The sequence below is a fragment of the Erythrolamprus reginae genome, chromosome 12 (assembly GCF_031021105.1).
Source record: "Erythrolamprus reginae isolate rEryReg1 chromosome 12, rEryReg1.hap1, whole genome shotgun sequence".
Taxonomy (NCBI): Eukaryota; Metazoa; Chordata; class Lepidosauria; order Squamata; family Dipsadidae; genus Erythrolamprus; species Erythrolamprus reginae.
Window position 1 is genome coordinate 7,924,508 of NC_091961.1, and position 72,089 is coordinate 7,996,596.

The window sequence follows — 72,089 nt, forward strand, 5'->3', positions numbered from 1 at the left end:
AGCTGAGCTTCTCTACGTGTTCATTGTCAGACCACTGAAAAGCAAAAAAACCCTCACTCTCCACTTAAAGGGGAATAGAGAAGAAGGCATCCTTTAAGTGCAATACACAACCATGCAAAATGAAGGTGAAATAAAAGAAATCAAAGTAGGATTTGATACTGTAGGGTGATTTGTGAAAAGATAATTCTCAAGTCCAATACAAAATCCTCAGAGAGTCTCCCACCAAAATCAACCAATAAGTACATTTTATTTTTTCTAATAACCCATTGCTGTGGGTACCATATTTTTAGGAAAGCAAAGCCTTAGAAAGTTTTTTTTAATGTAATCTCACACTATTCATAGGCTTAACCTGGGTACCATACTATCTGTCTGATTGCAAAGTTTCCAGGATAAAGCCCAGATAATAAAAAAGATGGATGAATAACCTACTACAGTTTTTAGTTTTTTCTTAATATTAGATTTGTGCCTGTACAATATTGTTTTATCGCTTGTTGTGAGCCTCCCCGAGTCTTCGGAGAGGGGCGGCATACAAATCTAAAAAATTATTATTATTATTATTATTATTATTATTATTATTATTATTATTATTATTATTCATGGTATCCAAGTTTTCCTTTTCACCTTAAAATTTACCATGTTGTTAAGAATGTAGTTGACACATTTAAGGCGATCTGATTCAGGACTAGGATAATCAAATCACCCTCAGTTCCAAATTAGAAAACACACTTGGAGTTTTTACATCACTTTTTAAGATGAAAGGGAGAGAAACACTAGGAAGAGATAGAATGTGTGCTTTAAGAAAGTATTTTGTTGCTAAAAAAAAAAAGCATATTTCCAGGAAAGCAAAGCCTTAGAAAGTATTATATTATTCATAGGCTTAAACTGGGTACAACACTATCTGTCTGATTGCAAAGTTTCTAGGATGAAGCCCAGATATTAAGAAAGGTTGATGAATAACCTACAGTAGAAAAATCTAAATGATAGTTCTCCAGACTAGGGGGGAAATTTAGCTGAAGTACAGTAGCTACCTTCTCTCTAGCAGCAAATCTTTCCCAATTTTCAATAGTTCTGTCAGCGTGAATTCCCATAAAAGTGTGTAACAAGCTTCAACCTTAACTTTGTGGGTTGTGAAAACATACTCAAGTATGTTTTATCTACATATCTCAACTATCTGTGAACAATGAAAAGTGGGGGAGCTGTCTGCACCCTCTTTCTCTCACTCATGATATCCAGGCAGAGTTCCCTCTTACACCCCTCAATTCTACTCCATCCCTTCTGGGAAACCACTTCCTCACTGCATTCCAGCACAAGAATGTATCTGTGGCAGTGTTGAAGTCAGAAAAGGAGGACATAGAGGAATCAATCTGGATTTAGACTCTGCTACAACTACACAAATCCAAACTAAATATCATAAAGATATAAAATTGTACGAAATCTAGAAAAAACCTAAAAACCTTGATAGGATGTTGCTAATACAGATGAATTAGTCTGTATTAGTAATAAATACAATATTTATTTATTAAAAGACTTATGACCATGTTTCACAGTTACAACCTTTGCACTATCCCCATGGTCATGTGATCAAAATCCAGATGCTTGGCAACTGGTTCATACTTATGACTTTTGATGAGCCCCAAGGTCATGTGATCACCTTTTGGGATCTTTGGACAAGCACCATCAATGGGGAAACCAGATTCACTGAACAACCAGGTTACTAACTTATCAAAGTCACTTAACAACTGAGGAAAGAAAGGTTGTAAAATGGAGCAAAATTCATTTAACAAATATCTTGCTTAACAACATTAATTTGGGACCCAGTTGTGATAAAAAAATTAGGGACTTCCTGTAATAGCAAGGGGAATTTCCAATTTTATTCTCTGCAGTTCGACATGGGTGATGGGGTAAGATATAATTTCACATTTTGAAGACCTGAAGGTGGTCTTTAAGAAGCACCAACACAATTATATATATAAAGTGTTATGCCGGGCATCACCTTACAAGCCCCAATTAAGTCCGAAGTGTAAATTCAAACACACACTCTCTTGTAAAGTAAACAAAGGCAGTTTATCACAAAGAAAAAAATACGGTCCAAATGCACTTTTATCAGCCAAAGTGCTCTCCCACAAACCACAAACTTTGAATGCTGTGATAAGCCAAAACAAAAGCAAAGCAGATAAAGGCAGTTGTGAAGACGTCACAGCCACCCCACCTTCAAGAGTCCTCAAGCCAAATTTAACTTAGTCCTGGTAAAATCCTGAAACAGTTCAAAGAGTCCTTGTAAAATCCTGACGGAAAACACAGTTCTCTCTCTCCAAACTGATAATCTGCCATGCCGAGTGGCAACAACCCTGGCAATTTATCAGCAGCCCCATTAACCTAATTGCCCCAGCCGTTCTCCCTTATTTCCTATAATACTTGCGCATTTGTTCCTTCCTTGACATCAACCTGTGTCTGCAAACATCTATGAATGCCTCCTCTTCTGAACAATGATAATGATGGTTCACTAATGGGGTAATTAGCTAATGGGCTGCCTGTAATTACCTCCTCTGTCGATCCTACTTCACTTCTATGGAGAGGGGCAGCATACAAATCTAATTAATAATAATAATAATAATAATAATAATAATAATAATAATAATAATAATAACTTCCAGAATCTTCCCCTGACACAGATGTTTCACTGTCGGAAGCTGTTGGCAGTAAAACCAGCCTCTGATAATGTGAGGATTCTCCCACATCAACCCCCACAGACCCTGGAGCAGGAGCTGGCCCAGAGCCAACCACAACCTAAAGTGGGGGGGTGTATGAATAAGCATGCTGACGCAGATAGACATTTTTCTAAACCCTCTTCTTTATTTGTGCTGTTTTATTCATCTTCTGTTGCTTTGAAGATTTCAAACTGCAATGAATAAAATAAAACTGCTGAGTCTATCTTGCAAAGTGATGGCAATGAGGCATGAAATAATTGTAAAATATAAACTAGCTGTACATACATGACAGAGGCTAAGCATATTTAATTGTAGAAGAGGTTTTAATGACTTCAGGTATTCCTGAAGAAATATCAATAGTTGGTATTATAGAATTAGGGCTAGGGTTACCCTAAACCATTCCTAGATGATGATTCTGGGCATGCTTTTACTCAGAGATAAGTCCTATTGAACTCTACAGGAACCACGGCTGAGTATGTGTCAAGGAAGAAAGAGGGGGTTTGTTTGTTTGTTTTTTTAAGAGAACTTGGCAGAGAAATCATTTCACAAAGCTAATTTTTCCTGAATTGTTGGCTCAGTTTCACAACCACTCTTCTACCAGGGTCAAATGTAGCTACTAATGGACTTCACTTTGCTTCTCCCACCTGTATTTCCAAGAAGATGCATTTTATAATTTGATAGAAGGAAGAATGGTCCTTCTGCATGTAATTAATTGAATTTTTTTTAATTCTCTGGTTCTTTTCCATGGTTTTGCCTTAATTCCACCTATGGAATGGATGGATGGATGGATGGATAGATAGATAGATAGATAGATAGATAGATAGATAGATAGATAGATGATGGATAGATGGATAGATGATAGATGGATAGATGGATAAATGATAGATAGATACAGCAGATAGATAGATAGATAGATAGATAGATAGATAGATAGATAGATAGATAGATAGATAGATAGATAAACATCGATTCTGGAGGCGGGGAGTCCCGGCAGGGGCAGTCACAAGGCAGGGGAATCCCTGAGGCAGTAAGAGAGCACATGCACCAGGGCTCGGGTTCGTAAGGTGAAAATGGTTCTTAAGAAGAGGCAAACAAATCTTAAACACCGTCTTCGTATCGCAAAACGTTTGTATGTAGAGGCGTTCGCAAGTAGACGTACCGCTGTATTTACTTTGTGATAGGAGCTTGAGGGACTTTCTCAAATCTGATTGTGGTAGATTGCAACCTTCGAGATCTGTAACTTTCCCAAATCCCAGCAGGCAAACATGTAAATAGGCTGCCTTCTTTTGACAATTTTATTTATTTTTATTCCTTTCATCTCCATCTTATGCTTCAAAGTGACTCTAAGCAGCTTACAAGATAAAACAAGATTTATAGAGCAAAGGCCAGTATAGTGCTTTTAAGGCTTTTCCTGAGATATGAAAGAAAGAATGGCTCTTACCACCTGTGGTAAGATGTTCTAAAGGGGAAGAACAATGGCAGAAAAGGTTCTTCTTCTGGATCCCACCAGCTGAAATTCCTTGGCTCTGCAGCAGCCAATGGAGATCTTTCAGCATGAGTGGGGCAAATCAATCCCATTGGGAAAAGATAGTTCTGCAGTTATCCTAGATCTGTGATGGTGAACCTATGGCATGTGTGCCAGAATTGGCATGCAGGGATATATTGGAGGGCTCACAATATGTTGCCCTATGGCAGTTCCATTGCAGGTGTGTGCATTAGCCAGCTGGTTTTTGGCCTTGGGGAAGGCTGTTTCATCCCCTGGAGGCTTCAGGGCAGCTTCCTTGGAGCCCCGGAGAGCCCAAAAACCACCGAATGGGCAAACTGGAAGTTCAGAAAATGCACTTCGAGTTTGCCCTTTGTGCTGTTTTTTTGCACTCAAGAGAGTTCCAGGAAGCTTAATATTAACCGCTCCAAACTTGACTGTAAAAAATATGACTTCAGTAACCGAGTTGCCGAAGTGTGGAACTCATTACCGGACTCCACAGTGTCATCCCCAAACCCCCAACACTTTACCCTTAGATTATCTACGGTTGACCTATCCAGATTCCTAAGAGGTCAGTAAGGGGTGAGTACAAGTGCACTAGAGTGCCTTCCGTCCCCTATCCTATTGCTCTCCTATATCTCCTATACCTTTCTTCTATTCCTATATCTCTTCTATTCTTTCATTGATATTTTCTATTACTATACCTTCTTTTCTATTCTTTCTTAGATATATTTTATTATTATTTGGATTTATTTATTTATTATTTGGATTTGTATGCCGCCCCTCTCCTCTATAATCTTCCTCATGTATTTTACTATGTGTATATAGATATATACCCACTAAAACCCTCATTGTGTATTGGACTAAATAAACAAACAAATAAACAAACAAATAAACAAACAAACAAACAAACAAACAAACAAACAAACAAACAAAAGCTTCCTGAAGCCCTGGAGTGCAAAAAACAGCAGAATGGGCAAACAAGAAGTCTATTTTTCTGAACTTCTGCCGATTGGGCCACTTTTTCACATTCCAGGCTGCAGTGAGGCCTGCGCGCATGGACTGGGGGGAATGTGCACATGTGTGTGGACAGTCCAGGAGGTTCACATGAAAGGGGTATGGATACATGCACGCATCCTAGCATGCCCACACATACCCTTTTGCCACACAAACAAAAAAAGTTTCACCATCACTGTCCTAGATCCATGACATGAAGGGCTTTATAGATCATAATTAACAGTGTCAATTGCACCCAGTAACAGAGCAGTGCTACCTTTGCTTTCCAAGGGGCCTCCAAAAGTGCCCACGTCAAAACTGGACCAATTGTAGCTTCTAAGTATTTTTCAGAGGTAGCTTATGAATACACTTTAAAGGAAGCCACCTGTAGAAGACACTACAAAAATCCAAGTGGGAGATGGACTATAGTTGGCAGCAGGATGCTTGCTGCTTTCAAGGGTGAGAGGATGCCCATGAACTTACAATATAAATAAAATACTGTAAGTACTTCTATTTCTTTTTTAATTTGAAATCTGAAGATTTTTCTTTTTCAGATGTATTGCTCTCCTATATCTCCTATACCTTTCTTCTATTCCTATATCTCTTCTTCTATTCTTTCATTGATATGTTCTATTACTATACCTTCTTTTCTATTATCTCTTGGATATATTTTACTATGAGTATCTCCTCTATAACCTTCATCATGTATTTTACTATGTGTATATACCCACTAAAACCCTCATTGTCTATTGGACAAAACAAACAAACAAACAAACAAACAAACAAACAAATAAATACTAACTTGTGAAATCATAAAGATGAATGCTAAAATCTTTAGAAAAGCTTTGGTGATTCAGGAAAGTTTAGGATTGTTATTTTTTTATCAAGAGATGGGCTATTAGATAAGATTACAAGATGCCATCAAATGCTGGGGGGGGGGAGCCATCACCTTCTGTAGAGGACAGCAGTAAAATGTAAATAAGGGCTTTGGCATCTTCATTCTGTTAAAAAGTTTTATTTGCAGAAGTGATTAGATAAATAAGTGTTCCTGTTATTTTCTAATGCCACGAGAAAGCTAAATGTCAGTGTGTGTTTATTATTATAATGTAGGTTCATTCTTGGTATGAATGAGATTTACTGTGCTAAATGTTTTTGTACTTGTCTTTCAAGGATTAAGACCATCTCCAAAAAGGCAATGAAATGCCATATGAAAGTTTTGTAAATGTAAATGCGGACAGTGCCAGGTAATGTTATATATGATTATTTCCATGAGTTCTATGAACTGATTGAACCTTTTTATGGAGTGAAAAAAAGGTTGAAGGAGCTTTGTGTGTCTAGCCTATTGAAGAGAAGGATTAAGGGGGACATGATAAGTGTCTTCCAGTACTGGTGGGGATGTCATAATGAGGAGGACATTGACTTATTAAAGAAAGATCCAAACTAAAAGTAAGGGGGAGTTTTCCAACCAGGAGAACAATTAATCAGTGGAGTGAAAATTCACTGGAGAATTGACTGGGATGGTATAAGATTTGTCTTGAGCAGGAAATTGGGTTTTCTTTCTTTCTTTCTTTCTTTCTTTCTTTCTTTCTTTCTTTCTTTCTTTCTTCATTCATTTATTCGTTTGTTTGTTTGTTTGGTCCAATACACAATGAAGGTTTTAGTGGGTATATATATATATACACACATAGTAAAATACATGATAAAGGTTATAGAGCCGTCACCACGGTTTCCTCGGGTTGGAGCTGCCACTTCCCTCAGGGCAGCCCAGTCCGGCGGCTGTAGATTATTGCCGCCACCTCTGCCTCCACTCAGGGAGCCACTGTGGTAGCCGTGCCTTTTCCTCTCACTCAGCTCGACCATGGTGGCTCCCTGAGTGGAGGCAGAGGTGGTGGCAATAATCTCTGCACTTTCTATGGCAGCCTGGCTGGGCTGCCTGGAGGGAAGTGGCAGCTCCCACCAGAGGAACCTGAGGTGACAGTCGCCGTTTTTTTTTATAGTCCAGCCCTCCAACAGTCCAAGGGACAGTGAACTGGCCCCAAGTGTAAAAAGTTTGGGGATCCCTGCTTTGGAGCCTGGGGAGGTCGAAACACGAGCCTACTGGGCCCACCAGAAGTTGGGAAACAGGCCGTTTCCAGCCTCCAGAGGTCCTCCAGGCAGCAAGGGAAGCTGTTTTCACCCTCCCCAGGCATTGAATCATGATTGGGGGCACTCGTGCCTGCGTGATAGTGCATGCCCACACTCTTTCAGCACCCAAGGGAAAAAAGGTTCACCATTGCTGGTATAGGGTCTTCTTCCATACATGGAGCTTAGACTAGAAGGTCTCTTCTAACTCTGTCATTTTATGTTCTAGGATTGTTCTTGGTTATTTGTATCTGATAATAGGTCTATAATTATATTATGCAAACTGCACATTGTGGATCGGGCTGATATTCAGGGACTGGTCATCGTTCCAAAGACTTTAATATGGCCTTTCTTTCTTTAATGCCTACTTTCCAACAAAATTAAGACATTAAACCTAGTGAAACAATGCTATAAGTATGTTTGAAATCACTGCTGCCAATTATAGAATATTGTGGTTTGGCAAAGAACCATTTCTTCTCATGTATAGTAAACATCATCTTCCTGTTGCAAATGGCAAATGAAACCTTGTTGTAGTTCTTTCTTTTCTATTGGTGTTGTTACTCAGAAGGGCTTTTAGGCTTCATAGTATGTGCCCACACAAATATTTTCAGTTTCCCTTGCCTTGTAAAGAGGTTTCCTTCAACTGATGACTGGCGTGAATACTTCTCTGAGGTTCCTGCCTAACTATTTTTTATTTTTATTAACAATTATTTTATTTTGGTACCTTTTCTCAAGATGTTGGATTGGATTTGGAATAGCCATGTTTAAGTAACCAAACAACCAAGAGCATTTCCTGTGTTCAATGCACAAAAGAATTTATGATTTCTGCTTCTAATAAAATAATCTCAGGAGGTCTAATTGAAACAAACAAACAGATCACTGTGATGTACAGAGATTCTTGTTCTAAAGAACGGCATGCATGGTACAATATAGGAATCCAAAAGAAGACTTTGACCTAGACAAGAACTGTTACAACAGAGCAAAGAGGGCTGAAGGGTTCTCGAAGCTGCAAATTTGGCTAAAAATCTCTATGCATTTTGTAGAAGGGATGGTAATCCCAAAACTCCCAGATGCAGAAAATAAAATAAAATCTAGATATATTGGCTACACTGCTTAGGGCTGTTGGTAGATGCCTCTTGGGTCCATTTCCTCTTGGAATGTAGCTGCTGTTTCTACAGTGGCTTCTCTTTCCCCCAAAATTGCCAAACAGAGTAAACAAAAGTAGATCTTTTGAAAAACTTCCAGTGTTGGAGCACCCAAATTTTCTGAAAATAAGCCATTCCACTGATTAATTGGTCTCACTTTGAATACATATTACTGCAGCTGACATTTACATCAACATATAAAAGTTCTTGATTGTCTACAAAGGAGAAATCTATTATGGCATAAGAAGAGTTTTTCTCCCTGTAGTGAAGTCAGAGATCCCTTAGGTAAATGCATTGACATGGAATCAGTCAATGGAATTATCAATAATATTTATTATTTATTTATTTATTATTTAGATTTGTATGCCGCCCCTCTCCACGAACTCGGGGCGGCTCACAACAAGGCATAATAATAATAATAATAATAATAATAATAATAATAATAATAATAATAATAATAATATTGATCCACTGGAACTTGTGCCGGAACTACCATTTACCAGTGGCTAAGAACTGGTGGGATCATAAGCCCGAAAAAGTGGTCGAAAATGGGCAAGCAAAACTACTGTGGGACTTCCGACTTCAGACTGACCGAATTCTGAAGCATAACACACCAGACATTGTGATTGTGGAGAAAAAGAAAGTATGGATCATCGACATCGCAATCCCAGGAGACAGCAGAATTGAGGAGAAGCAGCTAGAGAAATTATTAGTGAAATACGAAGATCTAAAAATCGAGCTGCAACGACTCTGGCATAAGCCAGTGAAAGTGGTCCCAGTGGTACTTGGCACGCTGGGCGCAATACCAAAAGATCTCAGCGGACATTTGGAAACCATTGGAATTGACAAAATCTCCACCTGTCAATTGCAAAAGGCCGCTTTACTGGGGTCGGCAAACATAATTCGCCGCTACATCACGCAGTCCTAGGTGCTTGGGAAGCGCCCGACTGGTGATGAAATACGAAATCCAGCATAGTGATCTTGTTTGCTGTGTTGTACTGACATAATTTATTAGATTTGTATGCCGCCCCTCTCCAAAGACTCAGAGCAGCTTGAAGGCAAGCAGGCTTACCCGCTGCCAAATTTGCCGACAGATCCGAAAGCACGAGCTCCATCATGGGTCCAGAACAGGAAGTGGATGATCTTGCGCAAAAGTGCCAAATTGCCTCCAAACAGCTGGTCGGCCTCCTTGCTTACTGTGCAGGTGCAAGCAGGCAGGTGGGGCGGGATGGGGCGGGATATTTAAAGGCCACCCCTGTCTCAGATCACCCTATTTTTCAGACCGTCGCTAAATGCACTCGCCTGCTCTCCCTTTACCTATTGGTGTGTTAGCATTGCCAATGGGGGCTGGGTAGGAATTTTTTGTGACCTTTGTTGACAGCTGTTTTGGTTGGGAGAGGACAGGTAAGGGGTGCTTTAGTCGGCAATTCCATTTCCATTGTTCGTTAATTTGAAATCCCCTTTGGTCATGGGGGGGCAGGTCAGGGGGGGCTGCATGTTCTCCTTTAGGGTGCCTTTTGGAAGGTGATTGGCTGCCCCTCGCCAGGAGCTCTGAGGATGTCGGGCCTGAGTTATGGAGCGGGAGTGCCATTGGGGTTCACCTGTATCAGGAACCCAGAAGGTAAACTGGGGTGAGCCTCCCCACATGCCAAGTGGTGTGGTGAAGAGCAAGGGAAAGGCCAGGGTGAACCTTTCCTTGCTCAGCAAGGAGCTTCACCCATAGCTGCTTAGAAATGTTTTGATATCTATCATCTATCCATCCATCCATCCATCCATCCATCACCTATCTATATATCCATCCATCCATCCATCCATCCTATCATCTATCTATCTATCTATCTATCTATCTATCAATCTATCTATCTATCTATCTATCTATCATCCTTCTATCTATCTATCATCTATCTATCTATCTATCTATCTATCAATCATCTATCTATCTATCTATCATCTATCTATCTATCTATCTATCTATCTATCTACCTACCTACCTATCATCTATCTATCTATCTATCTATCTATCTATCTATCTATCTATCTATCTACCTACCTACCTACCTACCTATCATCTATCTATCTATCTATCTATCTATCTATCTATCTATCTATCTATCTATCATCTATCTATCTATCTATCTATCATCTATCTATCTATCTATCATCTATCTATCTATCTATCAATCATCTATCTATCTATCTATCTATCTATCTATCATCTATCTATCTATCTATCTATCTATCTATCATCTATCTATCTATCAATCAATCAATCAATCAATCATCTATCTATCATCTATCTATCTATCTATCTATCTATCTATCATCTATCTATTTATTTATTTATTTTTATTTATTAAATTTGTATGCCGCCCATCTCCGTAGAATCTATCTATTCATCCATCTATCTGTCTATCAATCTATCTGCTTTAAGGGTCAGATGTTTAAACCACAATGGATATTGATAGCCTTGCGTAGAAACACATTATGATACATTAAAATGTCAATTTGACTTAAAAAAAAAGAAAAAAAATGTTTTGACAGGGATTCCGCCCCCTTCATTGTTTACCTCTGCAGGTCTTTCACAGAAGTTTATTAATTTATATCAATAAAGTGTCCCATCTTAACTGCAGTCTTGTGTCTGTGCATTATTCGTCTTCCAAGGCAAAGATCATTTTACAGAGGCTACAAATAAGGTAATTGAGCTTCCTGATTAGCAACCAGTGCTAAATGTTAACAATACTGAAACGTTTCTAGATTGCTCAAAAAGTGCCTCTTACTCACAAGCTACTATAAAAACGAAGTCTTGGCATTTAAGACCCCATGTCCAAGAAGCCCCAAATTTAGTTGTCTTAACACGTGAGCCAAGAAACACAATGCTGTGAACATTTAATCTTCTCCTTTTGGCTTTTGCTTTGAGGGATGTCATCAAATAAGCTTTCCAGGTGTTATCGTTGGAGTGACAAGCACTAAGCCAGTTGGAAAACTGCCCTCCAGTAATATTGTTACAAGAATTTGGGCAAATCCTTTAGCAAACACCTTTGCATATAAGGGCATGAATGAGATGAAAGAGAAGAGCTCAGGTTGGCTGGGAAGCAGTAAGAGATTCCCTGTCCTCCAATCTAGGCTCCAAAATGATCCAAGCTCTCTTGGTAACTATATGCATAGTGGTTTTTCCATATCAAGGTAAGATGTTCTTTTGGGTTTCCTTGTTCAGATTCTTACTGCTAAAAGGCACCCAACAAATTTCTATGGGTTTTCTTTTGATGCTTAACCAAAATTTGTTACACTTCACTTTCTACAGACTCAGGAAAAGATTGCTTGCTCTCAAAGATCACATTTGTTCTAAAGTTATATTTATTTATTTATTAATCATTTATTTATTTATTTTATTAATCAGATTTGTATGGCACCCCTCTCCGCAGACTCGGGGCGGCTCAGAGAAATAATAATACAATGTAAACAAATCTAATATTTAAGTTAATTTAAAACCCCAATTTAAAAACCAATCATACATACTAGCATACCATGCATAAATTTTATAAGCCTAGGGGGAGGGAAAGTGTCAATTCCCCCATGCCTGACGACAGAGGTGGGTTTTAAGGAGCTTACGAAAAGCTAGGAGGGTGGGGGCAACTCTGATATCTGGGAGGAGTTGGTTCCAAAGGGTCGGGGCTGCCACAGAGAAGGCTCTTCCCCTGGGTCCCATCAAACGACATTGTTTAGTTGACGGGACCTGGAGAAGGCCAACTCTGTGGGACCTAACTGGTCGCTGGGATTAGTATAGATGTTTTTTGGCTTAACCATCATGGAGAGAAGATTTTCCAATTATGTGAGTAAAAAAAAAAAGGATTAGAAGACTGAAGAGGACAGAGAGGCAGAGTTTGTGGCAAGAAATTTCCAGGAAGCAAAATGTTAAAGAAAAACAAAACATTTTCAGCTTTTCTTTTATTTATTTACATTTATTTATTTGTTTTGTCAAGTACGTATTTGTGGTATACAAAGATATAACATTTATATAGATGATACTAGTAAAAGAGAAACATTAGGACAGGGGACAGAAGGCACTCTGGTGCACTTATGCATGCCCCTTACTGATCTCTTAGGAATCAGGAGTGGTCAACAGTGAATAATCTCAGACCAATTGTTTCAATTGGTCAATTAGACATTCTGTAATTAAGATCACATAATATTCAGCCAAACAAAACCTGGTGCTATTGTTGTTGGAGGGAGTATTCAAATTGCACTCAAGTAATTTGATGCTAATTTTTCTCAATGTAAGATTTTAAATTATCTTAAATTGTTTCTTCCCTCCTTTCCTTTGACTCTGCAAAAAACTAGGGAGGGTTACTACTGTGGCCCTTGGTCCTGTCTCCCAAGTCATTCCCACATATCAGTACAAATCATTGATACTCACTTGATTCAGATGGTTGTCCAAACACAAATAAGGGGCAGAAGCTCACTGGGATAGCCTTGGGTTGTTGTTTTTTTTTAAAGCAAGGAATGATGGTGATGTCCTTACCAGGAGGGCAAATTTCAAAATTAGAATAATAATTTATGAAGTACGAATCCCAGCGACCAGTTAGGTCTCACAGAGTTGGCCTTCTCCAGGTCCCGTCAACTAAACAATGTCGTTTGGTGGGACCCAGGGGAAGAGCCTTCTCTGTGGTGACCCAAACCCTTTGGAACCAACTCCCCCCAGATATCAGAGTTGCCCCCACCCTCCTTGCCTTTCATAAGCTCCTTAAAACCCACCTCTGTCATCAGGCATAGGGGAATTGAGACTTTCCCTTCCCCCTAGGCTTATAAAATTTATGCATGGTATGTCAGTATGTATGATTGGTTTCTTAAATTGTGTTTTTTGAAATTAACTTAAATATTAGATTTGTTTACATTGTATTATTATTGCTGTTAGCCGCCCCGAGTCTACGGGGAGGGGCGGCATACAAATCTGATAAATAAAAAAATAAAAAAATAGATAGATAGATAGATAGATAGATAGATAAATAGTAAAGAAGAAAGAGAGATAGAAGGAAATTGCTGTTTTTCTGTGATGCAAGTAAGAGAGTAACTTTACTTGCTAGTACGTGGAGTTCAATGTCTCCCGTCTTTCTGGTAGCATCATGTACAAATGGATAGCTACATAGATAGGTATGAGGATGACATTCTTCTGCCTGGGGCTTCCTTTGGAAGATGCCCATCAATCTCAGAAGATAGATTTTCCAAGGCCAAATGCTAGTTGTGCTTAGAACTCAGTCTCCCTCCCCCTCCCTCCTTCCCTCTCCCTCTGAAAAATATCCAGTACTGGAGTACAATTTCTGGAGGCAAGGTGTTCTGCTGGTTAATTGTCCTCACTGTTAGAAAGTTAATCCTTAATACCAGATTGCTTCTTTCTTTGATTACTTTCTCACTATTGTTTCTTGTCCTGCCCTCTTGTGTTTTGGGGAATACGTTGACCCTTTCTTCTTTCTCCTTAAGAACTAAAATACTGCTATCGTGTCTCCCCTAATTCTCCTTTTCCTCAGACTAGTCAGACCTAAATCCTACAGCCATTCTCATAGATGTAAAATTTTGCTTTTCTCCACATTGAAATTCATTTTGTTGGATATGGACCATTTGTTAATAAATGTTGGTTGCAGTTGTGATTCATACAACCAGGAATACTGTATGCATAGTTCCCTCTAAGCTGAGCAGTGAGCAATCGCTCACTTAAAAATCATCATCAACTCAGAGTTTTCCAAACCTGCCCAAAAGCCGAGAGGGAAATAGTGAGAGGGAAGGAGAGAGAGGAAGAGAGAGAAACAGCTAGAAAAAAGAGAGGAAGGAAAAGAGAAAGAAAAAGAATGGGAGTAAGTAAGAGAGAAAGAAAATCAAAATCTAGTTTGAAACTAGCTCAACTATTTAAGTGGCATTTTGATATTGATAGAGTTGCCCTATTATGAGCTCACTGTTATAGACACACAGTACAATATTTTATTTTGAAATTCTCTGAGGCAAAACAGGGTGGGTTTTTTTTTTGTTTCCTTGTTTCCTTGTTTACTTGTTTACTTGTTTGTTTGTTTACTTGTTTGTTTATTTGTTTATTTGTTTATTTGTTTATTTGTTTATTTGTTTATTTGTTTATTTGTTTATTTGTTTATTTGTTTATTTGTTTATTTGTTTATTTGTTTATTTGTTTATTTGTTTATTTGTTTATTTGTTTATTTGTTTATTTGTTTATTTGTTTATTTGTTTATTTGTTTATTTGTTTATTTGTTTATTTGTTTATTTGTTTATTTGTTTATTTGTTTATTTGTTTATTTGTTTATTTGTTTATTTGTTTATTTGTTTATTTGTTTATTTGTTTATTTGTTTATTTGTTTATTTGTTTATTTGTTTATTTGTTTATTTGTTTATTTGTTTATTTGTTTATTTGTTTATTTGTTTATTTGTTTATTTGTTTATTTGTTTATTTGTTTATTTGTTTATTTGTTTATTTGTTTATTTGTTTATTTGTTTATTTGTTTATTATTTCTGTGCCGCCCAGTCCCGAAGGGACTGCCGCTCAGACACTATACTTTTCCGCCCACCCCTCAAAAAAATTAGAGGGAACACTGACTGTATGTATTGGACTACCACATATACTAAGGAACAAATAGCAGGTGACTACTGAATGCGTACATAGTAACCAACCCTAAATTCTTCAATTTTGTTTTAATTCTGAAATCACTAAATTCGATTATGTACATGTTAGGTCCCCAAATGATAATTATGATTCCATGGACTATTTTTGAAAGTGAAAGAAAGCAAAGGCAACTAAACTCTTAGGATGGCAATGAAATAGCAGTTAAATTGGATGGAATTCCTAATAAGCTGCATTTGCATAACAAGCTACATTTGCCTAGTTTTTTCATTGATTAATATGCTAAATCATAATGTAGTATGGTTTCCTGAATTATGTGAACCAGACTATTGTGATTTACAGGTTCTCGTGTTATCTTTATCACAGTGAACAAACTTACACATTCATTAAGATGTATTTATTTATTTTTCTGATTAATCAAGCTCCAAAATCTTTATTTTCTACTTGCCCAAACAATGGCTCTAGATAGTCTCCCAGCTCTCAAACATCATTCAGCAAATTGCATTCTCAGAGAAAATCTATGCTATGTTCCACTAGAAAAAGATTCCATTCTTAACTGAAAAACCTTTCAGAAGATTTAAAATCTTTCTTCTTCTCTCCCCCCCCCCCCTTACAAAGGGAGCTCTATAGTCTTGGAATCTGGGAATGTTAATGATTATGAAGTAGTGTATCCACAACAAGTGCCTGTGTGGCCCAAAGGAGGACATCAGAATGCTGTGCCAAAGGTAAGAAGAAGAACTCAGTAAATTACTTCTTGACAGCCAACAGAATTTTTGGTTTTCCTTCGCTGCCATCTAATGATTATCTGGATTTTCTCATTGCAACCTAGGTGCTTTATTTTATTTTATTTATTTATTCATTCATTCATTCATTCATTCATTCATTCATTCATTTATTCATTTATTCATTTATATATTTATTTATTTTGTCAATTACGTATTGGAAGTATACAAACATATAACAATGTTTATACACATGATACCAGTAAGAGAGAAAAATTAGGATAGGGAAGGGTAGGCACGCTGGTGCACTTATGCACGTCTCTTACTGATGTCTTAGGAATCGAATGAGGTCAACAGTGGATAGTCTAAGGGTAAAGTTTAGGTGATGATACTACAGAGTCAGATAGTGAGTTCTTGGTTACTAATGTCGTATTTCCTGCAGTCATGTTTGGAGCAGTTTACTCATTCACTCACTCATTCACATACACCACATTCATTTAATAAATTTATATAATCACTCAATTCACAAAAAATTGAGGAGACTCCTGGAAATGTAGAACATAATTTCTAATATTAATTGGTTACTATATAAAAATAAAATGTTGTGAAATGCCCAGCCATATAGGGAGGTGGGATTAAGGTGGGAATTAGCCTTGAATCATTTCATAGCTGCAATAGATACAGGAATAAAATCCTTCCTGCCTCCCTCCATCCATCTTTCTTTCTCCCTCTCTCTCTTTCTCCCTCTCTCTCCCTTCCTCTCTCCCACTCTCTCTCTTCTTCTCTCTCTCTCTCTCTCCCTTTCTCTCCCTCCATTTCTTCCCCCCTTCCCCCACTTTCTCTTTCTTCTCTCTCTCTCTCTCACACACACACACACATACACATGGAAGTTCCATTAAATATTATCTATCTTTTCTGAAGAGAAGAGGTAGCTGTGTTTCTAGGTGAAGATAGTTATAGTTATAGTTCAAGGTTAGGATGAAGAGACAGATTCAGGACCATCACTGGATGACTTTCAAGTCAATCTCTCTGTCCCAGCCCAACTTTATTCACCAAGTTCAGAGAAAGAGATCTTGAACTTATGCAAGAAAGTTTAATTTAAGATTTTATATCACCCTTCAAACAGCAGATGAAATACTCAAATAATTAAATAAATAAGGGGCATGCATAAGTGCACCTTTGTGCCTACCGTTCCTATCCAAATGTCTTTTTTATCTTTTCTATCTCTACTTTATACTTATATTATGTTAAGTATACTACAATACAATACTATATTTGTATGACAAATAAAATAAATAAAATAGAATAAATAAATTTGACTATAGCTCTCCATTTGGCACAGGGTAGAGTTGTTAAGAAGGTACACATTTTATTTGCCTCTTTTGTTTAAAAGCAAACAAATAAATCCTGAACTCTTTGCATTGCAGACCAAGTATGAAGATACATTGAAATATGAATTTAAAGTGAATGGGGAACCAGTGGTCCTTCACCTAGAAAGAAATAAGTACGTGAACTCAGAAGTTCTCTCAACTTTACTAGGACAATATGGAAAATGTATATACTTGGACATAATCCAGGAGAAATAATAATTGTATTGCTTTGTTTGGGAAACTAGAAGTAAATTAAATTTTACAGTGGGAGAAAAAGATAACAGATAAAAGGATTGCTTCCTTTTACTCTTAAGTAAATGGAACTTTGCTGCTCTCCTTTATGGACCAAGCAGTTTCATCAGATTGTTATGTAAACCAGAAGAATAAAAAGAAGAGGCAATACAAAATGTCTTCTCCTGATCAATCTTACCCCCTCCGAGCCTTGATGAAAAGAATTGCACAGCTTCCTTGGTGCAACTGTCTTTCCTGGGGTGAATCTAGTATGCTCAGCACTCCTCTTAAATAGGCATCCTCATGAGGTTGGAATACCTGCTCCTTTCCTTTGGCACCAAGCAATAAAGACTTAAAATGCAGTAGTTGTACATTTATTATAAAATTATCTTTGTCCTGCTTAATGCCTAACATAGATATTCTCTCTTCTCTGTCCTGCTTAATGCCTTACATGGATATTTGCATTCTTTCCAGAGGACTTTTTTCGGAAGATTACAGTGAAACTCATTATTCCCCTGATGGCAGAGAAATTACAACCACTCCTTCAGTTCAGGTAATATCTAGAGTGTCTTACTTTTAGGAAATAAATAGAGAGGAATATTTGAGCACAATATTCCAAATATGTATGTATCAGACCAGGTTACTCAAACAAGAAGGACTTTGTATGTATACAGTATCTTACACTGAAATATTCATATAAGGATGTATGGATTGTTAAACCCAGTTTGTTTTATTCATTGAATGAGTAGGGCAAGATTTCAATCAACCAGTTCTTTCCTCCTGGTTAGAAGCAAACATTTGTGGGAGCGAGTTTTACAAATACATTTATTATGAGAACATCAGGTTTATAAGATATATCTTTTCACTTTTAATCCAGATTAGTGTGATTAATGCAAAATCATTTGTTTGTAATACTAAAAGATTGAGAAATTCACTTTGCTACTTTACAGAAATTTATTTGATACTGTCACATTAAAAGGACCCAGAACATGGCCCCACCAGCTCCAAAAATCACTAACATGCGTCATGAAGTCCTTGACCCCTTCTCTCCAAATTGATCTAAAAGTTCATCCTCTGTGTCTGAAAATTATCTACTTCTGGTTTAGCATCTTCGAAGTTCATACAAATTGCTCCAATTTAGTGTGTAACAGAAATCTCCTGACTTTAATGTCTACGCGGATCCTGTTTCCAGATGATGCTAGGAATTATATCTCTGTGTATATTTCTTCAAACTTTCATTGTGTGGGCTCAAGAAAATAACAATTAATTGGTATCTCTCTCTGGAGTGTGACTTGTTTTTATGGAGACTCGTGTTTAATCGTATGTTCATTTTGGAACAATCAATACCAAGCATTTTTTTTTTTGTCCTCTTCAATCAAATATTCTTGACTAGTTTCTGTCTTGCTCCTTATTTCACTGAAGTGGTGGAATACGAGGGTAAGGTTACAAGGCGTGTAGCTCTTGGGAATGTTCGCAGGGAAATTTGGTATTACTATTGTGTAGCAGGAAGCCAGCAGAAGCGAACAAGCATTGCCAGTGGTCAGTGATCATCGACTGGCATTGTGGCGATAGTTAGAGATGAGGGTCCTCATTCCGTTTCCCCCCAAGTGTGAATTGCACACTGTAATACGCTATCTAAACACTAAGGGCACGAACGCTGCTGCGATGGGTGCCCAAGATTTGTGTTTGATGAGTGCCCAAGATTTTTATCACCAATTGCTGATTTTTGAATTTTTTTGGCTGAAGGAGGATGGGTATGGCGCCACTGTCTTCGGAGAGGGGCGGCATACAAATCCAAATAATAAATAAATAAATAAATAAAATAAATTGATTGACATCTGCTCTCTGTTGTATGGGGATAAGCCCAGGTTTCATCTCCTGTCACTATACAGTTGAGAAAAGCCTCGCCTTCAATCCCAAAATGATCAAGAAATTCTCAGGCATCAATGACTCTGTCAATTTTGTGTGCTTCAGTAAGCATCTTGGGCACCCATCGCAGCAACTTTCGTGCCCTTAGCATTCAGGTAGTGTGTTACAGCGTGCACTACACACTTGGATGGAAACGGAATGAGGACCCTCATCTCTAACCTTCACCACAATGCCAGTTGATGATCTACTGATCACGGGCACTGCTCCTTCGCTTTTGCTAGCTTCCCGCTACATGATAGTAATAACATGGTGCACCAGTTGCGGCCCTATTTGGACCGGGAGTCATTGCTCACAGTCACTCATGCCCTCATCACCTCGAGGTTCGATTACTGCAACGCTCTCTACATGGGGCTACCTTTGAAAAGTGTTCGGAAACTTCAGATCGTGCAGAATGTGGCCGCGAGAGCCATCGTGGGGCTTCCTAGATTCGCCCACGTTTCTGCAACACTCCGTGGCCTACACTGGCTGCCGATCAGTTTCCAGTCACAATTAAAAGTGTTGGTTATGACCTATAAAGCCCTACATGGCATTGGGACAGAATACATCCGGAACCGCCTTCTACCGCACGAATCCCAGTGACCGATAAGGTTCCACAGAGTTGGTATTCTCCGGGTCCCGTTGGCCAAACAATGTTGTTTGGCGGGCCCCAGGGGAAGAGCCTTCTCTGTGGCAGCCCCAGCCCTCTGGAATCAACTCCCCCCCAGAGATTAGAACGGCCCCCACCCTCCTTGTCTTTCGCAAATTACTCAAGACCCACCTTTGTCGCCAGGCAAGGGGGAGTTAGGATATTCCTTGCCCTAGGCCATTACAAGTTATGTATGGTATGTTTGTGCGTATGTTTGGTTTTTATAATAAGGGTTTTTAGTTGTTTTATTAAATTGGATTGTTACATGTTGTTTTTTATCATTGTTGTTAGCCGCCCCGAGTCTGCGGAGAGGGGCGGCATACAAATCCAATAAATAAATAAATAAACTCATTCATTCATTCATTCATTCATTTATTTATTTACTGGATTTGTATGCCACCCCTCTCCGTAGACTCGGGTAGACTCGGTGTTCCCCCACGAACACTTCCCGCGAGAGCTACATGCCTTGTAACCTTTCAGATAATCCTCATATATTGGAACTGCACTTCTGCTCATCAAATCACACTACAAATGAGCTTTAACCAGTGTAATCCTCTTGTCCCCATATAGGATCACTGCTATTATCATGGACACCTTCAGAATGATCCCGACTCATCTGCGGTCATTAGCGCATGCAATGGCTTGAAGTAAGATAGCTTCTTATCTTTTATTTGTTTTATTAAGAAGAAAATACTGCTCTTGGAGTTGTCATAGCTCGAACCTAAAATGAAGGACATCAGTTTTTCATGAAAATTAATTGTGTGTGATTTCTGCAGAATTTAGAAAGAGTTTGGTTGAATGGCAAGACTGCAATAGAGACACTAGGCAACTAAATCAGGTTTGTCTGAAAGGCGCCCATGTCTCCTTTGTGCATAGCAGACTTTTCAGTTCTACCCAGAAACATTTACTTGAGTCACTCTTCATACCTTCTCCAACTGGCTAGATATCTTAGCTGTGTAAAGATCCCAAAATTCAGAAGGTCCTTATCATTAGTCAGATTCAACATCCTCCCAACAGCTGTTATTGAAGGAAGACACTAAAAGATCCCCTTTGTACAGAGACAGTGTCCATGCGGTGGAGGAATAAATGAAATGGTGGTATATAACATAACAACAACATAATAATAAAGGATGGTAAATGGTGGAATAAAAGAATTGTAAAGGATGTCTTCTAGCTCAACCTCCTGCTCAGGTAGGAGAATTATAACATGCTGGACAAATGATTGTCAATCTCCTTTTAAAAACCAGTTGTCATTGAACACCTACAATGTCTGAAGGTAAACCTTTTCACTGGTTAATTATTCCAACTGTCAGGAAATTTCTCCTTAGTTCTAGGTTGCTTCTTTTTATTTATTTGTTTATTTATTTGTTTGTTTGTTTGTTTGTTTATTCATTCATTCATTCATTCATTCATTTATTAGATTTGTATGCCGCCCCTCTCCGTAGACTCGGGGCGGTTCACAATACAATAAAAACAATTCCTGACAAATCTAATAATTTACAATTTAAAATTTAAAATTCTTTCCTTGACTAGTGTCCATCCATTGTTTCTTGTCCTTCCTTCAGGTGGTTTGGAGAATAGATTGTCCTCCTCTTAGCCCATTAAATATTGGAAAACTGTTATCATGTCACTTAGTCCTTCTCTTCCTTAGACTAGATGTACCTGGTTCCTGCAACCACTCATCATATTTTTTAGCTTCCAGTTCTTTGTTACTCTGCATTGTTATTCATCTTATCCTACATTGCCCTCTATAAGCTGATGCTTGCCAATTTATTTATAATTCATATTTCCATTCTTTATTAAATATCTTGGTCGTCCTGCATCTTATCTTATAATTGCTATCAGGTCGGCCTGGTTTTATTTCCTTGACCACAGCCAAATCCTGTACTATTTTTAAGGAGAACTCTATATATACTGTATGGTACAAGCTGATACAGGAGTTGAGCCTGTAGCCTATTGTCTAAGACCTCTGCCTTACAAAGCAGAGGCCCTGGGTTCAAAATCCAGTAAAAAGGGCGTGGCTACCTGATGAAGGCAAATAACCCCAAAATAGATCTACAGTAGTCTCCCTTCCTTTTCATTATCAGTAAAAATATGTTACAAACACACACTCAGACACACATGTGATATAAAGTATTTCAGAGTCATGAAATTAAATTTTATACAAGAACAAACTCTTTCAATAGGTTTAGTTTTATATTTGCATAGATAGAAATGTTAGAAAACTCTAATTAATATGCAATACTGGATTCCGTGCCAAACTTTCTCTATACAAATTCTGTACAGATAAGTTCCTGGTTGTATTAGGTGTATTTTACAGATTATAGCCGTATCTTTGGGAAGCATAAGAAAGTGATACGATTTCTGAAGATAGAAAATAAATATTTCAGTGAGTTTTAAGGAGGATTCAAAAACGTTAGGAATGTTGGTTTTTAGTTAAAAATGACTCTCAGAGCATAGTTGTTTCCTTGCAGACATTTTATTACCCAACTAGGTAATGTCATCAGTGCAGGCCATTCCCAAACTGACAATATTCTCCTCTACTGACCACCATTTCTGGCCACCCTTTTCTACATTGTTTTACAGAGGACATTTCAACCATCAAGGGGAGACATACTTTATCGAACCTTTGAAGCTTTCCGACAGTGAAGCCCATGCAATCTATAAATATGACAGTCTAGAAAAAGAGGATGAGACCCCCAAAACCTGTGGGGTACCCCACACTACTTGGGAATCAGATGAGTCAATTGAAATGAGCCCTCAGAGGACTTATACTTTTGAAGTAAGTCTTATATTAAACTGTCAGGTATATACAATGGTTAGAGAATAGGGATTCATTTACTTGTTTCTAAAATGTAAAGTAAAAGAGAAATTCTTTTGGGGGAATGACTAGATAGAATTCATAAGGGAGGAGATCCCATTTCCAAATTCTTTATCCTCAGCAAGTTGTGGTTATATACATAATGTTTAATTGGTTCTTAACTGGTCCTTTATCATAAATGATCTCGTCTCCATAAAGGTCCTGGTCATTTCATTGAAACAATCTTGAGCAACATCAAAAAAAAAAAAAGGATAAAAATCTTTGACCATTTAGAAGGTTGAAATGGTTACATAGCATGATCACATCATCATGTTTCTCATATGATTGGTTGAGATCCTTTTTTAAAGAAATGGAAGGGAAAACCTTTAAAGCCCTTCATGGCATTGGACCAGAATATCTCTGAGACCGCCTGCTGCCGCACGAATCCCAGCGACCGATTAGGTCCCACAGAGTGGGCCTTCTCTGGGTCCCGTCAACTAAACAATGTCAGTTGTCGGGCCCCAGGGGAAGAGCCTTCTCTGTGGCGGCCCCGGACCTCTGGAACCAACTCCCCCCGGAGATTAGAACTGCCCCTACTCTCCTCGCCTTTCGTAAGCTCCTTAAGACCCACCTTTGTCGTCAGGCATGGGGGAACTGAGACAACTCCCCTGGGCATTTACAATTTATGAATGGTATGTCTGTATATATGTTTGTTTAGAAAATGGGGTTTTTAAAATATTTTTAAATAGTAATTTAGATTTGTTGTAAATTGTTTTCACTTTGTTGTGAGCCGCCTCGAGTCTGCGGAGAGGGGCGGCATACAAATCTAAATAATAAATAAATAAAATAAATAATAAATAAATAAAATGAGAAAGCCATTGGAGTATCAGGCTGAAAAATAGGTCAAGGAAAGCAATTTCTTCACATGCTTGTTTCTAGTCCTATTAAATTCTGTTCAGATCTAAGTATTCTTATATAAATTTATCTTTACAGTTGGCATCATGAATTCCAAAAACAAATTAAGTAGAAACAGGTGCCACACCATATTAATACAAAGAAGTTGGTTTGTGTCACGACAAACTTTTTTTAAAGGTGACTTTTCTTGCTGCTTGACAATCCATTGTGTAATGTGCTTTGTGCTCTATAATGCATTGGCACCAGTAGTGGGTTGCAGCCAGTACAGCCCAATAGAGCATCCTGGTAGCAAAAATGGTGCTGGGCGTGCATATGCCAGAAGCCAAATCTCATGTGAGGACACATAAACGAGTAAGATTTTGGTGATTTTTGCCAGGTTTTTTGCTTCTGCACATGTGTGGAAGCAAAAATTGCCAAAATCTTGCTTGCGCATGGGTCTTTACAAAACATTTGGCTTCTGGCACATGCACAGAAGCCGAATCTCATGCCAACATGTATGTACCCATGCCTATCACCAGTAATGCCAGCAAAGAGGAACCCCCACCTGATCGGCACATTCTCTGACTCAGAATTCCCCAGCGTTTCCAGCTTTGTGGACTGGCAAAGGGGGAGAGGAGATGGTTCTGCATGAGGAATGGGGTTCAGCTCCATATGTGTGAGCAGTGGATCAGTTGCGGCCCTATTTGGACCGGGAGTCACTGCTCACAGTCACTCATGCCTTCATCACCTCGAGGCTCGACTACTTTAACGCTCTCTACATGGGGCTACCTTTGAAAAGTGTTCGGAAACTTCAGATCGTGCAGAATGCAGCTGCGAGAGCAATTATGGGCTTCTCTAAGTATGCCCATGTAACACCAACACTCCGCAGTCTGTATTGGTTGCCGATCAGTTTCCGGTCACAATTCAAAGTGTTGGTTATCACCTATAAAGCCCTTCATGGCACCGGACCAGGGTATCTCCGCGACCGCCTTCTGCCGCACGAATCCCAGCGACTGGTTAGGTCCCACAGAGTGGGCCTTCTCCGGGTCCCATCAACAAAACAATGTCATTTGGCGGGGCCCAGGGGAAGAGCCTTCTTTGTGGCGGCCCCGGTCTTCTGGAACCAACTCCCCCCGGAGATTAGAATTGCCTCCACCCTCCTTGCCTTTCGTAAACTCCTTAAAACCCACCTCTGTCATCAAGCATGGGGGAACTGAGACATCTCCCCCTGCCTATGTAGTTCTAGTGCATGATATGACTATATGTATGTTTTTTATATTGGGGTTCCTTGCTTTTAGATTTTTTAAAAAATGTGAAATTGTTATCTTATATTTTAATTATTAGATTTGTCAATATATATTGTTTTTGTCACTGTTGTGAGCCGCCCCGAGTCTGCGGAGAGGGGCGGCATACAAATCTAATAAATACAAATACAAAATACAAATACTTGTCCAAATAAAACAAGTCCATCCATAATTTCTCGCTAGCCATGGATGTGTGCTGAAGATGAACATGGTCATGCCAATGCTCAGCCACCATTTTCAAGTCTCAGTAGAAGGCCATGGCCAAGGGATTTAGCACCTGCTCTAGGTGCTAAAATTGTAACAAGGTGTCTCCCTATAAATATCTTCTTCAAAGAACCAATATTTCTGAAAGGTCAGATATTTTGACCAGGGAATATAGCAATCAGTTTTCCGATTATCTAAGAATGACCAAGATTCTTTTTGGCTGCTGGGAGCACATTGGGAAGAAGAATCTGAACTCCAAATACGTACTGAATAATCAAATTATCACAGATAATCCCCACTCGGTTAAAGACCTTGGTATACTAATAACAAAAGATTTAAGTGCCAAAGCAACGATATAGCCAAGAAGGCTTTAAGAGTTGTAAACCTAATCCTACGTAGCTTCTGCTCTGGCAATCTCACACTACTTACCAGAACTTACAAAACTTTTGCCAGACCCATCCTCGAATAAGGCTCATCTGTTTGGAACCCATATCGCATCTCAGACATTAACACCCTTGAAAATGTCCAAAGATACTTCACCAGAAGAGCCCTTCACTCCTCCACTTGAAACAAAATATCCTACGAGACTAGACTTTCAATCCTGGGCCTAGAAAGTTTAGAACTAAGACGCCTTAAACAAGATCTAAGTATTGCCCACAAGCTCATATGCTGCAACGTCCTGCCTGTCGGCGACTACTTCAGCTTCAACCACAACAACACAAGAGCACACGATTTAAACTTAATATTAACCGCTCCAAACTTGACTGTAAAAAATATGACTTCAGTAACCGAGTTGTCAAAGCATGGAACTCATTACCGGACTCCATAGTGTCATCCCCAAACCCCCAACACTTTACCCTTAGATTATCTATGGTTGACCTATCCAGATTCCTAAGAGGTCAGTAAGGGGCGAGTACAAGTGCATTAGAATGCCCTGTCCTATTGCTCTCCTATATCTCCTATACCTTTCTTCTATTCCTATATCTCTTCTTCGATTGTTTCATTGATATGTTCTATTACTATATGTTCTTTTCTATTATTTCTTAAATATATTTTACTATGAGTATCTCCTCTATAACCTTCATCATGTATTTTACTATGTGTGTGTATATATGTGTGTGTGTGTGTATGCATATATATATATATATATTTGTTTTCGTAAATTTTCACGGGTATATGTATGTAGATTGTTCTGAGTTCGGGTTTTGCCCTGTGTAATATTTTGCATGTAATATTACATGCAAAATATTACACAGGGTAAAACCCGAACTCAGAACAATCTACATATATATATATATATATATATATATATATATATATATATATATATATATATATATATATATATATGTGAATGATGAGGCAGCAGCCATCTCGATCACCGGAACATAAAAACTTTAATAAAACAACTTAGCTTTCGTTAGCGTGCTGCTAACTTCGTCAGAGTTTTAAAATGCCGTGGGAGACAAACACATTTATAAAGCATTACTCAGTCTGCTCATAGCCCGCGTCACTGGGCCACACCCTTCCCTCCCCTCTGCAGCAAGCCTAATTGTAGGCTTAATCATGCTGGTTAAAGGGGGAACTACCGCTTTTACTCGTGTCTGTTGCTTATTTCCCTCCCCAAGGGAGGAGGTAGAGTTACGAGGCAATGCTTTAGAGGTATTTGATATTACTTCCTTCCACCCATTACCGTTGTTACTTTCTATGGTGGTACATGTCTGCTCTTGCAATTTTTTTGCCCATGCCCTCGTCCTAGGTCTGCACCTAGGGCTGCTGCCTCATCATTCACACATATACCTGGAACTCGCATTTTTAGGACTATTCTTGATATATATATATATATATATATCCACTAAAACCCTTATTGTGTATTGGACTAAATAAATAAATAAAAATAAATAAATAAATAAATGTCTAAACAACCTTTTGTTTATTGTTCTGTTTAGGAAGCAGCATACTTGAACACCCAAAAATACATTGAGCTTTTCATAGTTGTGGATAATCTAATGGTAAGTACCCTGGATATCATTCCATTTTCTTTCTGAATTGAGTGCAACATTTTGTTTCTGCCTTTTTTAATGTGGCCATTTTTGAAGACATTAAAAAACATCCAATTGAATTAACATGTGCTTCATTATAAACTTTGACATGTTTTTGTTATTGGACCCAACTAATATTAAGAGTTAAGAGACTACTTGGATAAAAAATATTTTTGTTTAAATCACCAAATTCAATGATTACTTCTCTCCCTCCTTCTCTCCCTTCTTCCTATAATTATGAACTCATCTTAACTTTTTTTGTCTTTTCTGTAGTACAAGAAATATAGTGGCAATTTAAACACTATAACAACAAGAGTATATGAAATTGCCAATGGGTTAAATAAGGTAAGAGGACATGGCAAAAAAATTATTTCACTCGTTAGATTTAAACTTCTCTCAGCGCCATCCCAGATTTTCACTATGTTCACACAACACACTTAACCAGGTAAAGAAAGCTAGGAGATGGACTTATGTAAGAATGCTAATTTTTGTGGCTTGGAATGAGGCAAAACTAGGACATTTGGCCAGCTGGTGATCCAGCATATAAGGGGGGGGGGATAAAATGGGTTAATTCAGTAATTAAGTTAACAAGCCTCTTATGTGAATACAGTCACTGTGTTGAGGGGGATGGAAATCCAAAAAAGTTGCAAGAATTCAATCAGAACTACACCTATAGCTGGATTCTTTGAGGACTGTTCTTTGAGGAATGGCTCTGAACTCTTTGAGGAATGGCTCCAAAAAAGTTGCAATAATTCAATCAGAACTATACCTATAGCTGGATTCTTTGAGGACTGTTCTTTGAAGAATGGCCCTGAACTTGGGCATTAGAAAGAGATGGACAGTCAGCCTATTCCAAGCTCAATTGATTATGAAATTGATCCCTGAAAATAAGTCTTAACCCTGCTGTTATGTTCGGGTCTGTGAGACCCAAAATCAAAGTTTGAGCCCCCGTAAAAAATTTTTCCTGTATATCTGAAACTTGAAATTTCATGACTTTGCATCATTTCAGGGGTTCTCTCTATGAGAATTTTTTTGGGGTGGGGGGCTTCTTTCTTGCTGAAAAAAAAGTTCCTAAAGTTCTGTTCCCGGGTCAGCCTGACCCGGACCAAGAATTCTTCATTTGAGGTGCTTATGTTGGGTCAATTTGAAAACGTTTTTCACTTGGAAGGTAGTCTAAACATTTCTGCACACAATGATATGAAAATTGAACTGAAATAATTGATGCTTATTGGTTTATTTTGCTCATAAAAGGCCACCCCCTTTTTTGTGATCTTTTTTTCAATTTATAGATAGTTTAGCCTGCAAAATGCATTCAATTTTACTAAAGTTGGTGTGGGATTGGTAGTCTGAACATTTTTGAACATAAGAAAAATATAAATGAACTGGAAAAAAAATGATGCTTATTGGGTTTTTTAATCAGAAATAAGGCCTCCTCCCCACATACCCTCGGCTGCTTGCAACCATTTTCACTTTAATTTTTTTTTAGGCTCCAAATTCAAAATATTTTTAATATATTAGGCATTGATTTACTAAATTTAACATTGCTGATCATCATTAAAATATTTTTGGGGGTGGGGAAAATATTTTTTGGGGATAGAGAAAATATTTTTGGGGGGTGGGGAAAATATTTATTGGGGGAAAAAACTTACACTTTTACTGTTTTGGGTCGTATATTTTTAAAAATATTTTTAGGTACTTAAATTTGGTCTTTTTGAAACCCTTTCTTGCTGGTAAACTAGTTTGAACATTTCGGCACACAATGATATGAAAATTGAACTGAAAAAAATGATGCTTATTGGTTTATTTTGATCAAAAAGCCCCTGCCCCCATTTTTGAGCATTTTATGTCAGTTTATATTTTTTTTAGGCTACAAATCTCCAAGGGATTTCCCCCAAAAAAGTTTGATATACAAAATTGAACATTCCTGATCATAATAAAAATATAAGTGAACTGAAAAAATTGATGCTTATCGGTTTATTTTCTAATATAAGACCATAAGGTCTTATACTCTAGTATAAACCTACTTGAGTATAAGCATGGGGGCTGCCTTTTATGAGCAAAATAAACCAATAACCATTGATTTTTTTTTCAGTTCAATTTTCATTTCATTCTGTGCAGAAATGTTCAAACTAGTTTCCAAGTGAAAAACGCTTTCAAAAAGACCAAATATAAGTACCTAAAATGAACAATTTTCGGTCCAGGTCAAATTGACCCGGGAACAGAACTTTAGGATGCGTTTTTGAGCAGAACAGCAGGGCTAAGAGAGGAACTCGATTTGAGTTGGTGGTACCCTGGAGGAGATACACTCATATTGTAGTGTCTTATTAGCCTTGTTTTCATTTTTACTGTTAATGATAAGTTAGAATCAGGGAGACAATGGGAAGATCAATGAGTCAAATCTCCCTTTAGTCCCCCTCCTCTTCTGTTCCTGATTACAGAGAATAACCACCTGCTTCTTTTTATTATTTTAATTATTTCTCCTGCTTGGTGGTTTTCTTGCAGACATTTCATTATCTGGTTAAACAATTTACTTGAGTAAGCAAAGCATCAAACTGAGAAAGCACTAAGGATTCCACAATTCAACCTTGAGCTCCAGAGATTTCTCTTCTATTGATGCCTAGATCTAATTTTTTCACCTGCCTCTAGAAGCCTTTCGTCAGTTTCTTTTTAATCTTGAAAGATTTATCAATTGTGTTTGAGTTTCTGATTGCTACCATGTCCCACCTGACAGATTTACAGAGCTCTCGGGATTCATATAGCACTGATTGGCATAGAAATTTGGTCCCACCGAGATATGATTAGTGTGCAGTCAGATGTGGATGTCACTGTGGACTTATTTGGAAACTGGAGAAAAACAGTTTTGCTGCCACGCAGAAATCACGATAATGCTCAGTTACTCACGTAAGTCTCATTGGGGGAGAGGGAGTGGGGGAGTCTGGGAGTGGAGAATTATGGGATGCTTAATGCTTGCACAGAGCTTTTGCTCTATGTTGTATACTTTAAACTATATGTGAACTATATCTCTGAGTCAAAGTCAACCACTTTTTTTTTTCATTTCATTTCATTTCATTTTATTGGATTTGTATGCTGCCCCTCTCTGTAGACTCGGGGCGGCTAACAACAGTGGTAAAAACAACATGCAACAATCCAATACTAAAGTAGCTAAAAACCCTTATTTTAAAACCAATCATACATACAAATGTACCATACATAAATTGTAGAAGCCTAGGGGGAAAGAATATCTTAATTCCCCCATGCCTGATGACAGAGGTGGGTCTTAAGAAGCTTACGAAAGGCGAGGAGGGTGGGGGCTATTCTAATCTCTGGGGGGAGTTGGTTCCAGAGAGCCGGTGCCGCCACAGAGAAGGCTCTTCCCCTGGGTCCCGCCAAACGACATTGTTTAGTTGACGGGACCCGGAGAAGGCCCACTCTGTGGGACCTAATTGGTCGCTGGGATTCCTGCGGCAGAAGGCGGTCCCGGAGATAACCTGGCCCGGTGCCATGAAGGGCTTTATAGGTCATAACCAACACTTTGATTTGTGACCGGAAATTGATCGGCAACCAATGCAGACTGCGGAGTGTTGGTGTGACATGGGCATATTTAGGGAAGCCCATAATTGCTCTTGCAGCTGCATTTCTTGGTAGATGAGAGCTGATTTTGAGAAGTCCTTGAATGATTGCAGGTCAAACACTCAACTTGATATGTGGCTCTTTTGTCCCCTGGCTGTGGCTCCCTGTCAGCTGAACCCACCACTAGCTGGTCCTACCCCTCGCCCTCCCCTTCCAGTCACTCCTCGTCTAGCCTGGGAGATAGAGAGAGACATGAGAGAGGGGGAGGGAGCAGGAAAGAGTGATAGAGAAAGACAGAGACAAAGACACAGAGAAAGACATACACACAGAGAGAAAACATTGGGAGTCACAAAACCTGGGTAGCTGTGGCTGAGGAGGTTCGTGTGACTGATTGGGAGGAAATAACATTGAGTTGGCCACACCCACCCAGGTTTGAGGCTCCTGGTATTTTCTTTTTTGTGGGAAACAGATCCAAATGGCTCTTTGAGTCTTGCAGACCCCTAACCTAGAATTAAAATTGAAAATCAAATGATTATCCTGCTATATTTTGGCTGTAACTTACAAATGCATTTTTAATGTTTTGGTTCCCATTCTGCATCAATTAAATGAATGCTTGCATTACACAACGGATAAACCAAGAATAGACTAAAATAATAAAATACTCAATCTATTTATAGTGCTTAGCAATAGCACAGCTAAGAAGCCAACTTTGTCCAATGATGCTTCCATAGTCACATAGTCATCTGGCGGGACCCAGGAGAAGAGCCTTCTCTCTGGCAGCCCCGACCCTCTGGAACCAGCTCCCCCCAGAGATCAGAATTGCCCCCACCCTCCTCGCCTTTCGTAAGCTCCTTAAAACCCACCTCTGTCATCAGGCATGGGGGAACTGAGATATTCCTTCCCTCTAGGCCTATACAATTTATGCATGGTATGTTTGTGTGTATGTTTGATTTTTAATAAGGGTTTTAGTTATTTTAAATATTAGATTTGTCATATGCTGTTTTATACAAATCTAATAAATAAATAAATAAATAAATTTTATCCCCTTCCCCTTTTTTCTTTTAGGGGCATTAACTTCAATGGACAAACTGTAGGATATGGATACGTAGGTAGTCTCTGTAAGCCGAAGGATTCTTCAGCAATTGTTCAGGTTAGTAGAAAGGATAACTGTTACCTATTCATACTCAAGTGAAAACCTGTATACAGGAATAACTTTTTTTACAAATAGAGTGTCTTCTTAGTTTTGATCCACATTATTTTCATGTACAGTGATACCTTGTCTTACAAACTTAATTGGTTCCGGGATGAGGTTCTTAAGGTGAAAAGTTTGTAAGATGAATCAATGTTTCCCATAGGAATCAATGGAAAAGCGATTAATGCGTGCAAGCCCAAAATTCACCCCTTTTGCCAGCCGAAGCGCCCGTTTTTGTGCTGCTGGGATTCCCCCCCAGGCTCCCTTCCATGGGAAACCCCACCTCTGGACTTTCGTGTTTTTGAGATGCTGCAGGGGAATCCCAGCATCGCAAAAATGAGCACTTCGCTGGCAACAAAAGTCCGGAGGTGGGGTTTCCTAGTGAAGGAAGCATCAGTGAAATCGCAGCATCGCAAAAACACCAATGTCCTCGAAACGCCACCTCTGTGTTTTTGCGATGCTATGATTTCACTGAGGCTCCCCTCACTGGAGGGGAGCCTCAGGGGAATCCCAGCAGCGCAAAAACGGGCGCTTCGCTGGCAACGTAAGTCCAGAGGTGGGGCATCCCAGCGGCCGTGGTGGGTTTGTAAGGTGAAAATAGTTTGTAAGAAGAGGCAAAAAAATCTTAAACCCCGGGTTTGTATCTCGAAAAGTTTGTATGATGAGGCGTTTGTAAGACGAGGTATCACTGTATATTTATTTGTGGATTTGACATCTCCAGGTCCTAACTCAACTGATGGCATTTTGGCACAAAGCGTTCTAGACATCTTGTAGATTGAGCTTTTTGTATAAAATGACCTATTTTTCAGAAGGTGACAATATATTATAATGTTTCTGGGTCAGGAGAAGTCAAACTGTGCTCCGATTGGCAAATGAGCAGGTCAAATCAGGTTACAATACTTTTGAATAATACGTCTGAACAATATTTTTAGCAATTGTAATAACAAACATAAATCACCAAGAAATTTAGGCTCTAGGTTGCCATAGATTTGAATTAAAAAGATTCTTAAAAAGAAAAAAAAAAGCTCCAGTATTTTAAAATCCTGCAAGAAAACCATATTAGTTATGATAATGCTATGCATTTATTGAGAAACAATAAATTTAGTTTATTATTCACATAGAAAGAATGGTGAGGCATGGCAATAAAAAAATAAAACAAAAGTCATAAAGATTTTTTTTCTTAATAACCAGAGTTAATATTCAGGTAGTATGAAGTAATCCTAAGTAAGGCTGTTTCCTCAAGAAGGTTTTAATTTTTATTCAGAAAGAACAACTCATTTTTAAATATGTTTAGGACTTCAGAATTTCTGAAGTATTAACTCTCACAAAAACCCCTGAATACTTCTGAACTGAAGTTGCATTTAAGTTTTAGTAACTATGTCCAGTCAGCGAAGCAGTGGAAGTGATGTGCCGGTGCCTGGAGGCTGTTGGGGCCTGGATGGGTGTCAACAAACTCAAACTCAACCCAGACAAGACGGAGTGGCTGTGGGTCTTGCCTCCCAAGGACAATTCCATCTGTCCGTCCATCACCCTGGGGGGAGAATCATTGACCCCCTCAGAGAGGGTCCGCAACTTGGGCGTCCTCCTCGATCCACAGCTCACATTAGAGAAACATCTTTCAGCTGTGGCGAGGGGGACGTTCATCCAGGTTCGCCTGGTGCATCAGTTGCGACCCTATTTGGACCGGGAGTCACTGCTCACAGTCACTCATGCCCTCATCACCTCGAGGCTCGACTACTGTAATGCTCTCTACATGGGGCTACCTTTGAAAAGTGTTCAGAAACTTCAGATCGTGCAGAATGCAGCTGCGAGAGCAATCATGGGCTTCCCTAAGTATGCCCATGTCACACCAACACTCCGCAGTCTGCATTGGTTGCCGATCAGTTTCCGGTCACAATTCAAAGTGTTGGTTATGACCTATAAAGCCCTTCATGGCACCGGACCAGATTACCTCAGGGACCGCCTTCTGCCGCATGAATCCCAGCAGCCAGTTAGGTCCCACAGAGTGGGTCTTCTCCGGGTCCCGTCAATTAAACAATGCCACTTGGCGGGACCCAGGGGAAGAGCCTTCTCTGTGGCGGCCCTGACCCTCTGGAACCAACTCCCCCCAGAGATCAGAATTGCCCCCACCCTCCTTGCCTTTCGTAAGCTCCTTAAACCCCACCTCTGCCACCAGGCATGGGGGAATTAAGACTTTTTCTCCCCCTAGGCCGTCACAACTGTATATATGGTATGCTTGTATGTATGTATGTTTTTATATATTAAGGGGTTTTAAATTTGCTTTTAGTATTGGATTTTTATTGTACATTGTTTATGATTGTTGTTAGCCGCCCAAGTTTTTGGAGAGGGGCGGCATATAAATCCAATAAAACTCAAACTAAATAAATGCAGTTACCATATGGACGCATAGGTTTTGATGTTCTCCTGTGCCGTACTTTCTGGACTTTACATTTTTCTTCTGGATATATTTGTGCATGTTCTGGAGTCTTGGTGAGCAAACATGGGTTCAGAAGAGCTAGATAAATTCTGAGATGACTTAAAATGTGTCATGTAGTCACCAGTTTTAGCCAATAAATAAATTTTTGGCTAATAATTAGATTCACTTTCAGTTTCTTTATGGACAAACAATAAACAGAGTGTTCTTTTTTCCTTCAGGATCATAGCAAATTAGAAAATGTTATTGCATCTACAATGGCCCATGAGATGGGTCATAATCTGGGCATCGAGCATGACACAGGTCCCTGTGTTTGCCAACCTAAAAAATGCATTATGGCTCCAACAATAAGGTAAGGATAAAGGAAAACTTTTAATGCCTTTTCAATGAAAGCCACTTTTAAATAATTGCAATTAATTGTAAGGATTTACAAAAAATGCAACGATTTGCACAAATAAAATAGTCAGTGAATTACAAATTTAATTTAATTAATTTGACTTCTCCAATGGGACTCAGGGCGGCTTACATCATTAAAGAGCCGTTGACTTACCTGAACAGTCTTCTCGATGCGCTGCGTGGAGAGTCCAACATGAGTTATACTTCAGTCTGATTGGTAGGGTCTGAGTTTTAAATTGAAATGTTTGATTAGGTAATGCCCTATAGCTGCCTAGGAAGACAGATTAAAGAAACAAAGGCGTAGTGAAAGTCAACAAGAACTTTATTAAGAACAGAAGAAAGGCAACAGCAACAACAAACTGCGACCCTGGGCCAACAGGCCGGGTGGATTTGGACTCTCCATGCAACGCATCAAGAAGACTGTTCAGGTAGATAAATGGCTCTTCTCTAATGCGCTGCTTAGGAAAGTCCAACAAACTAATCAGGCAGGGATGGAGTAGGCTGGACCAGGGGAGCGGGAGAAGGACCGTTGTACATACCTGAACGGTCTTCTCGATGCACTGGAAGGAGAGTCCAACATGGGTAATTACCAATCCTATTGGTAGAGACTGAGTTAATTTAAATATTTAAATACGAGGTAGTCACCGCCCCTTAGCATCCCCCAATACCTCAGTTTTAGAAACGAAGACAGTATAAAGGTAACACAATTTATTGAACCTTAACCATATAACAATTAACTTTTAAACCTCGCAAACCCAATTACTCCGGCTACCTGGCAACTACGCCGGGTGGGTTTGGACTCTCCTTCCAGTGCATCGAGAAGACCGTTCAGGTATGTACAATGGTCCTTCTCCACTGCACTGGGAAGGAGAGTCCAACATGGGATATACCAAAGTTCACATCCCCTGGGAGGGAAAAGGCTGTGCCACGGTCGACGGAGAGGAACACACCCTCTGCAACACACGCCTCCCAAAGGAAGCTTCAGCCGAGGCTACCGAGTCAAGTCTATAATGATGGATGAAGGTTGTAGGCGAAGCCCAAGTCGCTGCCTTACAAATGTCCTCAATAGATGCTTGGGTATTCCATGCTGCAGACGTAGCCGCACTTCTGGTGGAATGTGCAGTTATCCCAGCCGGAGGAGATTGAGACCTAGCTTTGTACGCTTCCGCAATACAATCCCTAAGCCAGCGACTAATGGATTTCGAGGAGACCCCAAGTCCCATAGACCTTTGAGCAAATGATACAAACATCCTCTCAGTTTTCCGAAACTGAGCAGTCCTTCTGATATAAATCTTTAAGGCCCTCCTAACATCCACCTTGTGCCACCTCAACTCCAAAGGATGTTGGCCATGTGTGCAAAAGTCAGGAAGGACCAATTCCTGTGATCTGTGAAATCCAGAGTTGACCTTGGGTATAAAGGCCGGGTCCAGTCTCAACACAACTCTGTCCGAGTGGAACACGCACAATTCCGATCGAGTAGACAGAGCCGACAATTCGGACACTCGGCGTGCTGATGTGATCGCCACAAGAAATGCAGTCTTAAATGTTAGCAGTCGAAGCGGAATAGACCTTAGCGGCTCAAAGGGAGGTGCAGTAAGAGCTTTCAACACGAGAGACAAGTCCCAAGTCGGGAACCTATGTATCTGAGGTGAGTGGGAGTTGATTGCTCCTTTAATAAAATCCCGTACCCAAGGGTGTTGTGCCAGAGAACGAGATTGAGGCACCTGCACAATGGTCGCGAGAGCAGCTATCTGCCTTTTCAAGGTATTTGGTGCCAGACCTCTATCAACTCCTGCTTGCAGGAACTGCAACACCAGAATAACCGAGGCGTGTTGAGGGTCAGAATGCTGCTCTAAGTAAAATTTACAAAAGGCCGCCCATGTAGCCTGGTAAATCCGTACCATAGACGAACGACGAGCAGCCTGCATGGTAGATACGACATTGTCCGGTATACATTGGTTTCTCAATCTGATCCTCTCAAGTGCCAGGCGGTCAGCTGGAACCATTGAGGGTTCGGATGACAAACTGACCCCTGGCTCAACGATATTTCGCAATCTGGAATCCTCCACGGGGGAGACACAGAAAAGGCTATCAGGTCGGCAAACCAAGGGCGTCTCGGCCAATGGGGGGCCACTAATATCAACTCCGCTCTTTCCCGAACCATCTTGTCCAATGTTCTTTGAATAAGGCACGTTGGTGGAAATGCGTAAAGCAGATCCCTGGGCCAGGGAGACAACAGTGCATTGACCCCTTCCGCTCTTGGCGTTGGAAACTGGGAATAGAACCTGGTCAATTGGGCGTTGTCCGGGGTTGCAAAAAGATCCACCGATGGGGAACCGAAGCGGAGGACTATGCTGTTGAAAAGAGCCGGGGCGAGTCGCCATTCTGAAGGGTCTAGGGTAGCCCTGCTCAACCAGTCCGCTTGCACATTGCTGGTCCCCGCAATGTGTTCCGCCGTTAAGGAAGCCAGATGAATTTCGGCCCAATCGAAGAGGGCAGTAGTCTCGACCATGAGACACTGTGACTTCGTGCCCCCCTGATGATTTAGGTGGGCCCTGGTCGCCACATTGTCTGTTAAGACCAGTATGTCTCTGCCCTGAACCCAGTAAGTAAAGGCTTGAAGTGCCAGAAAAACTGCCCTGAGCTCCAGGAAATTGATGTTGATAGGAGTCAGGTCCTCTGGAGACCATAGGCCCTGGGCCATATGAGGACCCATGTGAGCCCCCCAACCAGACAGACTCGCATCCGTGGTAAGAGCCAAGCATTCGTGACTGTGGAGAGGTGAACCCCGGAACAACGGCGGGGACAACCACCATCTCAGTGATTGTCTGACGTATGCTGGAATCCTCACCTTCCGGTGAGAATGGCTCACCTTGTTCTTTTGGTACGGAAGGAGGAACCATTGGAGACCCCTGATGTGGTGCCGAGCCCATGGTACAATTCCTATGGATGATACTAGAGTCCCAAGTACCTTGGACAACATGGCCATCGATACCTGAGGTTGTCGACAAAGATTGCTGACCAGTCGCCGAATGTTGAGCAGCCTTTCCGGTGTCAAGGATACCGTGTCTTGGGTGGTATTTATAATAGACCCCAGATGCTGGATGCTGTAGAGGGAAGAAGATGACTTTTCTCCTTGTTGATCGTATAGCCATGTCGCTCCAGGACGTGCCATGTGAGAGCCAAATCCTGTTGTGCCTGGGGCAGTGACTTGGACATAACGATGATGTCGTCCAAGTATGCCATCACCCGCACAGACTGGGCCCTGATATGCGCCGTCAGGATGTCCATCAGCTTCGTAAATGTCCGAGGCGCAGAGGACAGGCCGAACGGCATAGCCCGGTACTGGTAGGGGGCACCGTTTAGGCAGAACCTGAGAAATCGACGATGGGCCAGCCAAACAGGAACGTGCAGGTAAGCGTCTTTCAGGTCTATTGACGTAAGAAAATCGTGATGACGAATAGAGGCGAGAATCGATTGGAGAGAGTGCATTCGAAATCTCCGATACCGGATGAAGGTATTCAGGGATTTTAGGTTTAGGATCATCCTGAACCCTCCTGATGCCTTTGGCACGAGAAAAACGATGGAATAGAACCCCGTGCATTTGGCATGCTCGGGCACCCTCTCTATCACCCTTATATTCAAAAGATGGTCTATCTCCTGCTGCAAATGATGTTTTTTCAGCGGATCTCGAGTTGATGGACATTGGACAAACCGGTTTGGTGGGGGCTGAAGGAACTCCAGACGCAACCCTTGAGAAATTGTGGCTATCGCCCATTTGTTGGTGGAGATAATTCTCCAGGAGGCACTGAAAAGTTGTAGTTTGCCTCCTATGGGCGGTAGCGAAGCCAAGTCACTTGGAGCGTTTGAAGCCCCTTTGGTTTCCCCTGAAGGGCCGTCTCGCCTGCTGATATCCCCTTGGTCGGTCTTGAAAGGCCGCACGGTCACTCCGAAAGCCTGACTGACTATACTGGCCTTGTTGAAATGGCCTGATATTTTGTCCCACCGATGAGGAGGAGTCCCAACGAAATGGCTGGCGACGATTATAGGGGTTAGCCCTACGTTCTTGTCACCTGTACGCTCTGGGAAGGGACTTCTGTTTGTCCTTGTCCTCAATGAGGACCGGATCCAACGCTTCCCCGAACAGTTTTTCTCCTTGGTATGGGGAGGAAGCCAGGTTCCACTTGGACTTCAGGTCCGCCGGCCAGCTCCTCAGCCAGAGGAGTCACCTGGAAGCCAGTGATGTAGCCATCCCTCGAGCCGAAAACTTCGCTGCGTGGAGGGTAGCATCCGCAGAGAATTCCGCTGCCGCTAATAATTTACTGATGTCCTGACGTAAACGGCCATCGTCTGGACCTAGATGGACCTGCACCTCTTGCAGCCATATTATGGAGGCCCGATTGAAAAAGGAGGCAGCCATGGCTGCCCGAAACCCCCAGCTGGCCATTTGATGCGACTTACGCAATAAAATCTCCACCTTCCTATCCTCTGGTTTTAAGCTATCGCCAGTCTCAGAGGGAACCAAAGCCTTTGAAATCAGAGTCATTACTGGCTGGTCAATGGGCAGAAACTCCAACAGCTTTTCCATATCATCATCCAGAGTGTAGAATTTCCTCTCCATAACCGAAGGTCCTTGAGCTGCTGCTGGAGTCTGCCAGGGGCGCTTAATACTTTGTCTAAAGATCTCCGAGGATGGCACATGGTCAGTCTCGGGCTGGGGTTCTTTAAAGAGTACCGTAGATGGTTTAGGATCCCCAGTGGAATCTGCAGCTTTGGTAGGACCTGGCAAGTCCGCCGTTTGTTTCGCCTTATGAAGTAGAACCTTAAAAAAGGATGCCTTGAAGAGACCAGCTACCACTGGTTGTTCAGGAGTGGTCTCGTCATCTGAGAAATCATACTCTTTTTCGGTGTCCTCTAGCTGGGAAGGCTCTTCAACCCAGGACCCCATTCCCGAGAGGGGCGGTACTGACCAAGTATTTCTTGTTGGACAAGGGTGTCGTGTGTTCTGCACCTTTGCTGCCATCCCCTGCGAATATGCATCAGTAACAAGCTCCTGTAATGCTGGAGACATCTGTTGCCAGGTGTCAGGGTGCACTCTAAGCCCAGCTGCAGTGGGTGTAAAGGTTGCTGAAGGCCCACTTTTCATGGAATGAGGTGCTGAAGGAGGCCTAGCTTGACTAAGGCCTGATGCAGATTGAACAGCTGCAGGCAGAAATGGGCCCTGCCTTTCTGGGGACCAATCCCTTTCTGACAGAGTCTCTGCTGGTCTCAACCCAGAATATGGAGCTTGTGGATCCCTGGCCTGGAACATCAACTGCGCAGGGAGAGGCGAGGCAATTCTAGGTGTTAGAATGGCTGCCTCCAGCCTCTGCTCCAATGCTTTAATGCGCCTCTCTGCCTCTTTAAGAGAGGAGGAGGAGGCTTGTGCCTTGGATTTATCTTTGGGCTTCGACTTGCCCTTATCCTTGGGCACCATGCTGGGGGAGGATGCTTTTCAGCAGTTTTCTCCTCCATAACTACTCACAAGTACTGTTGTTAACAAGAGATCAGGAAAAACCAATGCTGCTCGAAACGAGAGCTGACAGCAAAATGGTGGTTTAACCCCCTCAGGGACTGACGCCTGTGTACTATCACTGTTGGTCGCGCCCACAGAGTGGGTGGAGAGCAACTGTTTCCCGCTTCAAAATGGCGGGCGAGGATCAGCAACTGCCCCCAAAATGGCGGGCGCGGCAAATCCCCGCAAACCTTGCCGCCTGCCTCCTTCTCGGGGACCAACCTCCCCATCTGGAAGGAGCCTGCCCAGCCAGCCTAATAGCCTTCCTTGCTGTTCCAGCGGCTTATAAGGGCTGCAGCAATTTGATGGTTCCTGCGGCGGCGGCGGGGCTTTTCTCCCCAGCGCCGAACAGCTGAGAGGCGCTGGTGCTGTGCCAGGTACATTTCTTCAAGGGGAAAGGCGATCCCCGAGCCTCCCAGTGAGGGGGGCGGACCCCCTCACCTTCGGCTCTCAGCCGGGTATGGCCTCTGAGGCCAGTGACCCCAGGCTGAGTTGCTTCCCGCTCAGGATATGCCCGCTGAGGGAAGGGATCCCCGAGGAGAGAAACGGTGGGGGTAATGCCCACGGAGGGCAGAAACCCCTTTCCAAGAACTCCTCTTCATTCTGAAAGAGAAAAGGGAAAAGGAGAAAAAATGAAAACAAGTTATTTTATTAACAAACATTAATACTTCAAAGAAGATACACTAAAACAGTCTCTACTCTTAGACTGAGTTTTTAAAACTGAGGTATTGGGAGCTGCTAAGGGGCGGTGACTACCTCGTATTTAAATATTTAATTTAACTCAGTCTCTACCAATAGGATTGGTAATTACCCATGTTGGACTCTCCTTCCAGTGCAGTGGAGAAACACAAAATCTCTGCAGAACTCGCTTCCCAAATGCTGAAGGCATCTGCTGAAGGCAACTCATCAAGTCTATAATGTTTGATGAACATTGAAGGGTCGGCCCATGTTGGAGCCTGGCAAATATCCTCGACTGACAAATGTGTTGCCCATGCTGAGGATGTGGCTGCACTTCATGTAGAGTGTGCAAAAATTCCAGGGGGAACTGGACCAGACTGAGCATGATATGCCTCTGCAATACAGAAACGGATCCATCAGCTCAACATTTGTAGTGAGACCTTTTGACCTCTAGTGGATGGTAGGAAGGAGACGAACAAGGCCTCTGACTTCCAGAAGTCCTGAGTCTGAGCAATATAAATCTTGAGCACTCTTTGGACATCAAGCTTGTGCCAACGGAGCTCTTCTGGAGTAGAAGCTCCAGCGTAGCAATCAGGAAGAAAAACTTTCTGAGCCTTGTGGGACCATGCGTTCACTTTCAGCAGGGTCCAGTCTTAGGACAATTCTGTCCAGATGAAATTGACAGAGATCCTGTTTGATCAGACCTGGGCAAGGGGTGGCCCACGGGCCACATCCGGCCCACCCGCTGTCTGTGACCGGCCTGCCTGCTATCTGTAGCCGCGTAGGCAAAACCCAAATGCTGTGCGGGGTTTTCCACCCCTGTGAATTGGAGCCGGTGCTGTTTCTCCCTGCCCAACAGCTGATCTGCCCCTCCCAAGCTGTTGGATGGGGAGAACCCCCCCCCCCCGTGGGCTCTCTGCCTCAGGGCGAACTTCTGTACTGCACCATGTGCTGGGGGGGAGGAAGCTGAGCACCCCGCCATGAGCTTTAAAGAGAAAGGTGGAGGGCGAGACAAGAGCTCTGGTTTAGGCAGTGTAGCAGGAGTGTGTGTGTGTGTGTGTATCCTGTGGGGGAAAAGGGGCGGTTGCTCCTGTTGCCTGGGTGATGGTGCTGCCCAAAAAGGAGCCCTTGCCTCGCCCTCCCTCTGCCTTTCTTTTTAAAGCTCGCGCTCAGCGTCCCCCCTAAAGGCACATGGCCCCTCCCTGGAGAAAACAGCTCTTTGCCTGCCACCGCAACAGCACCCCCACCCAAAGAGAGCCTGTCTTTTCCCACACTTCCTAATGATTTGTATTAACCTTAGGAAGGTGCTTTGTTAGCTTTATATAAAAAAATCGCCATAATTCTTCATTAGCCATCCCCTTTCCATCTTTTATGTTTTTGTAATTAATTCTGTTCCTGGTACAAATATGGATGATATTCTCATCTTATTTTTGGTCCATCCCTACAGTTATGAACCTTCCTTTCGGTTCAGCGCTTGTAGTGTTGATGAACACCGGCAGTATCTTCTTGACGAACGCCCAGAATGCATTCTCAACAAACCCTTGCGCACAGATATTATTACACCTGCAGTTTGTGGAAATGACTTTGTGGAGGTGGGGGAAGAATGTGACTGTGGCCCTCGTCAGGTAAATTTTCCGTTTAATCAACAAAATTGATTTGAAAAATTTTCTCAAAAATGAGAATCCTTGAAAAATCATCTGGCTTTTCGCTCCGAGTCCTCGGAGAGGGGCAGCATACAAATCTAATAAATTATTATTATTATTAATTATTATTATTATTATTTCTAAGTGGTTTGAGCCACCCAAGAAGATGGTTTGTGAATGGCATAGGTTTCTGCCCTTTATGTACATGCATGTGTGCAGTAGGTTATTGGATTTGGAGAACCAGTTGTACAGGAATAAAGAACTGATATCTCACTTCCATTTGGGGTAGACAACATATTTTTTTAAATGGCTAATTTATCTCTCCAAGAAAATCCTTCCCTCCTGAAAACCCCTATTATGTTCATATGGCCACATTATTTGTCTGACTATTTTCTTGACCTGCTTCCTCCCAGAATTTATCTATCTTTAATCTACACTCTAATCCAAATAGTATTTTTATAAGGACAATAATTTAGTGAAGTGTTCTCTTTTTATTGTTAAATACACATGTAATGGTTTGTAAGAATGTCTTTGAGAGACAAAAGGAGGAGGAAAAGTCTATTTAACAGTCATATAAGAAGTTGATTAGCCTGCAGAAGCCTTTGGGCACAGCAAACATCTCAAGGGAGTACCTCCCACCCATTCCCTTGGTCCATAAAGATGAGGGGGTAGAAATACTGTATATTTTCGGTATTGAAAAGTTCTGCTACTATTTCCCCCAAAACTAAGTCAAATTGCTGGAGATGTACAAACCCGAGCGGAACTTTTTTCCATATGTGGTGGACTTGTCAAAAAATAAAAAAATTATGGAGCAAAATCAGAACCTGGATATATGAAATTACGGAAATTAACCTCTTACTTAAACCAGAGATCTTCTTATTAGGAATAATAGATATGAAAATAAAGAAAAAAGATTACTATATAATTCAACACATTATAACAGCAAGCAGAATAACAATAGCCCAAAATTGGAAAAGAGAAGAGGTGCCAACAGACAGAGACCTGATTAAAAAAATATTGGACTGTGCCGAATTTGATTCTTTAACACAAAAATTAAAAGATAACACGGAAACAAAAAATATAGCCACATGGGATAAGTTCTACAATTGGATCAACGCAAGGGAGAGAGATAAGGAAAGAAATAAATTTAAAAAACAACAACAAAGAACTGAACAAAGACATCCATTTAACAATTGCAATATTTTATTTATTCGCTGACTCCTTCTCAGAGACCAAAATCAAATATAATTATAACAATTATAATACCAAAGACAACATTTAGAAAAGGAAATCTGAGATTAACAATTGTACAAACTTAAAGAGATAAGATTTCGCTGATACAAAAACCGGGAAAATAAAATAAAATAATATATAGCTGCAAACTGGCAGCGGGGGGAGGGGGAGGGGGGAAAAGGGGTGTTTGGTGTTACTGTTTGATGTGGCATGTTCGATTCTACTGAAAACGATGATCATACACGCATGACATGAACATCTTGTTTTGTCAATACTGTTCTGTACTGTTTTTTATATTTGTAAATATTCAATAAATATTATTTTATAATAAAAAAGAAAAAGAAAAATTCTGCTACTGCAACCCTACAGTAAAGGTAGCATTAATATTCATGATTGGTGCTTCTTCTCTGGCCTAGTTTGTTTCATGTAGATATGCAATCATCCATTTGCAATAACAAACCGTTTGTGCATTTGCTAGCATGAACCCATAAGAGGGAACACATCACAGGGATATCTTTTTCCTTGGCAGTTTCCCTCTTTAAAATAGACCAATTACAAAAGATCAGGCTGAGATGTCTGTGACATCATTTGATATGTTTTGGTTTTCAGTTTTGTCAAAGCAACTGCTGCAACTCTACAACTTGTAAACTGAATCCTGGGGCACAGTGTGACTCTGAAGAGTGTTGTGAGAACTGCCAAGTAAGATTTGTTTATTTTTAACACCAAGAGAGATTTTACACTGCTTCCTACTAGCTGTATAAAAATTTAATATCTCTTGACTGCTTACTATAAGGTGACCATATTTTAACATTGGTAAAGCAGGACACCATTGCTGGGGAGGGGGTGGGTTCTTGATTAAAAATTTGGTCTATGAAATAAATAAATTAGTTACCTAAATTATCTGAGACGAGGGGAAGAGAACCGGACGGTACTTTTCTCTGGGCTGGGTCATCATCCATGCTACTATTCTTTCTTTGTTTTGTTCATTCTTTTGTTTCACTCTTTTCCATCTCTCATTGTCTCCCTTCATCATTTTCTCATTTCTTTTTCTCCTCTTTTCTCTCTCTCCCTTTCTTTCTTTCTCTCTATCTCTTCCTTCCTCTATCTTCTTTTCTCTTTCTTTCTCTCTCTCTTCCTTCCTCCCTCTCTTTTTCTCTCTCTCCCTCCTTCCCTCCCTCTCGCTCTCTTTCTCTCTCTTCCTTCCTCTCTCTTTTTTCTCTTTCTGTCTTCCTTCCCCCTTTTTCTCTTTCTTTGCCCCTCCCTCCCTCCCTCTCTTTCTGTCTCTCTCTCTCTTTTCCTCCCTCCCTCCATTTCTTTCCATTTCTTTCTTTCTTTCATTTTTTCTTTCTTTCTTTCCTTTCTTTCTTTCTTGTCCTTTCTTTACCTCTCTTTTTTCTCTCTCTCTCTTCCTCCCTCCCTCTTTATTTCTCTTTCTTCATCTCTCTCCTTCCCTCCCTCTCTCTTTCTTTCTTTCTCTCTCTCTTTCTCCCTCCCTTCATTTCTCTCTAATTCTCTCTCTTTCTCTCTCCATCTTTCTCTCTCTCTCTCTCTCTCATGCTTCCTTTCTCTCTTTTTTTCCTCTTTTCTCTCTCTCTCTTCTTCCCTCCTTCTCTCACTCTTTTTCTTTCTCTCTCTGAAAGGGCAGGAGCTTTCTCCTGTCAGCTGCTCAGCTTTGCCTTTGGATTCTTACAATCACAGGCCAGTTCCAAAGCTGAGCTAAACAGGCAATCAGGCACCACATGGCCTTCCTTCCTTCCTTCCTTTCTTCCTTCCTTTTCTCCTTTCTTTCTTCCTTCCCTCCTTCTGTCCTCCCTCCCTCCCATCTCCTTCCTTCCTTCTTTCCTTCCCTCCTTCCTTCTGTCCTCCCTGTTTTCCATCTCCTTCCTTCCTTCTGTCCTCTCTCCCTCCCTTCCCCTCCCTCCCTCCCTCCTTTCCTTCCTTCCTTCCTTCCTTCCTTCCTCCCTTCCTTTCCCCCTCCCTCCTTCGTCCGCTTCGCAGATCCAGCAAAGGCTGAGCTCCTGACCTGTAGATCCATATTTCTGGGGCATGCACCAAAGTCCTAGCTGGACCCTCACTGAGGGCACCTCGTGGGCAGTCTCTGCTTGCCCCTTCCTGCCACCCTTTTTCTCAAGCTCTGGGCAGGGGTGGGCAGGGGTGGAGGGGGCCGTGCTGAACCTGGCCAGTGAGGGGGTGGGGGCCCCTCTGCACTTGAGCAAGGTGGCTTTTGGCAGGTAGTAGCCTGAGCCTAAACTGGTGGTGGGAATGTGAGTGTGAGAAAGTCAGACAAGCGAAGGAAGGGAGGAGAAAGGGCTCCAGGCTGCTGCACTCACTCTCAGCTGGCTGAAGCCAGTCAGAGTGCAACAGCCAGCAAGCACCTGGATCATTCACCCTTCAGGCAGGGAGAAACAGCACCCGGCTCCACTGTAAATGCAGCATGGAAGTTCGTTGTTGGGTGTGCAGGGGGTGGGGGGAAGAGGAGGGCAGGGCAGAGAGATGCCTTGCTTAGTAATCCTCATGTCTGATGAAGAGGAAATTTTGAAATGTGTTTGGCATAATGGCTTGACTCTGATCTCTGCTGCTAGAGAATGATAACTGGAAGGTTTTTTTCATTCTCAACCACAGTTCAAGAGAGCAACAGTTCAATGTCGGGCAGTAAAGGATGACTGTGACGTGGCTGAACATTGCACTGGCCGTTCTGCTGAGTGTCCCCCGGACCAGTTGCAGAGGAATGGACAGTCATGCCAAAATGACCAAGGTTACTGCTACAATGGGAAATGTCCCACCTTGGCAAAACAATGTATTGATCTCTCGAAGTATTGTAAGTCAACCTTAAGATTTCAGAAATAGTGGTATTGTAAAAGACTAAGATAATCATTGCATTAATCAAAGACTTTCTCCTTTGTATTTATAGTAAATCATTATTACATTTCTGTTCTATAACACAGTAGGAAGGAGCCATGAGGGTCTTCTCGTCCGACTCCTGGCTCAAGTAGCAAACCTTATACCATTTCCACTCTCTTCCAGTGTTGGGGCACCTATAGCTTCTGAGGGTTTTGTACAGATGCAATTTTTTTTTTCAAGATGAAGTTTTTTCTTTGGAGGCTTTAGAGCCCAGACCTCCAGATTTTTTGGTTTAAAGCTCTAGTTATTCCTACAGGACATGGCCAACGGTCCAAGATGATGGCAGATGCATTGAGGCTTTGCGTATAGAAAGCCCAAATACATGTTTAGGCTCATTTATGAAAAGAGTCAGATATAACAGAACAACTGAGTTGGAGGTCTTCTAGCCCAACCCCCTGATCAAGCAGGAAACCATATCCCATTTCCAAGTTCTTCATAGGGTTTAGTCTTCAATTCCATAATCATATTTGCTGCCTTTTTAGTATTCTTTCTATAATCTCCACATCTTTTTTATATCATGGTGAAAAAAATGGGATGCAATATTCCAAGGGTGATCTTGCCAAAGCATCATAAAGTGGTACTAACACTTCACATAATTTAGATTTTTTTCCCTCTGTCAATATAGTCTAAGGACTGTGTTGAATTTTGGGTGGTTACAGCATACTGCTGGTGCATATTTAAGTGGCTGTCCACTAGGACACCAAGATCCCTCTTACAGTTATAGAATTGAGCCAAGTATATTTATTTATTCCAATTTTTTATGCCACTCTTCTCTTTAGACTCAGGGCAACATGTTAGCAATAGCCCTTTTAATGTGTGTGTGTGTGTGTATGTGTATTTATTATTATTATTATTATTATTATTATTATTATTATTAATAATAATAATAATAATAATTAGATTTGTATGCCACCCCTCTCCATAGCCTTGGGGTGGCTCACAGCAATAATAAAAACAATGTACAATAACAAATCTAATATTTAAAAATATCTAAAAAACCCTTATTTAAAAACAAGACATACACACAAACATACCATACATAAATTATATAGGCCTGGGGGAGATATCTCAATTCCCCCATGCCTGACAGCAGAGGTGGGTTTCAAGGAGTTTACAAAAGGCAAGGAGGGTCCCCTGGGCCCTGCCAGATGACATTGTTTAGTCAACAGGACCTGGAGAAAGCCAACTCTGTGGGACCTAACTGGTTGCTGGGATTTGTGCAGCAGAAGGTGGTCCTGGAGATATTCTGGTCCGATGCCCTGAAGGGCTTTATAGGTCATAACCAACACTTCGAATTGTGACCGGAAACTGATTGGCAACCAATGCAGACTGCGGAGTGTTGGTGTAACATGGGCATACTTAGAGAAGCCCATGATTGCTCTCGCAGCTGCATTCTGCACAATCTGAAGTTTCTGAACACTCTTCAAAGGTAGCCTCATGTGGAGAGAGCATTACAGTAGTTGAACCTCGAGGTGATGAGGGCATGAGTGACTGTGAGCAGTGACTCCCGGTCCAGGTAGGGCCACAACTGGTGCACCAGGCGAACCTGGGCAAATGCCCCCCTTGCCACAGCTGAAAGATGGTTCTCTAATGTAAGCTGTGGATCGAGGAGGACGCCCAAGTTGCGGACCCTCTCTGAGTATATGTATGTGTATATGTTTAACCTATTCTGTACCTCTGAATTGGTTTTTCTTGCCTAAATATAGAACTTTTTTTTCAACACGTGAGTGGTCCATGTCCATCTCATCTGGTCACAAATTTCCAAGACCAGGAGATGGAGAAGTACTGGCATCTCAGGCCAGCGTTCTTGCCATCTGAGTCTGAAAGTGAGAGTGAAGAAGAGTTAGAGACTGAGGAACCACCAGAGGCTGTAGAAACCCCAGCTAGGGTATTGCCTGAGTCAGAGGACGATGGGGACTTTGATGATCAGGACCACCTGTTAGATGCAAGAATAAGGAGGAGGAGATCCAGGCATGAATATCTCTCTAGAAGGACTTCTTGGCATTGATTAGATCTATGGGACATTTGTTCACACCTTGGGAGTATATAAAGAAAGGCTGATGGGAAGGGGGGTATGGAAAGCAACATTCAGCAATGGAGGACAGAGTCTGGGAGCTGAAAGACTTTCTTATTCCCATGGATTTTGGGTTCCTACTTTTGGCTTGAGCTGTAAAGTGCCTCTGAACTGTGTGAGTAATTAATAAAGAAGAAGAAACATCAGTAGTGGGGATTTATGACTTTATTCTGGCTGGCATCCCAGATTCATGTTATCTATTGCTAATGAGGAAAATGCACCCAGCATCACATTCTTTGCATTTAACCTTGTATTTGCAGACTTTTGTTTGATGAATGAACTTTGCCTATGGTAGCTTTTGAATCAGAGCGTGAATGGGTAATTGATCCAGCCAGGCAGAACAGAGAGGAGCTGTCTCTCACACATAATATCTGGAGGAAAACAGTGCAGTCAGGCGGTAGAGAAAGCAAGTAGGATGCTTGGCTGCATAGCTAGAGGTATAACAAGCAGGAAGAGGGAGATTATGATCCCACTATATAGAATGCTGGTGAGACCACATTTGGAATACTGTGTTCAGTTCTGGAGACCTCACCTACAAAAAGATATTGACAAAATTGAACAGGTCCAAAGACAGGCTACAAGAATGGTGGAAGGTCTTAAGTATAAAACGTATCAGGAAAGACTTAATGAACTCAATCTGTATAGTCTGGAGGACAGAAGGAAAAGGGGGGACATGATCAAAACATTTAAATATATTAAAGGGTTAAATAAGGTCCAGGAGGGAAGTGTTTTTAATAGGAAAGTGAACACAAGAACAAGGGGACACAATCTGAAGTTAGTTGGGGAAAGATCAAAAGCAACATGAGAAAATATTATTTTACTGAAAGAGTAGTAGATCCTTGGAACAAACTTCCAGCAGACGTGGTAGATAAATCCACAGTAACTGAATTTAAACATGCCTGGGATAAACATAGATAAACAAGGGCAGACTAGATGGACCATGAGGTCTTTTTCTGCCGTCAGACTTCTATGTTTCTATGTTTCTAAAATGCCTCTTATTTTCCAGGACTGCCCCCTCCCCCTGCTGCATTCCAGCACAGGAATGTCTCTACAATAGTGTTAAAGTTGGGAAATGGAGAATGAGAACACAGAGGACTGAAGCTGCATTCAGATTCCCCCTCCATCCATTGAGATTTTCCGCATGGTCATTTGCAAGCTGCACAAAAGTGGCTTCAGCTTTTGTGCCCATAGAAATGCAATAAGTAAATTTAGTGTGGCCATGTATCAGATAGAGAGTGATTCAGACATAATGAGGATTGGATAAATAATGGGTCACAAAATAATAGGTTACAAAAAATAATTATAGTTTCTTTAATCCTCTGAGATCTTTTAAATTATTCTTCATCCTTCTGTCATGTTATAGACACTGGAGATTACATTGGGGCTCCAGATGGATGTTTTGAATTAAACCATTTGGCTAGTGGTAGTGGCTACTGCCAAGGGGAAAATAATTCAAGGATTAAATGTGCAAAACAGTAAGTAATCTTAATTATTTCCTTCTGTGATCATGATATAATATAAGGATAATAAGAAATATTTTAGGGTCCACATCTATGGGAATATGAATCACCCAGATTGTTTACCCTGCATGTTACAGAATAAACCCTGGTTCATGAGTTTATGAATTGCATTTATCCATAAATTGTGATTTAGAAATCACAATGGCTAAATTTGCACCACATGTTGAATCCAAACTAAATAATAAGCTACATTATCTTTTAGTGCTGTGTATAAATCCAGATTCTGCTATTCGTTCTTATACAAACACATAGATCCCTGTGCCATTGTTTTCTGTTTAAAACAAGAGAAATTCTTATTTTATACATTCCTATTTCAAACTTTCTTCCTCTTTACTCTCATATTTTTTATTAGATTGAAATATAATAATAGCCATTTTTTCAGTGTGATTTCCTTCTCCAATATTTAGTGCAATTGCTCAAATCTTTGGATGTCAACTCCCATCATCCACTGTCATCCACTGAACAGAAATTATGAGAATGTTAGGCTGGAGGTCTGAAAAATCTCTAGTCTCCTAAATCTGCTTTAAGGGTTTTCCAGAAGGATACCAAATGTATTACTTGCTCTTAGGGCAAGATTCCTGAGTCAAACAAATTCACCCTTAGATAACAGGGAAATCACAGCGAGCCAATTGGAGATATAGGAACTGTGTTCTCTGTTTTGTTCCAAAACTTGAAAACCTTGTGACATTTATCAGTTATTTTTCAGGGCAACTTTTTCCTATTGAGGCCAAGCAAACTTCTGGTTCTCCATTTCTAATATAACAAAAACATATAAAGTTTAGCACAGTCGCTCATGCTCTGATCCCAGCTGGACTACTGCATAGGGCTACCCTTGAAGAGCACTTAGAAGCTACAACTGGTACAGAATACAATGACACTGACTGTCCGGGAGGCCCCTGGCATGGCATATGTGATACCACTGTTACACAAGTTTAAAGTGACCAGATTTTAACATTGGGAAAGAGGGACACCATTGATGGGGGGGTGGGGGGTGTAGCAAAAAAAATTCTCTTTCTTTCTCTCACTCTCTCTCACTTCCTCCCTCTCTTTCTCTCTCTTTCTCTCTCCCACCCTCTTTCTTTCATTTTCTTCCTTCCTTCTTCCCTCTCTTTCTCTCTCTCTCTCCATCCCTCTTTCTTTCTTTCTATCGCTTCCTTCCCCTCCTTTTCTCTCTCTCTTTTCTCTTCCTCCTTTCCTCACTCTCACTCTCTTTCTCTCTCTTTCTCCCCCTTTCTATTTCTCTCTTTCTCTCTTCCTACCTCTTTTTTCTTTCTCTTTCTTTCTTTCTTCCTTTCTCTCTCTTTCTCTCTCTTTCTCTTTCTTTCTTTCTCTCCCTCCTTCCCTCCCTCTCCCTCTCTCTCTCTTTCTCCCTCCCTTTCTATTTCTCTCTCCCTCTTCTTTCTTTCTTTCTTTCTTTCTTATTTCTTTCTTTTTCTTTCTCTCTCTCTCTTCCTTCCTCTCTTTTTTCTCTCTTTCTCTCTCACTCTTTCACCTTTTTTCTCTCTCCCTCCCTCCTTCCTCTCACTCTCTTTCTCTCTCTCTTGGCAACCCCTGAGTCTTTCGTAATGAAGGAACCAGGCAGAAGGACTGACACGTGAGGCGGAGGAAGAAGGGGAGCTTCCCAAGCAGATAGGGCTTGTCAAACGCCCGGCTGCTTGGGAAGTTCCCCTCCTTCCTCTTCCTCCAATGTCAGTCCTGCTACCTGCCTCCTTCATTGAGAAAGACTCGGGCGTTTCAGCTAAGCCCCTTCTCCTTGCCCCCCACCTCTCCTCCTTCCTCCAGCCTGCTGCGCTTGAGGGAGTCAGCAAGGTGAAGGAAGGCCCAGAGCGGTGTGGGAGTGGGCATTTAAATTCTGATGGGGACCACCCGTGGCCGCGCCACCCGTCAGGAAGCCTCCATGCAGCAGTTGATCGTTAAAAAAAGAAGGACATATTTTAAAGGGTTCGTGATGCAGGACAAATGGTCAAAAAGCAGGACTGTCCCACTGAAAGTAGGATGCCTGGTCACCTTACACAAGTTGCACAGGCTTCCAGTTTGCTTCTGGGTCCAATTAATAATAATTAATAATAATAATTTATTGGATTTGTATGCCGCCCCTCTCCGCAGACTCGGGGCGGCTAACAACAATAATAAACACAACATGTACAATCCAATAATAAAAAACAACTATAAACCCCTATTATAAAACCAAACATACACACAAACATACCATGCATAACTTGTAATGGCCTTGGAGGAAGGAATATCTCAACTCCCCCATGCCTGGCAGTATAAATGCGTCTTGAGTAGTTTACGAAAGACAGGGAGGGTGGGGGCAACTCTGATATCTGGGGGGAGTTGGTTCCAGAGGGCCGGGGCTGCCACAGAGAAGACTCTTCCCCTGGAGCCCGACAAATGACATTGTTTAGTCAACGGGACCCGGAGAAGGCCAACTCTGTGGGACCTTATCGGTCGTTGGGATTCGTGCAGTAGCAGGTGTTTCCAGAGGTAATCTGGTCCAATGCCATGTAGGGCTTTAAAGGTCATAACCAACACTTTGAACACTTTGAAACTGATCGGCAGCCAATTGAAGCCGCTGTTCATTACCTCAGATTCTGTCAACCAAAGACTGTTGATTGGTGAAGGGCAAGAGAAAAGCCTTTTCTGCTTGGCAATATTTTGTTCTCAGAGATGAGATCTGCCCCCACCCCCAGAATTCTGGCCTCACAGAACAACCTATAAACTTGGCTCTGCCCCTTGGCCTGGGTCCCCAACATAAGCCTGCTATTTTGGGGGTGGCTGACTGGGAAGAGATGATTCTCACCAGTCAGGCTGCCCATCATCATGGCTTTAATGTCTTTAGCCATTTCTAACTTTTTATTGTAGCGTAAGTCACTCAAGATATACGCAAAGGAAAATCCTTTCACCACTCCATTCTGTTTAATTAGAATGAATTCACTGTTTTCTTTTCAGGGATGTAAAGTGTGGCACTTTATGGTGCCACTCACGAGATAATGACGGCAAGTGCCATTACCTATTATCATTAAACAACCAGGATAAAGTAATGGCTGATTCTAGAGTAAAATGTGGAGATCAAAAGGTTAGTAAAAAGAATTACCTCTAATCTGTGTGCTTTGATTCCAAGGATTGATCACTAAAAATGTCACAATGGATTTTGCTGAAAGCCAGTTTATATTTTTCTCACTACATAGAAGAAAAACTATCCCTCTAGCTTTCTTTTGGTTTTCTTCTTTTGGTTTTCCTTTAAACAATAACCACAACAAATTAAGTGCCTGGCCTTCTCAAAGCCTTGTGCTTCTCCCTTGCAGCACTTTCTCAACAGACTGTCAAGAGACAGTCCTTTCGCTTAACTTGTAGATATCTCCATAGGGAAGATGGAAGAAAAGATGAGAAAATAAGGGCAGAAGTGGTTGTGACCTGAAAAATGGCAGTTCAATGAAGCCACTTAGAAGTGCTGAAGCAATCCCAAAAGCTTGCCTTAAAGGATCAGGAATCACTTCTCCCTGTCTTTTTATACAATGTAGAACCTGAAAGAAGTTTGGGTTAGTTCTAAGGAATGACAGAGTTTAGTTGTGTAGGAAGGTGCTGTCTTACTCTACTGATAATCTCTTACTTTGACTTTCAGGTCTGCAACAATGGGCGGTGTGTTAATACGAATACAGTCTACTGATTAAACACTGGCTTCTCTCATTTTTAATTGTGGAGATCCTTTTTCCAGAAGGCCTCCCTCAAGTCCAAAGAGAGCCACCTGTCTTTATCCTACCAGTAAATCACTCTTAGCTTCCAGATGGCATCTAAAATTTGCAATACTTCTTCTCCATATTTAATCTGATTATCTTTTGTTACAATCAAACTTTTTCTTTGCCACAAGGCTCCATGGTCATGTATAACACCAAAGGCTTACTTGCTGTCAAGAAAAGAAAAAAGAACTATTTTACCGTTTGCCAATTTCAATGCACATTTAATGGAACACGTTTTGAGCTGGTTTATTCAAAGTGAATGCTTCTTCTCCCCAAATTTTACTTGGCTTTCCAATATGTAGTTGTTTCTATCAATAAACTATTATCATTCTAAAGTTTTGTAAATGCTCATCTTTCAAATCTGTTTTGTTGAAGTAAACCACATCAAGAATCATGATCATGATTTGCAATTATGATTTAAACCTTCCAGGCAGAGGTGGGCAGCAGGCAGGATGGGGTGGAACGCAGTCCCACCGGCAGAAATGAAGCTGTGTGCCCAGCTCCAGATGACTATCCCCCCATCCCACCCTCCTTCTCTTCCTTGGAAAGCGGCAGGGAGACCAGCCCCGGCAGGAGTTGCAGGGGGCCCATTTCTTCCCCCCTCTTTTCTCAACAGCTGATCAGCACCCATTCCCCTAGCTACCCAACCTGAGGCAGGGGGTGGCCCAGGAAGGAGAGTGCAAGAGACGTGAAGCATATTTTATTATTTATTTATTTATTACTTAGATTTGTATGCCGCCCCTCTCCGAAGACTCGGGGCGAGAGTGACACTGGTGAGGTTGTAAGTTGAGGACTTAACAGTCCACTTGAACGATGATGATTCTTCAAGCCACTCCCACCTGGTCACATGGCTGGCAAGCCACTCCTACCCAGTCACATGAACATCAAGCCACACTCACAAAATAAAGCACACCCACAGTGTGGCAGTAAAAATTTTGGCTGCCCATTACTGTTTCCAGGTGAATTATCTACCAGTGTTAAAGAAGTTGGATTTAGATTATTCACAGTCACCTGTTTCATTCTAGCTCATAAAAAGCTCCTAAATACAAATCTTTCACATCTTGCAACTCATTCTTATTTTTATTTATTTATTTTATTTATTTATTTTGTCCAATACACATGAGGGTTTTACACATAGTAAAATACATGATGGAGGTTATAGAGGAGATACTCATAGTAAAATATATGTAAGAAATAATAGAAAAGAAGATATAGTAATAGAACATATCAATGAAAGAATAGAAGAAGAGATATAGGAATAGAAGAAAGGTATAGGAGATATAGGAGAGCAATCGGACAGGGGACGGAAGGCATTCTGTCTCATTCTACCTCAGAAAGAGCCCATAAATATACATTTTTCACATATTGGAACACATGTGCTTTTCAAAAGGCAGTTTGATTTTCTTGGTTTTTCCTTGAAAATGTTTCACTTCTCATCCAAGATGCTTCTTCAGTTCTTCAAGTCCAGTGGCCTTTTGAAAAGTACCTCTGAGACACCCATGGCCTGGATGATTGAGAATATCCATATGTTGTGGTTCAGCCTGAGCCAGATCAAAGACCATCTGCGTCTCTGCTGGCTCCATGCCCGGGGGAGTCTGAGAGCGGAGGGGAGAGTTCTTTGCAGCCGGACAGTGGAGGCAGCAGTCAAGAAAGTGAAGATGAAGCAAGGCCTGGGAGCCCTGGGGAAGGGCTATCTCAAGCAAGTAGCTTTGAGTCTCTGGATTCCCTGGAGTCCCTGGATGACAAAGCACAAGCTATCATTAGTATGCGGCAGAGACACATAGCTCAAAGGAGAACTCAACTGCGTAGATATTATCAGCGCTGAATGAGGAGCACATGGGGGTTGGGTGTGGTCCTCATTAGCAGGGAAGGGTTTATAAGGCATGAGAACCATTTCGGCAGCGTGGAGTGTTATCAAAGAGAAGTTGGTGTTATCTGCATTTTCTCTCAGCGTTTTTGTTCCTGGCTCGTGGCCTAGCAGTCTTAAAAACCGGTGGGAGGTTTGTGTCTGTTAGCTCAACAGCCTCCTTTGGCATTAAGGATCCTGTGTTTCTGTATGAACAATTGCTTTCATGTTTCTTTTGGAGTTCCAGTGCTTCCCGAACCTGTAAGGACATTTTCTGTTGGCTTCTTTTCTCTTTACCATTATAAAACTGTGTTTGGATTCAACCGGTGTGTCTGGCTTATTTTTTTTGGGTTGGTCATAGCTTCCGGAGTGACCCAGACAGAACACCATAGAAGCTGCAACACAGTGCTATTTGTTCCTGATTTTTGGGGTGTGTGGGGGAGGTACATCTAAGTAGATCAGAAACAAGAGTTTCACCAAAAATGATTGGGGTGTTTTCAGATCCTTAAGGTAAGGTAGTCCAATATAACTGAGCTCCTGTATGTGTTCACTTTCAGACCACTGAGTCAGAAAAAGCAGGCAAACTCTGGCTATCTGCTTGAAAGGAAATAGAGGAGAAGGCCTCCTCAATACAATTAAGCATGTAAAATGAAGATGAAATCAATGTATAACGATTTGGCACTGTAGGATGAATTGTCACTGTGAGTAAATTGATAGTTCTAAAGTCCAGAACCTGGTGAAAAGACCCATCATGTTTCTTAACTGGCAGAGCTGGAAATTGAAATAAGTTTTCCCTTTCTTGAGAGGATCGTACTGTAGGAAATAATTTCTCATCCTGGATTGCTTGAAGCCAAGATCCATGATAAAACTGCATTTAAGATAGACTGTTTAGGAAGTGGAGGCTGTTGCCTAAGTTGGGATTTCAAGACCAAATGAGTCCCTAGTTACAAAAGCATAATGATTTTTCCTTGATCAAAAGAATGGGTGGCTTGCCATTTAGAAAATAAGTCATATCCCAAAAGTGGAATCAGACAGTCATGAGTATTTAAAAGGCCATGTGTCAACACCTCCCTCCAATATCCACTTCCAAAGGTTGTAAAAAGGGTTGATGTTTGATTGTCCTGAAGCTCTAACAATAGGTATAACATGGTTAGATTTAAGAGCCAGTGATTTATTGACTACAGAATGTGTAGCATCCATATTTTATTTATTTATTTATTTATTTAATTCATTTGTCCAATACACAAATACATAGGAAGAAAAATAGACGTGGTAATATATATAAGGGTAAAAGTGAACTTAAAGGAGATGATATATGAAAGGAAGAGAATATATATGATAGGTGAAAGAGAGGAAAGACAATTGGACAGGGGACGAAAGGCACACCAGTGCACTTATGTACGCCCCTTACTGGCCTCTTAGGAACCTGGAGAGGTCAATCGTGGAGAGTCTAAGGGAGAAATGTTGGGGATTAGGGGTTGACACAATTGAGTCCGATAATGAGTTCCACGCTTCGATAACTTGATTGTTGAAATCATATTTTTTACAGTCAAGTTTGGAGCGGTTCGTATCTCACAAAGAAATAAATATTTTCACCTCCTACCACAGCAGATACCAATAGCTCAGGAGGCACTAAGGTTGTTTGAAGACTCCACCCATTTCTGCTTCATTCTTTGTCTTTCAGCACGAGAAAATATGGGCTGGTAGGCAAGTCCCCTTTTTAATTCTCTGCCCCTGCATCTTGCCAATATCCTATTTGCTTACAAAGAGCACATTGATGCTTCCTAAGAGTCTCCAGCAAAGTGCAGAGCGCTATAGTGAGGCAAATGGTACCATTCCTGTAGCTCAGTGAGACAAATTGTTTCTCCTCTGTGTTACTTATTTGTCGTATTAAGATAGAATAAATATGGCTAGCTTTAATAATTTGTTCTCGGCTTCTTCTTCTTTCGGTACCATCAAAGTATGGCCAGAAGGGGGCGCAAGAGGACAACCAGAATTTAACCCATAGGGAGCGAAAAAGAAGCATTACTAAGAACCTTACATTATTTTAATAGATTACAATTTGCCTCCTTCATGTCAAACTTCACTTACCCTTAACTAATTATGAATCTCTGTACATGTCTCTTTGCAGACATATACATTAATTCTGACAGCTTTAATCTAACAGTAGAAAAGCCTCATGCAGTCTGGCACCAAAGCCAATCAATAAGTAAAGTTATTTTTTTTCTAAAAATCTATTCTCTGCGGGAATCGTCTTTTCAGGAAAGCTAAGCCTTAGAACTTTTTAAATGTAATCTCACATTATTCATAGGCTTAAACCAGGCTTCATACTAGCTGCTTGATTGCAAAGTTTGCAGGAGGAAACCCAGAAATTAAGAAACATGGGTGAATGACTTACAGCAGGAAAATCTAAATGAAAGTACGAGACCAGGTTCTTAAGTATAAAAGTTCTTAAGTAGAAGCATTTTTCCCCCATAGGAATCATGTAAAAGCAAATAATGTGTGCAAACCCATTAGGAAAGAAATAAAAGCTCGGAATTTGGGTGGGAGGAGGATGAGGAGGAAGAAGAGGAGGAGAACAGTCGCTGCCGAAGGAAGAAGTGAGATGAGGGGAATCAAAAAAATCCAAAACCTGGAGGCTTTTTAAAAAAGGGGGGACTCTGAGGCAGCGAGGAGGAGCACACGCCTCCCTTACACCCGGCACAAGGCTGCCTCCCATACACTGTGCCAGAGAGAAAAACCCAGGCAAAACCCACTATATTCCCAAATATTATCACTGGTTAATTTTAAATACTTTAATATGCTTGTGGATGTTTATCTATGGATATATGCACGGTTAGATCACTGTTTCTCACAATACATATGAATTTTGTGTTTCAATTTTAAATGCAAACTTATGAAAAAATCACCATTGTTAAAAAGCCCTTTGAGTATGTTAGATTTTCATTTTCTGGAAAATAGAAGCCTACCTTCAGAAAGTTCTCCTTAGTTTTTTTTAAATTTATTTATTCGATGTTTATGCCACCCTTCTCCTTAGACTCAGGGCAGCTTACGACATGTTAGCAATAGCACTTTTTAACAGAGCTAGCCTATTGCCTCCACAATCCGGGTCCTCATTTTACCCACCTCGGAAGGATGGAAGGCTGAGTCAACCTTGAGCCGGTGATGAGATTTGAACCACTGACCTACAGATCTACAGTAAACTTCAGTGGCCTGCAGTACAACACTCTACCTGCTGCGCCACCCCGGCTCTAAAGTTAAACCCCCAACAGCTTAGCCTAGTTTGTACCAAAATGATTCATCTGATGGAACAGATTAAATAGCCTACATTCAGAAGAAAATGCATTTGTGATTATACATTCTTGGCCTCGCAGACATTAAAATAATTAGTCTTTACTTGAATTCTATTAAAAGGTCAACATGGTCCGGAATCCCTTCTGGAAACAAAACTATGGAGAGAAAAGTAAGATCTTCTGAAGGAAGGGAAGAAAGAGTTAAAAATCCTGGAGGAGGAGGATTTTTGAGATGTATACTGCTATGTTTGTTTGATATGTTGTGACGAGCCGCCCCGAGTCCTCGGAGAGGGGCGGCATACAAATCCAATTAATAAAATAAATATGAGCGCCATTTGCAATCTTCTCTGTTGGCCTCCCAAAGTCAATGGGGGAATCAAAGCAACTTGGCTTCCTTACTTACTTAGGATGAAGCCCTGGTGGTGCAGTGGTTGGAAGGCAGTATTGCAAGCTAACACTGTCCACACCCCAGAGTTCAGTCTTTATAGGGCTCATCCCTATCAACTCCCTGTCGGTCTTCCATCCAGTGAAGGGCTACCAATTTTTTACTGCCACACTGTGGGTGTGACTTATGCAGGGTGCCCTGTACTGTATTTTCTTTCAACATCTTTCAGTGACAATTGGGTGCTCTGGGGTGGAGCCAGTGATGGTCTCCTACGGGAACGTTCAGGAACGCAGTTCCGGTAGCAAAATTTGGAGCTCCACCCCAGAGCACCCAATTTGCACTGAAAGATGTTGAAACAAAATGCATAAGCCACACCCACAGTGTGGTAGTAAAAATTTTGGTAGCCCATCACTGGGTGGAGCTCCATTTTTGCTACTCCACTGTATTCCCACCCCCCAAGTCCAGGCAGTGGCCCATCCCTGCTTCCATCCTTCTGTGGACGGTAAAAGAGGGCCCAGATTGTCAGAGGCAATATGCTGACACTGTAAACTACCCAGACAGTGTTGTAATTCTCTATGGGGCAGCATACAAGGCTAAAAGCTAATGCTATAGCTATCTCCTTTTTCATTTTCAGACATACAAGGCTGCACCTGTACCTAGTGAATCTTTCTTTCTTTCTTTCTTTCTTTCTTTCTTTCTTTCTTCCACACAATTGTAGAACATGCATTGGAGATGCATTATAAAAACAGAAGCTCCTGTGCTATCGATCCTAATGATAGATTGCATGGGTAAGACATACTTTGGCATTGTTGTCCTGGAAACAAAAGGTGCTTTGCACTAAATATTCTGTAATCCTCATATATTTTCCAAGCAACTGAAGCCAAGATTAAGAATAAATAAGTATAAATAAGCAAGAGTAAGCAATTCCACATTAAACCTCTGGGCAGGACATCAAAGCCCAGAAGCGTTCATCTTCATCATCAAATGTGACATGTCTTTTATCAACCTACATCTTCTAATGTTCACTTTATAAAAAAAAAGAAAGTCCATCATGCCAAACCTCATAATGGGATTGGCAAGGTAAGGAAGTTAACTTATTTGACCAAAGAGGCAATGGAGAGGTGAGCATTAGGAGATGTTGCTTTCTTTCCTGTCTCCTGTAGTTAGCATCTTTTCAAGAAATATTTATTTATTTATTTATTGATTGATTGATTGATTGATTGATTGATTGGATTTGTATGCCGCCCCTCTCCGCAGACTCGGGGCGGCTAACAACAGTAATAAAACAATGTACAATAATAATCTAATAAATACTAAAAATGATTAAAAAACCCATTAATATAAAAAACCAAACATACATACAGACATACCACACATGAAATTGAAAAGGCCCAGGGGGAAAGAGCATCTCAATTCCCCCATGCCTGGCGGCAGAGGTGGGTTTTAAGGAGCTTACGAAAGGCAAGGAGGGTGGGGGCAATTCTAATCTCTGGGGGGAGTTGGTTCCAGAGGGCCGGGGCCGCCACAGAGAAGGCTCTTCCCCTGGGTCCCGCCAAGCGGCATTGTTTAGTTGACGGGACCCGGAGAAGACCCACTCTGTGGGACCTAACCGGTCGCTGGGATTCGTGCAGCAGAAGGCGGTCCCTGAGATAATATTATTGTATGACATACAAGCTCTGAAGTGACAATGAACATGAAAACGTGCTAGGAAAATGAAACCAACAAGACACATCTCTAATGAAAGTCATTATAAATAATAAAATATTATTATTATAAATAATAATAAAATTAACACCTTAGATCAGGGCAGTCAAACTTGGAGGCCAGATGCATCACATTCTGGCTATGCCACCACCCAATTTAGCAAAGGGGGAACAGTCCTTCTAGGTCATGTGATGCTGTCGCGACAATATGAGTTTGACACTCCTGCCTTAGATCTCCCTAAAGACATAGATCTTTGGAGTTCTTAGTGCTCACTGGATTTGGTTGTTTGCTTGCAGATGTTTCATTTCCCGACTGGGAAACATCACTGCAAACAAACAATCAAGTTCAGAAAACACCAAGAATTCTACATCTCTACTAAAGATTCAGATATTCTGTCCTATTGGAAACATAGATCTATGGGAAGCTTCTCAATTTCTCAAACTCCTAAACTGAAATTGCACCCAGAAACAAGAATAAGACTTGGCTCATAAATGGCATGCAAAAATCCCCTGCACATAATTTGGGCTTTGATAGCTCCATTAGGAAGGGAGATAGCAAATCCTACATACGGATGGGACATCCTTTCCTATGGACTGGAAATATTGCACATAATAACTCCATCACTCTACTAAACAAATAATTCCCTCAACACTGTCAGACTTTCTACTAAATCTGCACTTCTATTCCACTACCGGTAGTTTTTCTCATCATTCCTATCACCCATTTCCTCCCATGTTGACTGTATGACTGTAACTTGTTGCTTATATCCTAAGATTTTTATTAATATTGCTTCTTCATTGCTTATTTGACCCCTATGACAATCATTAATTGTTGTACCACATGATTCTTGACAAATGTATATTTTATGTACTCTGAGAGCATATGCACCAAGACAAATTCCTTGTGTGTCCAATCACACTTGGCCAATAAATTCTATTCTATTCTATTCTATTCTATTCTATTCTAAGATGGAGCAATAAGCTGAGTTCTGGCAATAGTTCAGCTGTGCAGTTTTTCTTAAAAAGTTATTTTTAAAAAACAAACTCCTTCATCAAGGAGTTATATTTATGATGTCATTTTCTAGTGGGAAAATATGTCCTTGTATATTAAACTAAGAAGCAAAAATTCTGAATTACACTTTCCAAAGAAAGATAACATTTATTAGGCTACCTCGAAAACCCGATTGAAATGGAAATAATCTGATTTCTGAGTGTTTTGAAGCTGAAACCTGATCAATCTCTCCACCACTTTCCTAAAGAGAAGTATGGAAAAAAGAGTCAGACCAGAAGAGGTGCCTCCCAACTAATAAAAGAGGCCAGAATTTAAATTTAGATTTGTTATTCACCTGTTTCCAACAGTGAGCAAATAAAACTCCCCCTCTCAAGGTCACTCAGCTTGTAATCATCCATGTCAAAATTGCTTTGCACGGATTCATAGATCGCTCTATTCCTTAATCTTAAACATCCATCCATGACTTTCCATATGGGCAGGCCGGGGAATCAGACAAGGATGCATTTTGGCACCTTCATGATTTAATTTGCTCATTAACGCTCATGCAGCCAAATTGAAATATCCAGCCATTTATCCCCGTAATTGTAGTAGATATGTTTGAATCCTCCTCCATGTCATTGTGAGAAAATATATTATTTCCCTCGCAGGAAGATATCTGTTTGAGGAAAAGACTTATTGCAATATTCTTATTGAGTACCACTATGAATAAAGGCTTGAAAACATGGTTTTAAAACTAAGATTTACCAAACATTTGAAGACCCAGCAACCATCTATTAGTACAAATTTGGCCCTTGAAATATTTAGCGACTGCTCTACATTCCCCTGGCAAACACAAAGCTATGTTCTGCATAACACAACTGTCAACACCCCAAATAGCATCTGAGAAATAAATCAGGTTCCACTCCAATTCTCTCTCTCAAAGTTTGATTTGTTAGCAGAGCCATTTTGGTCACATAACTGCGATTCTGATACTAATTTCTTTTCGGTATGCCACCCAGGTTAAAATTCATCCTACATCACTGCACCCACAAGTTCATCACGAGGACCAGTCTGAGTGCATGGATTCTACGGACTTCCTATTTTCTTCAGTTGATGCAGAACAAAAGATGACCTTGGGCTCTAAGAAAGGAATTTGTTGTGGCTAGTAACTTTCCCTCTCATTCAGATACCCCTCCCAATTCCACTAATACTGTGCTACTGTGGCAGGCCGAAGTCTCTAACTCCACATGGAGTTGAAAACCTGGATGAATGAAGGCAAATATATGTCTCCCAGGATAATGTTGCAGAATCCAATCTGAGTCAATCATCAGGACCAAAGGTTTATTCTTCCAAGTCTTTGGGCTCATAATAGAGCCCATCATTAGGGAACTTCTCTCTCTCCAGAATATGTCCCCTGGACCAGAGGTGGGTTCCTCCTGGTTCTAGTGATGTCATGGTGACATCAGAGAACCAGTTCTTTCGGTTCCAGTCTGTGGATGCCACCATCTTTTTCTTTTGGAATTTTTGGGGAGGAGTTTTTTTAAGGTGTTTTTTTTTAAGCTGAGTTTCTGGCACTGCACATGTGTCGCCATTTTGTTGTTTGCTTTTTTTAAAGTTTTTTGAAAACTTTTGGAACTGTGCATGTGCACACATGCAAAGCATGCTCACGCCCAGTGGCAAGGTAAATTAGAACCCACTGGACTGTTCTATACATTGTATTTATATGGTTCATAGTTGGGTGTAACGTCTATTGTTAATTACAATAGAATCTAATAGGCATTGCTGAATTACAGTTCCATTGATCTTAGCCAAAATGATAATGATACAAAAATGTTGGAAACTGCAATTTGGCAATATTTGGAGTGACACACATCCCTGAAATAGAGTTAATTCTGTAGTAGATGACCAGATTGAGCATGAGGGAAGGGTCAAATGTGTCATAAGTCATGAGTCTTTGTGCACCTGCAAGAGATCTAAGTGCAGCCCACCTCGAATGCCTGCATTTTCCTTGACCAAATTCTTGTAGAGAGCTTAAACTTGCATTAAATGTTTACACTCATTTGAACTGCGTGAATCTCCTGATTTCCCTGGCACTTGACTCCCTGAGATTGCTAGAGATTCCTGATAATTCACTGAGAGTAGAATTGTTTGAAAATATCTGGAGCTCTACCATGCATTGACAAGTTGTAGCCTCAAAACACGATGCCCTGACTTTTACAGAAATTAAAATCTGAAGTAACTGGGGTCTGATGGAAGACTACTTAAATTTTGGCAGCAGAAGGGTTTCCATCCGGTGGAACTGCAAGAAGGTGGGATAATTTATGTGCTTGTTTGTTCCTGTAGGGAAATTATTCATACATAGTGTGAAATTGGGCTGTTCTACTTTGAGACGTGGTTGCTGCCAAGGCCAGATCTGGTGCCAAAGTCTGGACAGGCTGTCTGTACTGCGTTTCCAACATCAAACTAATGCTAATTTATTGGAATTACTAGCTATCACTTTTACTAAGCTATTCTCTGAGGTAGCAGATTCTATAAATCGTTTGTTATCTTCTTTAAGATCGGAAGGGTCCATCTCCTATTGAAAGTCATTTTAGTTGATTTTATTACAAATACGAATCAGATCAAAATCAAACAGATAGTTGGTCAGTTCAAAATTAAAACATACAATTCTCATTAGGCAGTCCTGAGAATAGAACTATGAAATCTAGGTATGGCTGAGTAATTAAAAATGAAAGGATAAAAGAAGAAAGCAGCTTATTTGTCCAAAGTTTAAAAGCTGTTTGTGTTATGGTAAATGCGACAAAGAACAATATTTAATTACATTTATTGAGACAGAGTCAGATTGCTCAGACAGCATGTTTTTTTTTCTTCTGTTCATTTTCATTCATTTTATTGGATTTGTATGCCGCCCCTTTCCGTAGACTCGGGGCGGCTAACAACAGTAATAAAAACAATGTGCGACAATCTAATACTAAAAACTAAAAACCCTTATTTTAAAACCAATCATACATACAAATGTACCATACATAAATTGTGGAAGCCGAGGGGGAAATATATCTTAATTCTCCCATGCCTGACGACACAGGTGGGTTTTAAGAAGCTTGCGAAAGGCAAGAAGGGTGGGAGCTATTCTAATCTCTGGGGGGAGTTGGTTCCAGAGGGCCGGGGCCGCCACAGAGAAGGCTCTTCTCCTGGGTCCCACCAAACGACATTGTTTAGTTGACGGGACCCGGAGAAGGCCAACTCTGTGGGACCTAATTGGTCGCTGGGATTCGTGCGGCAGAAGGCGGTCCCTGAGATAACCTGAACCTGGTTCAATCAAGTCTGATTTTTATAGTGCATGGATGATTCCCTACAGTTTTCTTGACAAGAATTGGGTTTGCTATTGCACAGTGACGTGTCAATGGGGATTCTTAGTCATTGTCCCAAAGATGCTTTTGGAGTTTTTTTCTTTGAAAATATTTATTTATTTATTTATTTATTTATTTATTTATTTATTTATTTGTTCGTTCGTTCGTTCGTTTGTTCGTTCGTTCGTTCGTTTGTACTTTTATGCCACTCCTCTCCGAGGACTCGGGGCAGCACAACGTATAGTAAAACAATGCATAACATTTCAGGTCCAATTAATTAAATATATAATCTAAAACTAAAAACCCTAAAAGAACCAGTCATTCTCATTCAATCAGTTTCTCTCAGTCTATTTTTCTTCTTATCCAAGAATTTTTTTTTCAATTCAGAAAGCCAGCTTGCCTTTTGGAAAGTCATCTTTGGGATGACTGGACCAAGGTTACATAGCTGGCTTTGTGCTGAAGATAGGACTAGAATTCACAATCACCTAGCTTCTAGTCTGATGTTTTAACTACTACACCCAAATGGTTCCCCAACAGCAATAAGTATAGTATATAAAATGAACCTGACCAATTAGGATGCAATGTTTTCAGCATAAACAGCATAATGGGAACAACATAATTCAATATGCGTCAACATCTCAATTGCTCTTTGACCACAAAGGCAATGAATGCTAGGGCTTTCATTTAGCAAAAATGTCATGTAATATACCATCCTTATATCTCTCAGAGATAAGAAACATATCCTTTGGGAATTATTTCTCTATTTCTTACTCCTCAGACATTTATTTGCCCTTTATTCATCCTTGCTAAAAGGTGAGTAACATTTTTGCCTCCTCTTTTATTAAAATTCAATGCAGCTATCAGCAGGAATACTAGCATTGTCAAGGAACCCTGTCTACAGTGTCCTTCAGGACAATTCTTGGCCGACCTATAAAAGAGATACATTACAAATGCTCACAATACCATTAGACAGCCCAGGTTTGTTTTCAACTGTAGGATGAAACATTTCAATAAAGTAGGATGTAGTCATGGGAAATGAGATATATTTAAAAGTTTCTCTCTTTCCTCTGGGTCATCGACTCTCTAGAGCAGAACAAAAATACTTCCTTGAGACCCTTCAAGGATTGTCTGAAGCTAATTTGACCAAAATAAAATTCCTAAAGGCCCAAAGGGAGGACTTGATTTCATTAAGAAGATTCACTGCCAAAGTCATTCATTTGAGGAACACAATAAACTGAAATAGAACACTTGAGCCCATTGATGTGTTTATTTCATTTCTAGACAGCTGCCCTTCTAAGGAATTCATCTTGGATAATATAGCTTCTCCCTTTTTCCTGCTTTTATGCTTTTTCCACAAATAACCTGAGGTTATTTTGAGAATTAGTGATTGACCTATGGCAAAATTGGCTGGAAGGCATGGATGATTTGGGGATCATTGCCTTTCTTCTAGATGTATTTTTTTTTAAAGAAGAAAAATCTCATTTGTCACAGTTATGCAAATTTTCTTAAATTCTTGATGAAAGTAAACCAAACAGTTCTCATTATAGGATGAAAAATAAACCATACCCATGTTCAGTTCAACGTATCTTACCTCCAAATAAGCATACACATAATGGTAAACACTTCACCATGAACTTCCAAAAATTAAGTTTTGCTGAATTAAACTGTGTTTTTAGATGTTCCAAACCAAGAGAAAGCAAAAGAGGCAGATGAAAAAATAAGAAAATGGAAACAAGAAAAAACCCCATCTCTACTGGTAGTCATCACCAAAATCATGGAATGGGCAGGGATGTCCAAAATAGCAATGGAAATTCAAAACAAAAAAGACTCAGAATACTATAAAATATGGGATAACTGGTACAAATGGGTTTCAGCAAAAAAATATCAAACTTTTATACTAAGAAAGTAATAAGCCTATCTCATCTTTGAACGTTCAAAATTGAATCAAACTAATTTATAAAACAATTCCAAGACCAACCAAATTGTAATCAAATTTGAAAAAGATTCTATATCATATCTCTCTTTATTCGTCTTTAAATCAATAGATTATACACCGTATAGCATATCAACACAAATACTAATTTTTTTATCAATTCTTATATTTTCTTTCTTTACATACAATAACACATTTACTACATTATGCATATACACCCTCTATCTTTTTTTTAACATAATGTCGTATCACCTAAAAACGTCTGCGCCATACGCAGATTTATCTTTTTCCATATTTTTTTCTTTCTTTTCCTTTTTCTTTCTCAAACTCTAAACTTCTTTATTTATATCACTTACTTAAATAAACTTCAAATCTTTCTAACTCCTTTGCTCTTATTTTCCTCTTTCATAAATCATCTTTATTTATCTTTTATAAATATATACTGTATATTGTAGCCTAGAGGATAATTCTCTGCCTTACAAGGCAAAGGTTGCAGGGTCAAGTCCCAGTGGGTATGGCTAGCTGATGAGGCCAAAATAAGGCCGAAATAGATCTATCCTAGTCTCCCTTAATTTTCAAATTCAGCAAAAAAAATATGTGACACATACAGATAGAATTGTCAGCTACCAATAAAATTAACTGCCTTGGAAATGGCCCTGGGTTGGGCCGAGAGGCAAATAAGGAGCTGTGATGTTCCTTCAATACACCAGGGTGATTCGACACAAAAATATGTAACCCTTCCCTGTTGCAAAGCTGAAGGGATTGTATACTGTAGCCTAGAGGATAATTCTCTGCCTTACAAGGCAAAGGTTGCAGGTTCAAGTCCCAGTGGGTATGGCTAGTTTACCACTAAAATATATGATATAAATGGTAATAATAAGGATACTTTTTATTTACATAACTTGAGAAATATAATATTGATACAAAGAATTTTATGTATTACTATGTATAACACTACCATTTTTCCAAATTCCTTGATTTTGTATCCTCTCCCCTTACCCTTTTTCTCTTTCTGTTCATACTCTCCCCCCCTTTTTGTATTTATAAATAAATTATATTTTTAAAAAATTAAAAAAACAAAACAAAAAAAACAAAAAATAAGAAAATGAATATCTTGCTTCTGGGGGATATTGCTTCTCTAAAGGAGATTGCTTCTCTAAGATTTCCCCCCCTATCCTTAGAACAATTATATACTAATCCTTTAACATATTTGCTGGGGGAAATGTTTGATTAAATAATATGGGAGTAGCTGCTGGGTAAATATGCAGAACTAGTGCACCAAAATTCACTAAAAACACAGCATTAAAATGTAAGGGATTCAGCTGCTGGATATCCTGCAGCGACACAGCAATTTCAGCAGAATATTTTCTGCTTGTGGTACAAGAAATGTCATCACGAGGGTCAACATTTTCTATGAAAAATTGTAGTTGTTTTGTCAACTCTAAGTATTATGACAAGTGACTGGTACACATGTCAGAATGGCAATATCTCCTGGAACAGAAATGGCTACTTTCTCTTCTAACTTCTTTATCATTACCGATTGCTTGCCAGAAAGATAGATAATAGGTTGGGGTTTATTCCTGGACAGTCCTGCCTTTTTACAATACAGTACTTCATTCTTCCAACAAGGTTCAGAAAAGATAATATATAACCACAGTGTTTCTTCTGCACAAATGCAGCCAAACAGTTGCACAACTCTAATCTTTTCCCAGAGGAGATTCCAGTCTTGTACTTATGGCAGATTGTGCAGAAAACTAGTAAATAGCATAGATAATTGTCAATACAACCAAGCAATCAGTCCATGTAAACAAGCAACCTGCTTACAAATAGAACAGTATCCAAACTTTTTGGAAAATACCATAAAAACAGCTGAAAAACAAGCGTTGCAGTGAACTAAACCAGACATTCTAAAATAAAATGGCAATCACACAAGCACTTACCAAAGATGAACTATTGCTTGATGCACTTTTGATCAGAAGGTCAGATGCCATGATGACGCAGTGGTTAGAATGCAGTACTGCAGGCTACTTCTGCTGAATGCTGGCTGCAAGCATTTCGGCAGTTTGATTCTCACCAGGCTCAAAGTTGACGCAGCTTCCATCCTTCCGAGATTGCTAAAATGAGGATATATTGTAAAGTAAATATTGGGAGCAATATTTATTTATTTATTTATTTATTTATTTATTTATTTATTTATTTATTTATTTACTTACTTACTTACTTACTTACTTACTTACTTACTTACTTACTTATTTATTTACTTATTCATTCATTCATTTAATTTGTATGCCGCCCCTCTCCGTAGACTCGGGGCGGCTCACAGCAGTGATAGAAACAATGTACAATACAAATCTAATAATACGAAGTTAAAAACCCACTTTAAAAAACATGCACACAACACACCATACATAAATTATATAGGGCTGGGGAAGATATTTCAATTCCCCCATGCCTGATGGCAGAGATGGGTTTTGAGAAGTTTATGAAAGGCAAGGAGGTAGGGGGGGGGCAATTCTGATCTCTGGGGGAAGTTGGTTCCAGAGTGCTGGGGCCGGCACAGAGAAGGCTCTTCCCCCGGGTCCCGCCAAATGACAAATATGCTGACTCTGTAAACCAGTCAGAGAGACTATAAAGCACTGTGAAGCAGTATATAAGTCTAAGTGCTGTTGCTAGTGCTATTGTTACCCTCACAATGAATAATCTCACAGAATCAACTCATGGTTAAGATATTTCTCCCAGCAATCTCTGATGCTATGCAAATGTAATGCAAATGCAACCATTTGTGATTTGTACCCATCTCACCAGCAGACCTGGGGCCATTGAAACTCTGATATTTTGCCCCACCTGATGAACGAATATTGGTTGTATGAGGTATGAACCTGGTTGTCTAATTTTTAACTGTGGGTTTTTAGAATGTAGCTTTATTGGATTTCTAAACATGTTGAAAGCCGCCCTGAGTCTCGGGAGAAGGGCAGCATAAAAATCAAGCAAGCAAGCAAGCAAGCAAGCAAGCAAGCAAACAAGCAAACAAGCAAACAAGCAAACAAGCAAACAAACAAACAAACAAACAAAACAAAATAATAAACAAACAAACAAACAAACAAACCAAACAAACAAACCAATGTCTCTCTTCCCAGGTGGCTAGCTTGATCCACTAGACCAATTCTCATTCCTCTTCCATTCACAGTGATCTACTTCTCTCTGAAACATCTGGTGCTATGCAAATGTTATGCAAATGTTAACAACCACCATGGCAAAAAAAGATCCTAAAATCAGGAATAACTACTTTAACAACCACCTTGGAAATTTTGATCCCAGTTGTGATTGTAAGTGGAAGACTATCTGTATACATTTACTTAGATCCTTGGGTCATCTGAGTCTTCATTAGACTACGTCCATCAGTCAGCTTTTATTAATTCTGGAATATATGTGCCTTAAAAAGGAATACAAATTTTGTAGGGTTTTTTTAATATAAAAACATAGTCAAGATAATAGATGACTGACATTTTGAAGGCTTATTATTCCCTTTACCAGTAGTTCTTCAAGATACACTGGTATCTCCTAGAACTCCAACCAGTTGGGTGGGAATCTATAGCAGTTGGAAATTCTTCTCCAACATGTTAGATTAGTCTACTAATCCTCACTGTACAATCCTATGTATGTTTACTCAGACATCTGCCTTACTGATTTCAAGATGATTCTCTCCAAATTACACAGGTACTGGCTGAAAAGTCCAGGGAGCTTCTGAATAGTACTTTTGTAATTTTTCTTTCTGACACCAACCAAATATTATGCAAGAATTTTACATGATTGCCAGGTCATTTTTCAGTCCTAAACCCACCCACCCCAGCAAGCAAAAAGGTTTTGCTTTGTACCACTACTAAGTGCAAATCACAATGTCATTCACTTTATCATTGGTTTAAAATATTGACTAGGGATGCATGAAAAATTGGCCGTGTTCCTGTCACTGGCCATGAAATTGAAGAAGTAAGCTAGGCTGTATATTGGCAGCTTTTAAAAAACCCTCTTCTTCCAAGCTCACTTTGTGTAAGAGGGACTGTGCTCTTCATTTTAAACTATCAATAAGTACTAAGGCAAAGGAAATGACTTATTTTTTTTCATACATTTAATATACTTGTTAACCACTGTTAAATGGTAGGGAAGCAAGTTTCTATTATTTTAAAAAGAATTCAGGATAATTATGTTAATTTGTTTAATGATGGTGTTATTAAACCTGGAATACTGTTATTGATTCTAACAAAGATGCATAATTGTAAGGCTTTGTAGATATTTTAGAAATTTATTTTGAAAACTCTAGTGTTGTTCACCACTGGCTATACTGCCTGAGGCTACATAGAATGGTAGTGAGCAACATCTGGAAAGGTACAATTATACCCATAAATTTTCATTGTGGTAAAGAATTGGCATTGGTTTGTTTGCACAAAGCTATGGAGCTCATT

General features: G+C 40.4%; 1 pseudogene; it reads left to right on the top strand.

The window, feature by feature from the left end:
- Positions 1–11,505: 11,505 nt before the first annotated feature.
- On the top strand, positions 11,506–54,058 carry LOC139174922 (zinc metalloproteinase-disintegrin-like; annotated as a pseudogene).
- The last annotated feature ends 18,031 nt before the right edge of the window (positions 54,059–72,089 follow it).